This window comes from Macadamia integrifolia, chromosome 5 (assembly GCF_013358625.1).
Source record: "Macadamia integrifolia cultivar HAES 741 chromosome 5, SCU_Mint_v3, whole genome shotgun sequence".
NCBI classification, from domain to species: domain Eukaryota; kingdom Viridiplantae; phylum Streptophyta; class Magnoliopsida; order Proteales; family Proteaceae; genus Macadamia; species Macadamia integrifolia.
Genome location: NC_056561.1, coordinates 1011492 through 1083580, shown reverse-complemented (window position 1 = coordinate 1083580; position 72089 = coordinate 1011492). Strand labels below are relative to the sequence as shown.

At 42.1% G+C, this 72089-nt stretch overlaps 2 protein-coding genes across 6 annotated transcripts in view; one reads left to right on the top strand and one right to left on the bottom strand.

Annotated features, from left to right (window-relative positions):
• Positions 1 to 1015, bottom strand: part of LOC122079790 (N-lysine methyltransferase setd6) — a 42010-nt gene extending 40995 nt beyond the window's left edge. Inside the window, exons 1-2 of one of the 3 annotated variants that reach the window (XM_042646512.1) lie at positions 668 to 1015; positions 167 to 542 (exon numbers count right to left, since the gene is read on the bottom strand). In XM_042646512.1, the coding sequence (XP_042502446.1) occupies positions 167 to 542; positions 668 to 675 (384 nt within the window). In that variant the 5' untranslated portion in view covers positions 676 to 1015. The remainder of the gene's footprint in view (positions 1 to 166; positions 543 to 667) is intronic. The other 2 variants (XM_042646510.1, XM_042646509.1) reach the window with 2 other exon arrangements.
• Positions 1016 to 28189: 27174 nt separating this feature from the next.
• LOC122079680 lies at positions 28190 to 71561 on the top strand. Of its 3 annotated transcripts, XM_042646355.1 has the most exons (6): positions 28190 to 28447; positions 28573 to 28625; positions 28729 to 28834; positions 28935 to 28993; positions 45097 to 45116; positions 71298 to 71561. In XM_042646355.1, the coding sequence occupies exons 1-6, from the start codon at positions 28334 to 28336 to the stop codon at positions 71318 to 71320; spliced, it is 375 nt and encodes a 124-aa protein (XP_042502289.1). In that variant the 5' UTR covers positions 28190 to 28333; the 3' UTR covers positions 71321 to 71561. The 3 variants fall into 3 exon arrangements, with proteins under 3 accessions (XP_042502289.1, XP_042502287.1, XP_042502288.1); XM_042646353.1 differs by lacking the exon at positions 45097 to 45116 and having other exon boundaries at positions 28223 to 28447; XM_042646354.1 differs by lacking the exon at positions 45097 to 45116 and having other exon boundaries at positions 28235 to 28447; positions 28576 to 28625.
• Positions 71562 to 72089: the final 528 nt, after the last annotated feature.

Below are 72089 nucleotides of genomic sequence, written 5' to 3'. Positions count from 1 at the left end.
CTCTCTCGCTCATACGACCACACGCGCAAATACCATTAAGAACGTAATGACCCAAGCTACATAAACTTCCATGAAGCAACCAATTAACAATTCATCAAAATACCATTTACAAGACCCATGGTTTATGATAACCACAGCAAACAAACAAATTATGAGCTTTCCATACCTTGTGCAGTTCAGTCCCATAAAGAAGAGAGTCAAGTTCATCCAAGGTCCAGACCAAGGGCACACATTCCCTGTCAGGTAGGAGCTGCAGATACCCGGCCCAAGCCGACGCCTCCCCTAAGCTTTTTTCATACATTAGGGCAACCGCAAGACCCAACAAACCTGCTAATCCTGCGTCTTCAATTATATCACGAGCCGCAGAGGTCTGGATTGTGAGGCAAGCACTCTTGGGTATGGTTGCAACAAGATCCCCTTCTGCTAAACCGCATAGGGCTTTCACAGAGAACCCTTGTTCATAGCCGCCGTCGATTATTTCGAGAGCATTGCTGCATTCGATCCCCTGGGACCTCATCCATCGCCTGAATGCTCTCAATCGCCTGAACCCATATGAACGAAGAATGAGTACATTGAAAGTAGACATACAAAAGATCGAAAACCCTTTTCTCTTTTTGAACTTAGAAATTTGAATGGTTTAGTGGGTGGGTGAGTGAAGGAATCCTACCTGCTCATGAGCTTCTGTTGTAAACAGTCTTCTTTTCATCTGCACTTTCGCTCAGTCGATTAAGGAACAAGGATGGTCAGAGACTATAAAGCCCCAATTTTCTTAGTGAAAAATTACGAGATTGCAACGCTATTAGGTTTCAATTTACCAAAGTACCCACTTATTGTTTGGTTGCCCTCGACAAAATTACGAGATTGCACGCTATTGAAAAATTCCTCCACTTCCTCCTCAATGGCGAAAGCGAGGGATGATGGCTCTAATGGTTCTTACACGACTGTTTATCCTCCGCTGTGAGTGCCCCTTCCTCCTCCTCAGTGAGTGGTTCCCCTTCTTTCGTTCTGTGAGCGATCTTCCCCCCATTAACCACTCTCCTCCTCTCCTTCCTCATGCACACTCCAGCAGCACCGCACCCTGTAGAAACGCAACCCTAAAACGATGCAGAAGATAATGAAAAAACAAAACAAATAATGCACGCGGATTTTACGAGGTTCGGCAAAGTTGCTTATGTCCCCGATGAGATGAGATCCTGCTTCACTATCAATGGAGAATAGGGTTACAGTGCTCGTCCTCACACCTCTCAGTATTGCTTGCATTACAGAGAAAGAAACTCTCGTTACAAATAGACTGTCGTCCTGCCTATCTAGGTGCTGCACCAGTACTCCCTGGATTAAACTGTGACGGAATATAAGACATCATACACCAATAATCTCCATCTTGGCTTGAATTCTGTCAAGCCTCCTGTAAAGATAACTTGTAGACATCTTCATCATTGTACCTTATTAGAAGTACAAACCCGCACATGTTTGGTGCGTCCCTCATCTTCAACAATGAGTAATATTAATAAAGTTCAAACAGGACTCGAACTTCTCTGTAGTAACTAGCTTAGTAAACATATCTGCAAGATTGAAATCTGTATGAATTTTTCTCAAATTAATACTGCTTTCTGACACAAGCTCCCTGATCTTGTGAAATCTCATATCAATATGTTTTGTCCTTGCATGAAACACCTTATTCTTTGCAAGATGTATGGCACTCTGACTATCACAATGTAACATTGTACCTCATTGCTTCAACCCCAACTCACAAACTAGTCCAGCAAACCAGACTCTTTTCTTGGCAGCCTCAACTGTTGTTATGTACTCTGCCTCTGTAGTGGACAATGCAATTGTAGACTGAAGCATCGCCCTCCATGATATAGGTCCACCAACCAATGTAAATACAAACCTTGTAATAGACCTCCTCTTGTCTAAACCACCAGCATAGTCAGAATCAACATAACCTACTAATTCTGTAGAACTTCCCTTGCCATTGAACATAACACCTATATCTTTAGTCTTTCTCAAATACATGAAAATCCACTTAATTGCATTCCAATGTTCATTCCCTGGATTACTTATGTATCTGCTAACAACACTGGCTACATGAGACAAATCCGACCTGCTACAAACCATAGTATACATGAGACTCCCAACTACGCTAGCATAAAGGACTTGAAACATCTGCTCCACCTCCTCATGTGTTGTAGGGTATTTCCTTTCAGATAACTTGAAGTGGCCAGCTAACGAAGTGCTAACCGGCTTAGCCTTTTCCATATTGAAACGTTCTAGCATCTTTTCAATATACCTCTTATGAGTTACCCAAAGTTTACCTGCATTTCTATCTCTAAGGATTTCCATGCCAAGGATATTCTTAGCAGCACCAAGATCCTTCATCTCAAATTCAGCACTTAACAAAGACTTCAAAGAGACTATATCATGTTTGTTCTTTGCAGCAATGAGAATGCCATCAACAAAATAATAGAATTATCATTTGACACTTTATAATAAACACAACTATCATACTCATTTCTTGTGTAGCCAATCTTCATCATGTGGGAATCAAAGCGCTTGTACCACTGCCTAAGAGATTGCTTAAGGCCATAAAACGACCTCTTAAGCAGACAAACATGATTTTCCATTTCCTGCACCTTGAAACCTTTAGGTTGCTCCATATAAATCTGTTCCTCCAAGTCACAATGAAGAAATATAGTTTTCACATCAAGTTGTTCAAGCTCTAAATCATACATGGCCACCAAAGCAAGTAGTACCCTGATCGAAGTGTGTTTCACCACTGGAGAGAATATTTAATTGTAGTCTATCCCCTCCTTCTGTGCATAGCCCTTGGCTACAAGTCTAGCCTTATACTTTTCACACTCCTTATCAAATGCTGCCTCTTTCTTACGAAAGACCCATTTACACCCAATGATTTTTCTTCCCTTAGGTTTTTCCATAATCTCCCAAGTCTTGTTCTCCTGTAGAGATTCTATTTCCTCCATCATAGCTGTCATCCATTTATCATGTTGTGCATCACTCAAAGCATCATAGTAGAAAGATGGATCACCTGTATCTACAGTAAGAGCATAGGCAACCATGTCCTCAAACCCGTATCTCATAGGTGCTTTGTGAGTACGCTTCCATTTACCCTTTGCCACAGTATAAGAAACTTCTACTACTTCTTGTTGTCCTGGTAAGTCACTTGATGACTCATTCTCTCTTGTTGTTTTTAACTCACCTAACTCCATTTGCACAATAGAACCTTCTTTATTTTCATCAACTGCTTGTGAATTGTAATTTGACTTCACTATATGAGACTCATCAAACACAACATCTTTACTAACCACAACTTTCCGTGAACTTGGATCCCACAACTTGAATCCCTTTACATCTTTCTTAAAACCAAGAAATATACACTGCTTAGATTTTGATTATAACTTGAAACGCTGCTCACTCTCAACATGCGCATAGACTGGACAACCAAATATTTTTAAAATAGAATAATCTACTGGTTTTCCTGTCCATACCTCTTCAGGAATTTTACAATCAATCGCCTTTGATGGAGACCTATTGATGAGGAAACATGTCATGTTTACTGCTTATGCCCAAAATCTCTTGCTTAACCCTGCATTCAGCCACATACTCCGAGCTCTTTTTAGAAGTGTACTGTTCATCCTTTTAGCTACACCATTTTATTGTCGTGTCTTTGGAACCGTGAAGTGACGTGTAATCCCTTCAGCTTTGCACAATTCTAGAAACGGCTTGTATATGTACTCTCCTCCATAATATGTTCTTAAGTATTTAATTTTTTTTCTTGTCTTCCTACCTCAGCCTTCCATTCCTTAAATTTAATGAACACCTCACTTTTATGCTTCATGAAGTAAATCCAAAATTTTCTTGAGTAATCATCAATAAAGGTCGCGAAGTATTCTGCCCCACCTTTAGATTTTATTGTTGAAGGACCCCATACATCGTTGTGTACATAATCAAGCACCCCTTTACTCTTATGTTTTGCAGTTTTGAAACTAACATTGCACTGTTTTTCGAACACACAATACTTGTAGAAGTTCAGTTTACAAGTTTTTACTCCCTTCAACATTTTCCTTTTATGAAGCTCCATCAATCCTCTTTCTCCCATATGCCCTAACCGCATATGCCATAGATAGGTATCATCTGTATCAAATACTGTATATGTAGTCACAAATGCTCCACCTATAACTATGCTCCCTATGAGTCTGTATAGGTTTCCCGTTAGCTATCCCTTCATGACAACCATTACACCCTTAATAACTTTGAGAACTCCACCTTCTGCTATGTACTTGGAGTCATTTGAGTCAAGTGCCCTCAAAGATATTAAGTTTTTCCTTAATTTTGGCATATGTCTCACATCTGCTAAGGTTCTTACTATCCCATCAAACATCTTGATTTTGATAGTGCCTATCCCAATGGTATTGCATATAGCATCATTCCCCATTAGGACAGACCCACTATTATATGGTTGATATGTATCAAAACAATCCTTATGTGGACACATGTGATATGAACATCCATAATCTAAATTCCAAGAATTAGAAGGTTGATTCTTACCTGATGATATAGAGAGTACATCTCAATCATCTCCATCTGAACTATCAGCCACACTATCTTCCTCAGATGCCTTATCTACACCTTTCTTCTTTAAGTCCGCCTTCCTCTTCAAGTACTCTATCTTCAGATGACCTTCCTTCTTGCAATAGTAACAAGAGACTTTTGTCTTTGCCCCTTTTGATTTCGATCGACTCTTCCCATATCCCTTATTATTTGATCTATCTCTTTCCTGCTCTTTGTCACCTCCGAAAAAACCTTCTCCTTGAGATTTCATACTACTGGCATTCTTCTTGTATCACTGGACATGAGGGTAGCTGCTACTTCATCCATCTCAAAGGTCTCCTTCTCGTACAAGAGAGTCGTTACTAGGTGATCATATGATTATGGGAGCGATGACAGCAACAGTAATGCCTTGTCTTCATCCCTGATCTTAACCTCTAGGTTTGTAAGTTTACTTACGATCTGATTGAACATGTTAAGATGCTCTAATAGATCTGTACCTTCCTCCATCTGTAGAGAATACAATTGCTTCTTCACGAATAATTTGTTCGTTAAGGACTTCGTCATGTAGATGCTTTCAAGTTTTGCCCCAAAACTGCGATGCAGATTCGATACCCATAACATATTGTAGGGCATCATCAGAAAGATTTAATCGAATAGCACTTACCACCTTTTCCTCCATCTCTTCCCAATCTTCGTCAGTAATTTTTATAGGTTTCTTCGACATCCCCAGCAATGTTTTCCCCAAACCCTACTGTATCAGAAGATCCTTCATCCTTTGACGCCAGAGGGTGAAATTGTTCTTCCCTTTAAACCTCTCGATATCATACTTGACATTCGATCCCTTCCCTGCCATCATGATAGTAAACCCTAGAAAAACGAAAATCTAGAGCTTTGATACCAATTTTTAGAAACGCAACCCTAAAATGATACAGAAGATAATGGAAAAACAAAACAAACAATGCACATGGATTTTACAAGGTTTAGCAAGGTTGCCTACGTCCCCGGTGAGATGAGATCCTACTTCACTATCAATGGAGAATAATGTTACAGTGCTCGTCCTCACACCTCTCAGTATTGCTTGCATTACAAAGAAAGAAACCCTCACTACAAATAGACCGTCGTCCTCCCTATCTAGGTGTTGCACCAGTACTCCCTGGATTAAATTGCGACAGAATACAAGACATCATACACCAACACACCCTCCATCTCAACTCCCCCAAACCACACACCCATCGGACAGACCCAATCCCACTCCAACCATGCAGGACGATGAGGACGACATCTATGTGGATGATGAACCAGAGGAATCGATTATCATCAACTGGGAAAACTCCTTAGTGGGGTATGTACTGCTGGCTAAACCTTATTGGAAACAAGCCATTCACGAAGCCTTACCCGTTGCTTGGAATACATAGCACCCAGTAGAAATCTCACCCCTCCTGAACGACCGCTACCTCTTCCGTTTTCATCACCTAGCCTACCTCTCCAATGTACTCCTCGAAGGCCCTTGGACGGTTTCTGGCAACCTTCTCTTATTGGAAATCTACTTTACTGCTCGGAAATCAACCCAACCGTCAGTTTCTTAGAGCTTCCTCAATTTGATTCTCAACTAAGGGGCACCCCACCGGACAGTAGACTTCTAGACCAGGCTGCTGCTATTAGTCTAGAAGCTTCAACCCAATGCCCCAGGTCATCTCTGCCATAAACTAATAGCAGCATCTCTCCACAAATTCCGTACCAAGGGCTTCAAACCGGCACCGGAAAAGAACCCTCTACAGTGGCAGGTACAGATACTGATCTTTCAGTCATTCCGATGTCACGCGTATTCTCGCATATGCAGCAATCCCTCCACCAACCTGCTCCACGACTTGACAACCTGTCACCATAGAGGACAAATCCTAACCATTGTCCTTCCCCCCACTATCCTCATACCTCTTACCCAACAACACACCATCCAAACCACATCCCATCATCCTCCCATTACCCCATCATCCATGATCCATCCCAGGACCAGTCTTTTAAGGACAACTCTTCTCATCACATAGCCTCTTTGCTCACCCAATTGACATCTACCCATGAGCATGCCTTGCATCCATCATTATCCAACTCAGACATATCCTACCTCATTCATGCTTTAGTACCTCACCCCAGACATATCCTACCACATTCATACTTTAGTACCTCACCTATCATCCTTTTCCTTAGATGGGCACCATCCTAATACCACACACAACAATGTGGTACACAACCAACTCACCCTCACCCAAGGCCCATTGGACCCTAATCATGGCCCACTCACAATCGTCCAACACCCTCACCATGAAATCCTATAACCCATCAACGATCCTGCTCCTACTCAAGCCCGACCTTTAAGAAGCCCAACTATAGCAACCCCCACTACTACCAATGGCCCATCTTTCAATCCAACCTCATCCATGGTTTAAAGTATCTCTGATACCAATACGATACCCTCCAATATGTATCTTAAATTTAGCCAACCGATACGATGTACATCGATACGATACATAGAATTTTTAAAATCCTTTCATATCGATATATATCCTACAATACATACCGATATGCATCAATACACCACCGATACACATCTATACGGATATGATATGCACTGATGCGACTCTATGAAAAATATAAAATCGAGGTGAAATGTACGTTTCGGTATGTATCGGTACGTATCAGTATGTATCGATCGGTACGTATCGGTGAATATCGGTATGTACCAATACAGTGTGCTACGGTTATATAATGACCAATATGAGCAATTTTTCAAAATAAAAAACCATCATTTTTTAGGGATTTGTGTTCCAAAGTTGCTGCCAGTCATATTTCTCTTTAACTAAAGTAGAAATCAAGGTTGGGAACAAGGATTTTACATTTATGGGACAACTATAAACCTTGAATTCTTAGTGCGTAACACTCAATTTAGTGTTGATGCAAAATACATTTTATCAATAGCTTTTTTTAACAAATTCTTTATGCAAAAGTGTTTAAAAAAATATTTCTTATCCATTTATGTGTGCATCTTTAGTGTATCTTAGCGTATTACGATACGATACCCTCTGATACGTATCTTAATTTTGGCCAACCGATACGGTGATCGATACCGATACTTTAATCCTTGAGTCCTCACCGTCATTAGAAAACCACCAACATTGTTCCTTAACCCAACCTGAAAGCCTTAACCACCATCTGGACCCATATCAAATAGACACCATATACCACCAGCCCTGTATACCCATCACTAAGGAACATCACCCTGTCCTTCCCTCGACCTAGTCCAAGGCCAAGGACAAAGCTTCTAAGCAACGCCTAGCCAACTCCTCCTTAGAAATGAAACTTCGAACTAAGAAGCAAAAGAGCATTGAGAATTTACGAAGTGAACACTGCACTTTACCAATGGAGACTGAAGATCACTCTACCCTTCCAATGGAAATTGAAAATCATTTTTTAATGATTACCCCCATGGACGCTGTTGGGAAGCAGGTCCATGGGTAGAAATGAAAATATTGAGTTTGAACTACAGAGGAATAGGGAGGCCCCTGACAATTCGTTCCCTTCTTCATCTCTCTAAATCTGAAAAACCAGACATCATTTTCTTAATGGAGATTAGATGTGGAGATACAAAACTTGATAAGATCCTTAGGAAACTTCATTTGGTTGGAAAATACACTGTTTCTCCCATGGGAACTGCAGGTGGCTTAGCTATTCAATGGAGTAGTACTGTTCAGATACAAATTCATCATGCCGATTTGAGAATCATTAACTACCATGTCTCTCCTTTAAACGCCCCAGCTTTTTACCTTACATGCGTCTACAGTGCCCCTGTTAGAGCTCAGAGGCAACAAGTTTGGAATACTTTAATGAATATTAGTCAGGGTCGGAATGATAACTGGATATGCATAGGTGACTTCAACTCCTACCTTGCCTGGCACGAGAAAGATGGGGGAAATTGTAAAGGGGGCAGAGACATCCTTCAATTTAGTAATATGGTGAATGATTGCCATCTTCTTGATCTGGGTGCCCAACGGCTGGTCTACACTTGGAGCAACAAGAGGCTCGGATCTGCCAACATATGAATCAGATTAGATCGTGCATTCTCTAATGCTGCTTGGAGACTTATCTATGCTGATGCTATTGTTTTCACTAAGGTAGTTGTGGGCTCTAACCATTCCCCAATAGTAGTTGACACTGATGGGCAACCTTCCAAATGTATTAGACCCTTTCTTTTCCAATCCATGTGGCTAAGACACCCAGGGTGCTCCTCTATTATTTCCTCTATGTGGAAATCTGCTCCTATAGAGACCAATACTTTTATCTTATTTTCAAAGCTTATCCGCCGCAAAGATGTATTATCCTAGTGGAATAGAGAGACTTTTGGCCATCTTCAGTCTATAATCCATAAATTGGAAAAGAAGCTCCAAGACCTTCAAAACCAACCATCCACTGTAGCTACCCAATCTCTGGAGAATGAGCTATCAAGCTCATTGGCTAATGCTCTTGCCTGTGAACAGGATTATTGGAAACAAAAATCAAGAATTGATTGACTCCAATTTGGTGACAAGAATACGGCTTTCTTTCATGCCTCTACCATTCAACATCGTCAACAGAACCGCATTCTTAAAATCAAGCTCCCTAATGGTGAATGGTCATCCTCTAAAAATGAAGTTTACAAAAGTTTTGCTACACACAATATAGTTTTGTATTCCTCATAAGGGATTGATGAATCAGCCATGTCTAGAGTCCTGCAGTCTATTCAGCCTAGCATCCAGGAGGATGATAACTCATTGCTTTGCACCCCTCCCTCTATGGAAGAAGTTAAAAAGGCATTATTTGACATGGGACCTTTAAAGTCTCCAGGTGTAGACAATCCCCCCCTCTTCTTTCAGAAATTTTGTGAACTAACCCACATGGATCTCTACTCTTTTGTGTCTAATGTCTTCTCCACAGGCTCTCTTCCACCACACTGCAATGATACTTTTATTTGCCTTGTTCCAATAATTGGCAATCCCCAAGAGCTTGATCACTTTTGCCCCTTAGCCTTTGTGGCGTTGCAGTCAAGGTTGTCACCAAGATCATTGCCTCTAGGCTCAAGGACCTTCTTCCTAATTTTATCTCTCCAAGTCAATCGGCTTTTATTCCAAGGCGCTTGATCTCAGAAAATGTACACACTGCCCATGAAGCCTTTCATTATATAAAGAGGAAGAAGAAAGGGAAGAAACGGGTGATGGCACTTAAGTTGGATATGAAAAGAGCTTTTGACAGAGTTGAATGGCCATTTCTCAAGTGCCTCCTATCTCAATTCGGTTTTTACAACAAATTTGTGGAGCTCATCATGGCTTGTATTAGTTCTGTCCACTACTCCATTTTGATCAACGGAGGAATTCGATTCAATGTCAGCCCAACTAGAGGAATTAGATAGGGTGATCCCTTATCCCCTGCCCTCTTTGTTATCTATTCCAAACCTTGAGCAACATCATATCACAAGCATCCTCCAATGGTCTTATCATTGGCATTCGAATTCGCAATAGAGGACAACCTACCTCTCACTTACTATTTGTAAACGATTGTCTCCTCTTCTCGGAGGTCAGCCTACAAGAAATACACAACCTTAAAGATGTTATTCACACCTACTGCCAAGCCAGTGACTAAGCTGTGAATGCAAAAAAAGTAAGCCTCTATTTCAGTTCAAACACTGCCCCTCGTCTCAAGCGTTGGTTCTCAAGGATCCTAAAATTTCCTTATGGAGATGGCCCTTCCAAGTACCTCGGCCTTCCCTCAGATATTAGAGTCAAGAAGATAGATATCTTTCATAATCTTAATGACTGCATCAATGGAAAATTAATAGGTTGGAGCCAAAAGTACCTTTCTCATGCCGGAAGGGATGTTCTTCTCAAGGCTTCTATTCTTCCCATTTCTAATTACGTTGCCAGCTAGTTTAAGCTCCCCAAATCTCATCATCCTCGAACTTGGCAGTTAGCATCTAGATTTTATTGGGGAGGCAAGGGAGATCAAGCTACAATGCACTGGCCTTCATGGGAAAAACTCTATCAATCCAAACAAAGAGGGGGCTTGGGCATTAGAGATCCTGACTTGCACAACAGGGCCCTCCTATCAAAAGGAGCATGGAAATTATGGAGTGATCCCGATTCTTCTTGGGCAAAATTCATGAAAGGCCTCTACTACCCGCGTTGTGATTTGTTAAAAGCCAAACTGGGTCACAGCCCATCTTGAGCTTGGCGTAGCCTAATTGAAGGAAGGAAAGTGCTTGAGGAAGGTCTTTTATTGAGCATTGGTAATGGCTGTAATATTCGGATATGGGGGGACATATGGATTCCCTCTTATCCAAGCTTCAAAATCCCTTTTGAACAACCAGATGATGGTGGCATTGAGTGGGTCTTTGATCTAATCTCTTAAGAATCCAACCAATGGAACAGTGATCTCATCCATTCTCTATTATGCCCAGAAATCAGAGATGCCATCCTTTCTATCCAGCTTTCTCTATTCCCTGGTGATGACACCCTTGTTTGGGGAGCCTCAAAAGATGGACACTATGCTGTTCGATCAGCCTATCACTTACTCTGCAACAACGAGATGTGAAAACTGAACTCCCTTCCTCAGTCATCTTCTAGAAGCCGCTGGTCTACTACCCCTTATGAAGTTTGGAACAAAATATGGAATTACAACTCTCTCCCCAAAATCAGATCATTCTTATGGCGTGCTGGGGCTAATGGTCTTGCTACAGGACAAAACTTCATCAAGAGAAGGTTTAAGATTGACCCGCAATGCCAACGTCGTGGGATTGAAGTGGAGTCAATTGACCATATCCTCCTTTATTGTCTATATTCCCAATCAGTATGGTTTGGATGCTCATTATCTTTGACTCTTTCCAATAACCCTTCTTTCACCTTCTCAGATTGGATTACATCTTGGAAGGACTTCCACAAGTTGGGGAAGAGGGCTGGCAAGGAAATTGAAGGTTATGTGAGCTTTATTACTTGGTTCTTTTGTTCTCCCGTGATGACTATGTCTTTGGTCATAGAAATTGACAACAATCAGAGGTTATTGATGCAACCCATCGTGCTTTCATTAAGTTCCTCAACTCCAAATCCCCTCCCCCTCAAAGCAAACCAATGGCTGAATTTCCATGGATCAACTAAATGGACTCCACCACTATTCCCTGCTGTGAAGATCAACTGTGATGCCTCCAAGGACCCTAGAAGCCATCATTGGGGATTGGTATTTCTATTCGTAACCATGACAGCAAGCCAATCCTTGCGAAATCAGAAGTTGTCTTTTTCTCTTCGATTCATGAAGGTGAGGCTCTAGCAATTCGACATGGTTTGTTAGAAGGCATCGCTCAAGTAGTGGACAACCTTATACTAGAATTGGATTGTAGCGAGGTTATTTCTTACATCATGGATCCTCATTGAGCAATCCCTTTTTCTACCCAAGTTATAATCTCTGATGTTCAATACCTCTCTACTTTCCCACTTACTTGTGCTTTCCAATATTTCTTTAGGAAGCTAACTCTTTAGCTGATATCTTAGCAAGGAAGACCCGGTCTATGCAGTACACGATCATATGGCCAAATTCCACTCCATGGCTGGTGGAACATTGTATTTCACCCGCTATGTGCCCAACATCTATTTCTGAATAGATTCTCTTTTACTTAAAAAAAAAAAAGACAAAATTACACAATATTTTTGGGTTTAGAGTTTACAAAATTACCCAATAATACATGCTTCCCTTAATAATGTTCCTATCAAAAAGAAAAAATCACTCAATAATGTAGTTTTTGTCACAGTCTTACCCTTCCCATCACCATGTCCCAAGTCCGATGTCTTGCACCAACCCCTCACTCCCATCCTTGCCGATTGTCAGTGAGATCAAGCCACATCATACAATATCCTTGATTTTGATACGTGTAAAATATTGATTTTTTTTTTATCTTGTAGTTGTTTGGTTATCCTCCATGATCACATATTATGATTATAGTGGGGTTATTATAGGTAGTTATCGTAAGTTAATGGAAAGCATTATGAGGAAAAGTTATAGAGGAGGGCAAATGGGGTGTATTTGGTTGTTATCCTTGTTTTTTTACTTGTAACTTTTTATTTATCTAACTTTTTAATTCTTAATGTTCTCTTTTTTATTTCCTATTTTCTCTCTATTCCTTCCCATCTTCTCTCCCATTTTCTCTCATCCTTCTTGTCTGCACTCATCAAATTTCCTCACATAATCACCACGAGCTTAGATTCCAGGATTGCATCCTTTCGGCTCTTGGAGGTCATCGTCTTCTCATCTTCAGACTCTTCTTCCTACAATCCCACCATACCTACCCTAACCCCCTCTGCAACCAAACCCACCCCAGGAACCCCAGCTCGCACCTTCCTATATATTCTTCTTCTCCCTTTTCTTGAAACCCCAAATGAGGTAGATCAGATTGCAGATCATTCAACCTGGAGCTTGTTGTTGGCATTTTTGTTTTTCCACTTCTTCAAATGCATAGAGGCTCTGTAATGCTAAAACACTAAGCCCTCCTTTGTTCATGAATTATGATCCAAAAGGTATCTTTTATTTGATATAAAATATACGCACAACACATCACATCACATGGAGATCAAATAAGCATGCACTACAATACAATCACTACAACGGCTAGAATAACGTATCTGAATTCATAGTTGAAGCAAAAAAGATCCATCATTGCAATGCAAATGCTATTGTTGGTTTGGTCTACTCTCTGTCCCTTATCACTTCAGATTTCTCTAGTCATTTGTTTAATAGGCTAGTGATAACTATTTATAGGGGTGAGGATAGGGACCAACCCTGCAGAGAATTAAGGTTTCTTTCCCATTAAGGAAACAACACTTTAGGACCATACATGCAATATGATCGTACCATTAAGGCCTATTTCTATTAACGCAACTAAATGGTTTTATGAAAATAAAACTTATGACTGTGCTACCCACCTTATGAAAATCCTACAATCTCCCACTTTGGCTACATAAGTCACAAGTTTTGATTTTGAAAATTATTCGACTATTCGGTTTAGACAAACTAAATGTGGCCACAAATAACAGTGTAGGTGGAGTACACCTTAAACCTAATGCTTTGGTTAGAGTAAAACTACAAACAACCAACAATACAGATCATCGTATCGATGGAGACGTGGCACCTAACATGTCAAAATGCTTATGGCCTCACCGACTTGGGCTGTACAATATGAGAGTGTGGCATAGAAACTAAACGAGGTTTTATTAGCGACTGGATGTGCGTGTACTGATTAGGACCTCATATATCAAATAAGTAAATACACTATATATAGACTCAATTTTATATAGAAGGCAAATAAACAAGTGTATACACATAAACAAATGACCATAATAAAAGGTGCATGCATATTATCGAGAATAATAATAATAGCATCACAAATATAAAATAAAACTAAAATTCAGATGTAGCTAAACATATAAGCAAAGTTTCCACTAATAAAATACATCAAAAGAACTAACAAGTCATAAATTAGTGGCATGCTCTTGAAAACCCCTTGGAATCAACCCCTTAGTTAGTCAATAAACAATTATTTTATTTATAGCAAAGTAGTTTTGCAAAAATCTGTGACTCATGAACTTACTGTAACTGATATTTAGACAAAACCAATTTGAAACACCCTAAATTAGAAGCGTCTGAATGCCCAAGTGTCAGGACCTGACTAACATTGATGGTAGTGATGGCTTTTCCATTTAGGCGAACATATAATTTGCAGAAGGTGTAGTAATTTGGAAATTTCCACAAGCCAGGTATGGAAGGGAAATGGCCAAAAAGGTATGGATTGGGTCTCACATCTAGTGGGTTGAAGTGTTGTGATACCCCATATCAAAATTCAATTGCATGCCTCGGGTGCTTGGTCATAGCGAGCACTCAGGGCTACTAAGCTGCTTACTTAGCCTGTAAAGTGTACAGAGTGACTATTGTTCACCTAAATTTGGCCTATGTACATTGAACCAAGTAAGGAAAGGATATGGGTTTGATTTGGGTTCCCAAGGTCACACACACGTTTCAAACCTAAGGACCTAGGGTAAATGGCTGCATGACTGGCATGATTGAAGCCACCAGCAAGCCCCAACTGGTTGGCCGATGGAGCCGACTAGAACCCAAAAAATTGATTTCTTATTATGTGGGGCCCACTCCTCTGCAACATTGCTCACTTACACCATGTGTAGATGCTTGTTTGGGGAGTATAACCCATGTTTTACATTAGTGGGCAGTGCGGCCTACATGGGGCTGGGAGATTTTAAAGTGTTAGGTTAATTTAGCTTACTTTCAAGGGTCCAAGCCAAATGACCCTAAGGTCTGTTTTAGCTGGGCTATATAAGTGCTAGGGCAGCAATAATTGCTCACCCTAATTGTATGTGATAGAGGGAGAGAAGAAGAAAGAAAGAAGAAGGAAGAAGAAGAAGAGGAAAAGAGGAGGAAGAAAGAAGGAGAGAGGAAGACTGATTTAGGGCTAAAGTTTTAGGGTTGTCTCATGATATTGCAGTTGCTGTCCTATTGTTCTTGTTGCCCACTTGTTGCTGCTGTAGAGTGGAGGATGGTGGATGAAAAAAAGTTATTGTATAGGGCTTGTGATATCCTACTTTCTAAACTCGGTCTAATTTCCCGATTATTTTGGTTTGGTCTTGTAGGATCTGAACCCGAGCGAGCCAATTTGAGTACCTTATGGAACATGAAGGCAAGAGTGACTCTGAACTCGGGTGGGCCAAATGAGTTGGAGTCAGTGCCTAGTGAAGTCCGCGTAACCAAATAGTGCACTTGCACGTATTATGAGGCCATATACGCACAATAAAGGTATGTATCTGTGTTTTATATCAAGTACACTTATTAATCAATTACCATGAGTGAAATATGTGTCAAGGCCAAGCCCCGTCGAAAATTCCAATATTTAGGCTCAAGTTTTGGCCGACTGGTGGGTGATCATAGGTGGGACGGACCCACCAGTGTGACCTACCACTCTGGTCTTTAGATATTTTGACCCCATTATAAATAGCATTTATTACCTTTCTTTCACCTCATTTATTATTTTACACGGTGGGTGAGGAAAGTAAAGAAAAGAGAGAAAAGAAGAAAGAGGAGAGAGGAAGGAAGAAGAAAATGGGGAAGTAGATGCTCGTTGTGCATTGTTCTGGTCAAATCTCTTGAATCTGACACTAACGATCCTCATCTCGAGATCTATGAGTTGAGGTAAGTAAAGTCCATATTCCTTGAACCCTTATGAAACCCTAGGTGAAACCCTTCAATTTGGGTAGCAATCCTTTGAATCTTGTTATGATCTCTTGAGAATGTGAATCTAAGGTTTAATAAAGGTTCTATATGTTGTTTATAAAGGATTTAGAGGAAGACTTGTAAGATTTGTGAAGCATTTATTGATCTCTTGAGCTAAAGAGAAGGATTTGAGGTGTTCTTGAGCGAAGAGGTAAGATCCATGCTTAAGACTCCAGATCGACCCTAGATCTAGGTTGGAATCATGATTTGGAGCCTTAGATTTGTAGAAAATTGGTCGAATCGACCCGCGATGGTTTCCCCAAGGTGGGGTGAGAATGGGAGAGAACAACAAAATCTCGGTTCTGATTGGTGGGTGCTTGGGAGTGATCGGACCCACCAATCCAGCGCCCGCCTGTCTTAGGTAGGCTGTTGGCTCGATCGGTGAGCAAGACCGATGGGTGACCTGGTCTGCTGGTACAAACAAAATTACTACTCCGATAGGGGAGCAAGTTCGGTGGGAGACCTGGCCCATCGCTTTTGGCCTGCCGGTCCAGACAGAGTCCCTGGGTCGAGCGGTCGGTTGACCCACTAATCTGACTTCTCGGGTCCCATTTGGGCCCAAATTTGTCGAGTAACCTACTCTAGTGATTCTAAACACATTGGGATTATCATACCTCATTAGTTATGAGCCTAAAATGGAGTTGTACTAAACTTGACTTCATTTATGATAGGTTGTAATAGGAACTCGCGTCATCGTGCGACGGATCCTTCTCGTACCAAGGGTGATCTTTGTACACAACTAGGAAAGTTGGAAGAGAACATTGCATCATGTCATTTTGGTTGTAGACTAGTAATGTCATCATATTGTTATTGTGTAGACTAATCATCCACGAGTGTCATTGTATGCATTGACGTGTGCATTATGAAATTCAATTATGATTTAACATGCTGATATCTTTAGTTGTTAAATGCCTATTATTGCCTGTGATATGAGATGGATGATTTTAAACTACTGAATCTAATGTTTGCTAGACTAGATGTCGTAGTCAGCTTGGACACGAATGCATTGGTGGCCCGTGGAATGGGACGTGGTGGCCCTATGTAGTCGTATTATCTCATATAGGAGCATGCGATTAGGAATGACATATTCCTGTGCTACGCCCCTTCCCAGCAGGGGTTTAGGTGCTGGGTATATCATTGGGGGGGAAGCTCGAGGTTGTGAACCAATGGTGACGGTTAGAAGTATGCCCAACTAATCGTTAAGATTGTTGGCAACTTCGGTGATATATCAAGATGGCCAATCATATTGCTTTTAGTTTAATGTAGGGCAAGGCCCATTTTGCTTTAATGTCGCCGTGGGCCGACAATTCACTTTAATTTCGTTGTGGGTCAGCATTTTACTTTAATGTCATTATGGGTCGGCACTTTACTTTTCTAGTACCTATGGCTGGCCTTCTCCGGCAACCCTATGGGCGTATCACGGGATGGGGTTCGCGGCTTGTACCCAGAGCATACGCGCACTATGGTTATGAGTAGCACATGACCTATGAATTAGAATTGTTGTCTTGGAGAGTACGTTAGTACAAAATTTTGACTACTATAATTGGTAGTTTTATGAACTGTATAATGACCTTAGAGGTAAGATAAAAGCCACCTTATGCTACCATGGGCATAGCCCTCAGCCTTGTGTAGCCTAAGTAAAAGAAACCAACAGGGCAGCCTATAGGTTAGCAGAAAATTCTGTAGAAACTGACCCACTAGTGGATCCTATGGCCGGCTTGTCGATATAAAACCCACCCACCGGTGGAGTGTTTTCCATGTATGTTCAACCCCTGTTTTTGCTGATTGATGCACTACCCCTTGTGGGTTATGCCCCTTTATCTTTTTATCTTAATTTGACCCTATGGGTAGGTGTAGCTTAGGGACATTTCCATGGTTTTAAATTTAGATTGTATATGGACTGTTTAGGGTGTATAGGTTCATCATAGAAACCTATACTGAATTATGTTAGATTATATTTATATATTTAAGGTGATGCACTATTGTTTAGGAACGTCAATTATCGGGCAAGGATATGAAGTTGATCTCGGGGAATCTATTGTACTATTTGGTTGGGTATTGAGGTGGGTGAGTGGGTGTTTGACCTTAATTGTACAGAGTGTTTCTTATCTTTTTCTATTTATGCATGATTCACACATATGATTGAATTGTGACATTTATATATATGCATGCTGATAATTTTGTGCTTATGATATAATTGAATTGTTTATCATGTGCTATATTATTGATAACCTATGAGTGTGATATTTGTGGATATGGATATGGTCTATGATTGTAACCGTGGTATTGACACGACATATTGTACTCAGAGGCGAACACATCATGGGTGACCAATGTGTATATGGGACCATGGCTATTGGGGTTACCCCTGGAGGTTTGAGTGGTGACCGAGGTGTAGGATTCCAGGACCCACAGACTTTAGCTTGCAACGAGCTTTTATCTCTGGAGCCCGACATACTTGTAACACCCTAAAACTGGAAGTAGCTAAGCTCAGTGTTAGGACCTAGCTAACACAGGAGATAGGTTGCCTTGCTATAGATTCATTTGTATAGTAGCAAGAGAGGGAAGTTTGGCAGATTCACCAATCAGGTAAGGATATAAGGTGGCCAGAATAGAAGTGGAACTAGTTCCACATTGAGTGGACTCATAAGCCCAGAGGATAGGACAACTGATGGACTAAGAATAGGATGTCTGGTAGGCCGCCAGCTGCCAATCGTCCAGCCGGAGCGATTGGCAGAATGCAGGAAAATTGAGTTTTTCCTTTGTGGGGCCCACTCCTTTACAGTGCAGTTCCTTACACTTATACCATGTGTAGGGCCTAATTAAGGTTTATAACCCATCATTTACATCAGTTGATAGTGGGACCTACAAGGGGTTATGGAGGTTGAAAGTATAAATTAATTTAAATTATTTCTTAGGGACATAGCCAAACAGACCCTAAGGTCCATTTGGTTGGACCCTATATAAAGGGAACTCAACCCTTTCTCTTCATTTGCACCCTACAGACTGCGTAGGGAAGCATCGAAGAAAGAAAGAAAACAAAGAAGAAGAAGGAAGAAGGAAGAAGGAAGAAGGAAGAATGAAGAAGAAGAGGAAGGGAAGCAACCCTTATGCTGCTATTCTAGCTATTGCCAGGGGCCATAGCCAAGCCCTAATGTTGTTGTTGCTCTTCCCACTTGCTACGAGAACAAATTGGAAGGCTACCATTAGCCATTACCAAAAATAAAAATATTCTAAATATGACAATTTTAAAAAATGACAACATGTTAAATATAGCAGCTCGTAAACATTTATTCATGATAGAAAACAAACATGAAACATGTTGCTTTATCCTTAACGCATTAAATTTAAGAGTTTGTGTAACAAGTATGGTCGTTAGGCCCGAATGATATTAATACCTAATATGAACATTAGCTCATAAACTTTAAAGACAATTACAATAATTCTCATAATTTTTTTTAAGTTAACAATTCATTACCTAATATGGCACATGAACCAAATAACTAAATAACTTACTTAGCCAAAACAATAATAAGCCCTTCGCAAACAAAAATAATATGGTGCTTAGATCCATATGAAGTAAACAACTTAATTGGTTTTATACCAATAAGCCGCCAAAAACCTAAATTGGCAAATTTAAATCATTTAAGTACAATACGTCCATTTCATTTGAATGAAATTTCAACAAAATTGTAGTTCATCATAAAGTACACATATCACATATAAATTCAAAGAAATATTACTTAAAATGATGCACACGTAATGTTTTGAATCATCATGGGGTGTCAAAAAGTCATAAATAAGCTATAAAAATTGTTTTGTGACAAAACCGAATGTCATAGACTATATATGTAACACCAAAGAGAACATCTGAATACCCTAGGTTGGTTAAAATTTATGAAAACGACAAGTGTAATGCACTTAAATTTAAATTAATCACATATAATGCATAAGGGTGTCAATCAGTCCGGAGCCAGGTATTCGGTCCGGCTCTAGTTTCGGTTCCAAGGACTATCAGTGTGATCCAGAACCAGACCAAGTCCCGTCTCGATTCTGAAAATATATACTCGTACCCGACCTATCCGGTTATGGTTTGGTTCTAGTTCTTATTCGGGAACAAGCAATTAACAAGGGCAAAGTCCCTAGCTTAATGGCCCATTGAGATTTATCCCAAACACCCAATTATTTGCAATGTGGCAGATTGGATGAGTCCCAACATTATATCTATAGATAAACAACAATAATTTATAAGTTTTAAGAAAAAACATATATACATACAAAAGATAAGAAAGCTCATACAAAAAGTTGCAACGCTATTGGAGATTGAAAATCAAACAAGTGCAATATTGTAGGAGATGGAAATACATCAGAATGATAAGAAAGCTCATACAAAAAGTTGCAACATTGTAGGAGATGGAAAACTGACCTACTGTAATGTTGTTGAGAAGAATTGACGGATTGGCTGTTGAAAAATCATGAGAAAAGGAAGAAGGGACGCTTTCAGCCTTGCTATTATGCTAATCGTGAGAAGAAGAAGAACAAAACGCTTCAAACTTGAAGAGTTACAGTCAAGTAGATTATTTAACTCAAAGTTCATGAGTCCTAAGGCTAAAAAAAAAAAAAGAGGGTTTTACAGTTGGACTATAATTGTAACTCTATCATTTAGCTGATTAATTGTGTTGGGTTTCCATATAAGTTACGTAAAGTTTTTAGTTAAAGAGGAAAAAATGACATTAAGCTATCAGTCTGGTTTTAGTTAGATCCGATGGTTCTTGACATAAGTCAAGATCTGGACCAAATCAAATTATTTAACCATATTATAATGGGTTGTATTTGGTTTAGGGTATTGGGTTCGAAACTAGATTTGGTTTTCTGTTTCAGTTCCGATTTGACACCCTTAATAATGCAACAGTGACCCTCAAGAAGACAATAATTCCATCCACCCACTAATACAAGAGAGTGGGGGCAAGTTGACACAATAAAAGTACTAGTTATAAGAGACAAAACTAATTCATATTTGAATTGGACTAAATTGGTTTGAACTTGCCCCAAACAAATAAAGCCAAAGCAGTCAACGACATAATCAGATTTTAGAATTCATTTCAATAAATGAAAATGAAACAAATTCAGATTCCACTTGTATAAACAATTTATTGTATATTGAATTATTGGACTTTCAAATTGAGTTTCATTAAAACTTATGATGGTTATAGTTAATAGACCGACAACATGTACAAGCAACATAGGATGATCTTGTATCACAATATCTAAAATGTTGGTATAGTTGTTAGCACTAATACTAACTTTTGAGATGTCAACTCTACCCACAAAGTGTTATACTCGTGCCCTAATCCGGTCAAATTTGAACTTTTGTTTATAGGTGATGCACTGAAGATGGTCAGCATCAGTGATTTGTGGATAGCCATGGTCCACTGTTTTGAAGGATGAAATGATCCCACATGTCAGTGTCGACAGAACTGAAGAGGATTTAGACCTTCCAAACCTTGGTGGTAAGTGACCTAACACCTCCACGCTTAACCCCTTCTATGGTAGGAATAGAAAATCAACAAGTACAACAACTATACTAACCACCGGTAGCACCACACCGATTGGATAGTGACCTACCAATGGCCATCAACCGGTGGGTCATGTTGTGCTGAATTGCATTCTTTGCTCATGGGCCTGCTACGTGTGTCATGGACAACTTCACTCATGCTCCCATACTGCATGGAACCTACCCTCTTGACTTAACATGTCGTGGGTCCAAGGTGATATTGCCAAACTTCAGGCCCGAACCTAGATTTGGAGTTGGAGGCGGAGAGTCTGATGTATGCCCACATTTTCTTTGGATGATCTTGGCCTCTTTGAAGCTGGTGATGGGAAGGATGCACAGTCGTAGGACCAAGACAAAAACTTTTCTCTTTTACTTAGTTTGAGGAGAATGTGAACAGAAACAAAGTTTTTTTTTTCTCTCCTTTAGAGATATGCACATAATATTACTTGTTGACTTTATTTGGATTTTATTTCTTTTTCTTATTGTGATTTTTTATTACTTTGTGGATGATGTGTGGTTTTATTCCTTCGATTTTCAACCTCCAAATGCAAACTAGTACTAGAATACTAGATTAAACCAAGCCTTTATTCAACAATATCATTAGCTTTTTAATACAAAGCATGAGGTCCTGCCTCCTTATATTTTTGTTAGATCTTAGCAAGAAAACATAAAATATTAGTAGACAATTCTTGTGAGGGATAAAAGCTCTTAATCTTCACTGAATCTCCCTATGGGAGCTGATACTGTCGCATGATGTACGAAGAGAGGTAAAATGAAGTATGAGTTAAGCCCAACCTGATGTAGTTGCAATCAGGGGTCTTCATCTAGAAACCGATTAGTGGCCACCAATGGCAATACCAGTTTATATCTTCACAAGTCTTTCCTAGAGGTATTTTCCCAAATCAGTAATTGACTTGAACTCTGGAGTTTCCTGCTTGTCCTGATAATGGGTCACTTTTAAATGATTATCATTCAAAGGTCTCAATAGATATGCATACATAATAGTTATGAATGGCTCACATAGCCTTCCTTTAGTTGCTTCACCACTTCCACAATAACGGGACGTGCTCCTCACCCTGGAGTGCGTAAGACATACCGAGCTATCATATAGAATAGATTTGCATTGCTCCAATACTCACGACGAACTCTTTCCTGTGGTGGGAACTTGGTGAAAACTCTAGATAATGCCGTTTTCTTTTCTTATAAAAAAAGTAAAATAAAGGAAACCCCATTCGGCTAGAAGTAGGGATGTAAATGGTTCGAATTCGGCTTGGATAGGACAATTTCGTTTTTGAATCCGTTTAAAAATTTTATATCCGTATTCGAACCGTTTTATCCGTTAGGATATGAAATTAGTTTCAATTCCGAATTTGATCACTAATCAGATAATCCAATTATTGTTCGATCTGAATGATCATCGAAGAGAGAGAGAGAGAGCTTTGACCCTTGAATAAGGTTATTTAATCGGTTAGACTGGCACGGATATTTTACTACCATCGAGTAACTAAACGAATCGGATAATAATCGGTTGGTAAATGGGATTAGTATATTTGTATCCGATTAGTTATCGGACAGATTCGAATAATTTTTGGATTGTGATTTTCCGAATATGGATTATTCTAAATGAATATGAATACGATAAGTTTTCAACTATCCATTTACATCCTTAGCTAGAAGGAACTCTGACAAATGAGATGGAGTGTAGTAGGGAAAGGTTGTTACAGCATCTCAGTGTTTGTCACTCCCTCTCCTCCTCATATAAAATGACTTTACTGCCCAATGATACTGTTTTGTGCCAACCCATTAGTCTTGTCCCTTTCATACCAACCTTCTGTATTATCCAACGTGGCAAGTAGTACGGATGCCAAACCAAATGTAAGTATTGTAGTTACACCTATTATCTGTTTTTTCGGTAAAATAGTTACACCTTGTTGCTGCCAAAAAACCCCGCGAGTTCGTCCTGCACAAGCACAGACGGCGGAGGCCCGGAGCTTTGTCCAGGGTTAGTCCTCCGATGCTCAAGTTAGGGTCGGCCGCACAGTTTTCAGTAAGGGAGTAATGGTGAGGGTCTGAGAGCTTACCTCTTTCCTTCCTCTGGGCCTCCTTATATGCTTATTCGGGGCTAGGGTTTCCTCTTGCCTTCTGGGGTCCACCTTCCTCTCTCTCCTAGTCTTGCTCCAATACCTCTGTCCTCCTCGTGGGGAATATTCCCTTCATGCAAACGACGTGACAGAGCGTGATAGAGTCTTCGTACTCCCTACCTGGTGGGCAACACGTGTCCCGGTGGGCGACGCGTGTCCTCACCCTACTGAGCCGTATGATTTGGCTGTATCAGGAGCCCCCTTACTCCCGCTAGGAGTCTCTTCCTGTGGGAGTAACCAAATTTTTTGTAATTGTAATTTTTCCCTCTTTTTCCTGCCTTCGGCCTTATTCCTTCGGCTTTAGTTCTGCTTGCAACTGAGAGCTTCAGTCAGCCTATGTGAAGACCTTGGGTCAGTTCGGCTCGGCCTTGTCCGAGACATCGACCGAGGCAAGGACCTTCGATCAGTTCGGCTCATCCTTAGCCTGAGCACCGTCCGAGGCAAGGATCTTAGGTCAGTTCGGCTCGGCCTTGTACGAGACCCCGACCGAGGTAAGCACCTTCGGTCAGTTCGGCTCGGCCTTAGCTTGAGCCCCCGACCGAGGCAAGGACCTTCGGTCAGTTTGGCTCGGCCTTAGCCTAAGCACCGTCCGAGGTAAGGACCTTCGGTCGGGTCCGTTCAGCTTTGGCCGACCCCCGACCAAGGTGAGGACCTTCGGTCAGGTCCGTTCGGCTTTGGCCAAACTCCCAACCGAGGTGAGGACCTTCGGTCAGTTCGGCTCGGCCTTAACCTGAGCACCGTCCGAGGTAAGGACCTTAGGTCAGTTCGGCTCGGCCTTGTACGAGACCCCGACCGAGGCAAGCACCTTCAGTCAGTTCGGCTCGGCCTTAGCTTGAGCCCCCGACCGTGGCAAGGACCTTCGGTCAGTTCGGCTCGACCTTAGCCTGAGCACTGCCTGAGGTAAGGACCTTCGGTCGGGTCCGTTCAGCTTTGGCCGACCCCCGACCAAGGTGAGGACCTTCGATCAAGTCCGTTCGGCCTTGGCCGAACTCCCAACCGAGGTGAGGACCTTTGGTCAAGTCCGTTCGGCTTTGGCCAACCCCCGACCAAGGTGAGGACCTTCGGTCAAGTCCATTCGGCTTTGGCCGAACTCCCAACCGAGGTAAAGACCTTCGGTCAGGTCTGTTCGGCTTTGGCCGAACTCCCAACCAAGGTGAAGACCTTCGATCAGTTCGGCTCGGCCTTAGCCTGAGCACCGTCCGAGGTAAGGACCTTCGGTAAGTTCGGCTCGGCCTTGTCCGAGACACCGACCGAGGTAAGCAACTTCTGTTAGTTCGGCTCGGCCTTAGCTTTAGCCCCCGACCGAGGTAAGGACCTTCGGTCAGTTCGGCTCGGGCTTGTCCGAGACACCGACCGAGGCAAGGACCTTCGGTCAGTTCGACTCGGCCTTAGCCTGAGCACCGTACGAGGCAAGGACCTTAGGTCAGTTCGGCTCGGCCTTGTACGAGACCCCGACCAAGCTAAGAGCCTTCGGTCAGTTCAGCTCGGCCTTAGCTTGAGCCCCCGACCGAGGCAAGGACCTTCGGTCAGTTCGGCTCGGCCTTAGCCTGAGCACCGTCCGAGGTAAGGACCTTCGGTCGGGTCCGTTCAGCTTTTACCGTCCCCCGACCAAGGTGAGGACCTTCAGTCAGGTCCGTTCGGCTTTGGCCAAACTCCCAACCGAGGTGAGGACCTTCGGTCAGTTCGGCTCGGCCTTAGCCTGAGCACCGTCCGAGGTAAGGACCTTAGGTCAGTTCGGCTCGACCTTGTACGAGACCCCGACCGAGGTAAGCACCTTCGGTCAGTTCGGCTCGGCCTTAGCCTGAGCACCGTCCGAGGTAAGGACCTTCGGTCGGGTCCGTTCAGCTTTGGCCGACCCCCGACCAAGGTGAGGACCTTCGGTCAGGTCTGTTCGGCTTTGGCCGACCCCCGACCAAGGTGAGGAATTTCGGTCAGGTCCGTTCGGCTTTGGTCGAACTCCCAATAGAGGTGAGGACCTTTGGTCAAGTCCGTTCGGCTTTGGCCGACCCCCGACCAAGTTGAGGACCTTCGGTCAGGTCCGTTCGGCTTTGGCCGAACTCCCAACCGAGGTAAAGACCTTCGGTCAGGTCTGTTCGGCTTTGGCCGAACTCCCAACCGAGATGAGGACCTTCGGTCAAGTCCGTTCAGCTTTGGCCAAACTCCCAACCGAGAGGGGGACCTTCGGTCAGGTCCGTTCGGCTTTGGCCGAACTCCCAACCGAGGTGAGGACCTTCGGTCAGGTCCGTTCGGCCTTGGCCGACCCCTGACCAAGGTGAGGACCTTCAGTCAGGTCCGTTTGGCTTTGGCCGAACTCCCAACCGAGGTGAGGACCTTTGGTCAAGTCCGTTCAGCTTTGGCCGACCCCCGACCAAGGTGAGGACCTTCGGTCAGGTCCGTTCGGCTTTGGCCGAACTCCCAACCGAGGTAAAGACCTTCGGTTAGGTCTGTTCGGCTTTTGCCAAACTCCCAACCTAGGTGAGGACCTTCGGTCAAGTCCGTTCGGCTTTGGCCAAACTCCCAACCGAGAGGGGGACCTTCGGTCAGGTTCGTTCGGCTTTGGCCGAACTTCCAACCGAGGTGAGGACCTTCGATCAGTTCGGCTCGGCCTTGGCCTGAGCATCGTCCGAGGTAAGGACCTTCGGTAAGTTCGGCTCGGCCTTAGCTTGAGCCCCCGACCGAGGCAAGGACCTTCGGTCAGTTCGGCTCGGCCTTAGCCTGAGCACCGTCCGAGGTAAGGACCTTCGGTCCGGTCCGTTCAGCTTTTGCCGACCCCCGACCAAGGTGAGGACCTTTGGTCAGGTCCGTTCGGCTTTGGCCAAACTCCCAACCGAGGTGAGGACATTCGTCTGTTTTCATTTGGCAGAGTAAAGGTCACCAAACAGGAGAGTTCTTCTTAATTGCCGTAAACCAGCTTTCATAATTTCCATGAATAAGATCCTCCAGAGTTTAGGATGAGGAATTACAACTTAAAAAGTGCGTAAGAGCAAAAATTGCAAAATGCGAGTATGCTTGCTACTCTTATACGAGGCTTGGTTCTGCTCCATCGGCTTGAAGGGTTTCTTCCATCTGGATGTACTTATCGCACCGAGCTCTCAACTTGGCCAGGTTCCTCGGTGTATGCTTCGCCAAAGACCTTTTCAGCTCCTTATCCTTGACGCCTCCCAGCAGGGCTGTGAACTCCTCTTTCGGGTCCAGACGTCTGATCGTGACCTTCTCTTGTTGGAAGCGCTTCATGTAGTTTCGCAGTGATTCTCCTTCATGTTGCTTGATGTTGGTCAAGTTCAACGTGGTCTTCTGAAGGGGTTGGCTAGTGGAGAATCCCTTCACGAAGAAGTAGCCTAGATCGCTGAAGCTGTGGATCGACTTCGTCGGTAGACGGTTGTACCATAGCCTTGCCACTCCTCTGAATGTTAATGGTAGGGCACGACACATAATATTTTTCGAGACTCGATGGAACTGCATGGTGACCTTGAAGCCTTCCAGATGATCGACGGGGTCCCCAGACCTGTCATAAGTGTCATACTTGGGTAGGCGAAAGCCGATCGAGAGCGGATCCCTCATGACCTCATCAGCTAGAGCCGTGTCATTAGTGAGGTCTGGCTCGCGGGTTCCCGTCTGATTTTCTACCACCTTCTTGATCTCGTCTTTCAGTTCTAGGATCATCTGCCTCAACCCTGAGTCCTCGTGCCTCTCATTGTCTCCTCGGCGCCGATCCCCATTTGGATCTCTGGCGGCACGCTGCGTTCTACCTCGCGGTGAGGGACTTTCCCTCACTGCTCGGTTTCGAAGGTTATGACCAGATCTTATAGATCCTGTACTGCTCCGGTCCTCGTCTCGAGCCCTCTCAAGTTGGATGTGGGGGCCTGGCGGTGCTCCGCCGGTGTTCCGAGAGAGCTTTGGAGACCTCCTTCATCACCTCGACCATCCGGTCATACTTGTCCTGGAGGGCTTCGAATTGCTCCCTCGTCACGTATTCTTGCGCTTTGGGAGGGGGCGGAGGATCACTACCTTCGTGTAGTGAATATCCGCCTGAGCGCGGGTACCTTATGGATACTTCCCGGTCATCATTACCCCTTACTCCTCCTATCTTAGCCGAGGGAGGAAGCCCCCTTGGAGGTTCTTCCCCCATATTCACATTTGACGCTGCTCTTATCTTCCTGCGGTTGTAGGCTCTCCCCACTATTACTGTCGTTCCCACAGACGGCGCCAATCTGTTGCTACCAAAAAACCCCGCGAGTTTGTCCTGCACAAGCACAGACGGCGGAGGCCCGGAGCTTTGTCTGGGGTTAGTCCTCCAACGCTCAAGTTAGGGTCGGCCGCACAGTTTTCAGTAAGGGAGTAATGGTGAGTGTCTGAGAGCTTACCTCTTTCCTTCCTCTGGGCCTCCTTATATGCTTCTTCGGGGCTAGGGTTTCCTCTTGCCTTCTGGGGTCCACCTTCTTCTCTCTCCTAGTCTTGCTCCAATACCTTTGTCCTCCTTGTGGGGAATATTCCCCTCATGCAAACGACGTGACAAAGCGTGATAGAGTCTTCGTACTCCCTACCTGGCGGGCGACACGTGTCCCGGTGGGCGACGCGTGTCCCCTCACCCTACCGAGCCGTATGATTTGGCTGTATCACACCTATTATCACTTTCGTTATATTTCGTACTTTTTATACTCGAATCAGGCAATCAGTTCGCGATTCTGGACTACAGAGCATAACTTAAACGAGATTGAATAGATCCATGGCCGAAGCTCTTCGAGTCCAAAGGCTATTTTTCATTTTCTGCCTTCTTGTGGGCTTTGTTATTTCTTCATTTCCATTTTCTGTCCTCGCTAAATCTGGTCGACCGATCTCTGTAATCTTCTCTTCAAACCTTTCATTCTGTTCTTAATCTCTACGATTTTCTTTCCTTTTTTTTTTTTGTTGTTCTTTTATTTATTTTTTATGTTTTTGATTCCCTCCCTCTTATTTAATGATTAGCAGGATAATGAGATCAGAGAGAGAAAAAAAGCTTGTTATGACGATATTGAAAGGTGGTCTTGAGTGAAAATTTGGTACTTTTAATTTCTTGAATGGTTTTATTTTGTTCTCTTGATGATAATTGTTGGTTGTTATCTGCAAATGGGGAATATAAAGTGGGTTGTGGGGGTGGGAGTGCAAGTCATCGATGATAGCGAAGGAGAATTGTGCCATTCGGTGTCTCTCTCCTCCTTGTTACGAGCTCGTATATGAAAGTGATCCGGTGAGAGATTGCAGAACAGTTTCCTGGTTATGGGTTTCCGGGAAAAATTGTCTTCATTGCCATTTTTATTTTATTGATTTTAGTTTTACTTATTTGTCAGCTCGAGGAAGGAGAGAAAGATTTCATAAGAAGCCAAGAGTACAAGTACTGCATGCACAAGTAAGTGTATTTAGTGATTTTTTCTGCTTTTGATTTTAATCCGCAGTTTCTTTTTCGGTTAATAGATCACTTTATTTATGGTTAATGTGGAGAACTCATGGGTTGTGGGGGATAAGACCTCTCCAGAATCCATGCATCAGATATGAGCTAAACTGTCCTACACGTTACCAACAGTGCCCTCCTAGCTAGGGAGTCAGCATTGTTGCTTAGCTTCCATTGGTACATACACGAAATTAGCTCCCTTGGAACATACACGAAAGGACAAGGAACAAAGTAAGAAACCAAAAATTGGTATATTCTAGGATCGACCGTATCTCGAAAGGACTGTTGAAGGAGTTTTTCTGAAGTGAAACGATCACACCCTTATTGTCAATTTCAAAAATTCATGACCTGCAGAGATACTCTTTAATATATCCGATCTTATCACTAATGCTTCACCAATATTAGGAGAGATAAACTTGTTTGGACTAAAAACCGCAAATAATGGAATTCCAAGATGATTCTGTCCAATGAAACCAAGGCCTCTTTTATCAATCCCTAGAATCATGTTAGTCTTCATGAAATCCATCCAAATATGCTCTATAGATGACTGAAGATATTGGAGCAATTGTAGAATGGGGTTCCACTGATGCAATCTGTTACTCACAATAGGCCTTGGTAGATGATCGAATCATATCCTCAGTGTTAGAACATGTGTATTAGGGGTACATTAGGAACTGTTTTATCTTAAGTTGTCCTATATGTAATTTTCCTTATTTTCTTTATTTTTCTTTCACCTCCCTAAGGGAGGAATATGTAATTCCTAAAACTAATATTTGAATGTAATATGGGTGAGATGACCAAGAGCTTATTCACGATTTTGCTCCCACCGTAACTCCTCTTTCTCTCTTCTTCTTCCTTCATCTCCTCCATCTTCTTCCCTCATCTCTAACCTTGGTACTTATTATTTCTAACTTGGTATCAGAGCTAGTACAAAGGTTTGAGAGTCGACCAATCCCTTATAGTTTCATTCTTTAAGTCTCTCTTGGAACCCTAAAAGAAAGAGGGGTCCATTAGAGGCTATACTATGTAAAAAGGTATACAAGAAAACCCAATGGAGTTGTCAAAACAAGTTGAAGACACTTGGAGGGAGATTTGAAGGCTCCAAAGACAGTTTAGAGCTCACAAAGAGAGAAGAATCTCTCCACAGCATTACCGCCCTTGCTTGGTTCGATTCCTTTTTTCTCTCTCATCCATGCTGGGTTGGGAGAGTGGAATAGCTCACTAGAATCGCCCAAGGGTCTATATTTGACTCCCCAAGCCTCGCTCCCTGATTTTGTGTGCTGTTGGAGTTTTACTCCATTCTCTATGTGCTGCCAGGTATTGCCTGGTTTCTTTTCTTCAGGTTTTATGGTCTGAAATGGATGGTAGATTGTGTTTTGGCTGTGTTTACTAGATGCTCCCTCTCGTAGGCGATTTCTTTCCAAAGATGTCATATTTCTTGTGTCTGTCCCCTTACTTTGCACCTCATCAGCATCTTCTTCAGGGGGAGAATGGAAATGAAGGTGAAAAAGCTACTGATGCCATTCCATTTCTTACCCCATTGCCTCTTACTCATTTTTTCCTTTGATATTGGTAAACATAAAGAGGTGGATAATATTGCTACTGTGGATGAATCGTGTACAGAGAAGGCTCCTGTTATTATGTACACAAGAAGGACAAAGAAGACCTGCCAAGTGTTTCCTTTGTCTCCACATCCTGAGCTTTCTCCTCCTCAGTCAGGTAACATCTCCTCCCCTCATTTGGAGTTGGATCTTCCTATTGCTATTCGTAAAGGTAAGAGAGGTTGTACTAATCCTATAACCCAGTTTATTTCTTTTGATGCTCTCTCTCCTACAGGTGTTGCTTTTACTGTTGCTCTTTCATCTGCTTCCATCTCCAAAACTATTATTGAGGCTATGTCAGACCCTAAGTGAAACAAGCCATGTCAGAGGAAATGATGGCTCTTGAGAAGAACTATACCTAGAAACTAGTTAACCTTCCCAGGGGGAGAATCCCAGTTGGATGCAGATGGGTCAACACGGTCAAATACCGATCAGATGGTGCTATTGAGAGGTATAAGGCAAGATTGGTGGCCAAAGGGTACAGTTAAGTATATGGGATTGACTATCAGGAGACTTTTGCTCCTGTGGCCAAACATAACTCTATAAGAGTTCTTTTATTTATGGCAGCAAACAGAGATTGACCCTTATATCAATTAGATGTGAAGAATGCCTTCCTCCATGGAGATTTAAAGGAGGAAGTGTATATGCATCCCCCTCCTAGCTTCAAGTTTCTGGGAGCCGATGGGAAGGTGTGCCTCTAAAAAAGGCACTTTATGGTTTGAAGCAGTCACTAAAGGCTTGGTTTAAGAGGCTCAGATAGGCCATTCTAAAAAATGGATACTCCTAGAATCAAGCAAATCACACATTATTTACCCAGAGAGGTAATGGCACCATCACAACGCTGACTGTGTATGTTGATGATATTGTGGTGACTGGAGATGATGATGAGGAGATAACTGGGCTGAAAGCTTATTTAGCTAAACAGTTTGAGATCAAGGATCTAGGACACTTGAAATATTTCTTGGGTATTAAAGTGTCAAGATCTAAGAAGGGAATCAATGTATGCCAGAGAAAATATGTTCTAGATTTGTTGAAGGAAACAAGAATGCTGGGATGTAAACCAGCAAGTTCTCTTATTGAGCAGAATCATAAGCTAGGAGAGGATTGTTGCCCTTCCCTTGTTGATTCAGGGAAATACCAGAGGCTAGTGGGGAAGCTGATTTATTTGTCTCTAACTCGCCCAGACATTTCTTATGCAGTGGAAGTTGTGAGCCAGTTTATGCATGCACCCAAGAGTGGGCACTTGGATGCTGTGTACCATATCCTCATATACTTGAAGTCTTCTCCAGGAAAAGGACTTTTGTATGCCAAGAACAATCACTTGAGGATTGAAGGTTATTCCGATGCTGATGGGCTGGATCCATTTCTGATAGGAGATCTACATCTGGTTATTGCATATTCGTGGGTGGCAACTTGGTTACATGGAGAAGTAAGAAACAACCGGTTGTAGCCAGATCCAGTGTAGAGGCTGAGTACAGAGCAATGGCTCATACTGTTTGTGAGCTCACTTGGTTGCGTCGGTTGGTTCTCGAGTTGGGGTATGACACTGAAGGACCTATAAGACTCTATTGTGACAACAAAGTAGTAATAAGCATTGCTCATAACCTTGTACAACATGATAGAACAAAGAACATTGAAGTAGACCGGCATTTCATCATGGAGAAGATTGATTCTGGTAATATTTGCACACCCTTTGTGAGAACAGGTGATCAATTGGCGGATATCTTCACCAAATGACTCATTCCTCACCAGTTCAGTACTCTCTTATGCAAGCTGGGAATGCATGATATTTATTCTTCAGCTTGAGGGGGAGTGTTAGAACATGTGTATTAGGGGTACATTAGGAACTGTTTTATCTTAAGTTGTTCTTACATATAATTTTCCTTATTTCTCTTTCACCTCCCTAAGGGAGGAATATGTAATTCCTAAAACTAATATTTGAATGTAATATGGGTGAGATGTGCAAGAGCTCATTCACGATTTTGCTCCCACCGTAACTCCTCTTTCTCTCTTCTTCTCTCCTTCTTCTTCCTTCATCTCCTCCATCTTCTTCCCTCATCTCTAACCTTGGTACTTATTATTTCTAACTCTCAGGTGACCGTGTTTGGCAGCCAACCACCAAATCATTTTGTGACAGCCATAGAAATCAGAAGATAAAAGAACATTGAGATACAATTTCACAACTGGTTTTTTTTCCCTTGGTGAAAAAATGTCCAGCTATGAATCCAAGGTTCAAGGCTTGGTTCACTCATTGTGGGAACAATATAGCCAAGAGGACTTCCAAACCAAACTAATCTCGCAAATGGAAAACCTGACAATATGTGAGATATTGTTTCGGTTTCACCACATATGCTATATTTGGGAGGAACAAGTAGATTACGTAGTTTGATGTCGTAGGCAATAGCCAATAGCCAAACCCGTGACAAAAGCCCTTCACAGAAATCGCTGAATCTTTGGGTAGGTCTGACTGTTCCAAATTTATTTGATACCTAAGATGGAATGGGATTCCAAGTAGACCGAGTACATGAATAAGCATGAGCCAACTCCTCATGATCTACTTGATTGGAAACTAAAGGCCAATAACTCTTAACTGAGTAGACACCATTTTATCAGCACCCCATGCTATCTGGTCTCCGTGAGGAAATAATGGTAATTTGATCTTCAAGATTTCCACCACTTCTGATGGTGTGAAAAGATCGTATGAAATATCATGTCGCCAAATTCTATTACTTTGGTCAATAAGTTGGGAAACAAAAGTATACTGTGAATCTAGTGGTTGAGGAGACCTAATGTGGAATCCAGGTAATGTTAGAATCCAGTTGTCCTGCCAAATGTGAATATGCTCTCCATGACCGACACCATAGAAAACCACCCTTCAAGACATGTTGGTTCTCAATGATACAATGCCGCACCCAACTTGGTTGATGACCTCTGCTAGCCAATAATAACTGGGAGTGAGGGTGGTACATATCGTTACGGAATTTCACCAATAAAAAATCTGGTTTATTCTCTATATCAGCCAAGCAATTTTAGAAAGCAAAGCTTTGTTGTGAAGGAATGGATCACGAAATCCTAGTCTTCCTTTCTTCTCTGAATAGCATAACAGTTTCCAAGACACCTAATGCAACTTGGACTTTCTAGGTTTATCACCCCAAAATAAATTTGTTGTTGCCTTGATGCTGGTAATTTAAAACGCATACAAGCATAATTTGGCATTGAGAAAACCATAGATTTAAGTAATGCCTCCTTACCAGAATGAGATAGTCGTTTGGTCTTCCATCCTTCAAGCTTCCTGTTAATTCTCACTGAAATATCATTGAATAGAGATGTCTTTGAGAGGCCAAAATCAGTGGGTAATTTTAGATATTTCTTGGTCCTAAAAACCATAAGAAATCTTTAAGATCCGTGAGAACCGTCTATTCAACTTGGGATGGGTATTTGGTGTGAAAGTCATACAGGATTTCTTCAAATTAATTGCTTTTTAATGCCTTACAATGCATCTCTAAACAATCCTTTAAGACTCCGATTTCAGCCAGTTGCAATTATGAGAATAGGAGACTGCATTTGGGAAAAGGAGATGAGTAATAGGCAGTTGACAGTTGCATACTTTAATTCCATGAATCAATTCATCACGCTTAGCCTTGATAAGAAGGCTACTCAAAGCATGAGAACTAAGAATGAATAAAGCTGGTGAGAGGGGGATCCCCTTGTTGGATCCTTCTCGATGGTACAAATGTGCAACGAGCGTCCCCATTGATTAGTAAATGACAAGACACTATTGTAGTACATCCTAACCTAATGGTTGCTGAAACCCATCTCCAATAACATTTGTTCAATGAAATTCCACTCCAAGCCCTCAAAAGCTTTCTTCATATCAAGCTTCAAAGCAATAATCTTCTTAATTTTCTTCATCTTCTATATGTAATGAAAAAACTGATGAGATTTGAAAATATTTTCGGAGATAGATTGCCTTGGAACAAAGGCAGATTGATAAGGTGTCACAATCTCGTCAAGGATTGCATTAAAAAAAAAAAAAAAAAAAAATCTCATCAAGGATCAATTTTAATCTTGAGGCAGTGATTTTAGTAATCACTTTAAATATGATAGTACACAAGGAAATAGGCCAAAAATGGTCCATGCTCTCTGGGTTGGGAATCTTAAGGATCAAACAAATAAGGTCTCATTCAGGTCTGACTCAATCATTCCTTTTTCAAAGAATTTAATAACAAATGCGAATATGTCTACTTTTAAAATATCCCAATATATCTGAAAAAAATTGGAGAAAAACAATCTAGTCTTGGAGATTTAAGTGAGCTCATAGCAAATAAAGCTTCATGCATCTCTTTAATAGATGGAGGATGGCATAGCGTGTCATCTGTTGCTGATGATATCACTGTGGGAATCGCATCTTATACAAAAGAAATAAGGTGCCGTTAACACCTTCTAATGTGAAGGCTGTATTGATGTGTGATAAAACGTCCTAATAAACTTCATGATCAGATTGTTCCTGAAGAATGTTTAAGCTTTAGATTCTATTTTGTTGTCTCCGCTGGAGTGTGGTGGCACGAAAGAACTTGGTGTTTCTATCACCCTCCTGTAACCAGGTTATACGAGTCTTTTGTCTCCATAACTCCTCCTCCTTAGCAAGCTCCTCATGTAATGAGCTAGTAACAAGGTTTTAAGTATCCTTCCTATCCTCTGATACCAACCGATACATATTGTCTCTTTAGGCACCAATACGATACGGTACTGATACGATACCTTAAAAAGAATTGGTATTAGGTATATTGGATGGGGTAATGACTTATGTCTAATATGACACCAGCCCTCTTTATTTATAATAATAGAGAGAGCTCTAGAATATTACAAGGACTATTAAACCCCTTAAGGACCTAAGGACCTAAGGACCTAAGGACTTGTTTGGAATTTGACACTTTCTCTAGACTTATTATTACAACACTTCCCCTTATAGTGGTGCAAAGATATGACATATGCCCAACTTGCAGATAATAGGATGAAAGATCTTACTATTAAGACTTTTAGTGAATACATAAGACAATTGTTTACTGCTGGGAACAAAAGGCACAGTGATTAGACCCATATCCAGCTTCTCTTTGATGAAGTGTTGATCGATCTCCACATGTTTGGTTTGATCATGTTGGACAGGGTTGTGAGCAATGCTAATGGAAGATTTGGTGTCACCAAAGAGCTTCATAGGAAGGGTGGCAGGGACAACGAAATAAGTGAGAAGACCATAAAGCCATAGGAACTCACAAATGCTATGAGCCAGAGCTTGGAACTCTGCTTTAGCACTTGAATGGAAAACCACAACTTGCTTCTTGCTTCACCATATAACAAGGTTACCACCAACAAATGTGCAATAACTAGTAGTAGACCTACGGTTATCATGGGAATTTGCCCAATCAACATCTGTGAAGGCCTCCACCCTAAGGTGATCATGAGGAGAAAAAATGATGCCACTTCTTGGGGCAGATTTCAAGTAACAGAGAATATGCAACACAACTTCCATATGAGTAAAGTAGGGATCATGCATGTATTGACTGACTAGGCTAGCGACAAATGCTATGTTAGGGCGTGTTTGAGAAAGATAGATCAAGCACCCACTAATCTCTTATATCTCCCTTATCCACAGGGCCACCTTTCTTGCTACTCCAGTGACTATTAGCTTCAATAGGAGGATATGCCGGCTTATACCCCAACATACCTGTCTTAGAATGAAGGTCAAGCACATACTTCCGCTGAGACAAGTAAATTTTATGAGAAGACCTGATAACTTCAATGCTAAGGAAGTAATGAAGCTGTCCTAGATCTTTGATCTTGAATTCCTTACCCAAATATCTCTTAAGGTGAGATTTCTTTGCCAAATCATCACCAATAACAACAATATCATCTACATAGACTATTAGGATAGCAATCTTCCCACCAGATCTCTTGATAAACAGAGTGTGGTCGGCATTGCTTTGAGAGTAGCCTGTAGCAATCATAGCCTTGTGGAAACTCTCGAATCAAGCAGAATGGGATTGCTTTAGCCTATACAATGCATGCTTCAACTTTATTGGATGGGGTAATGACTTAGTAAAATATGACACTAGCCTTCTTTATTTATAATAATGGAGAGAATGTTCTAGAAGATTACAAAGACCGTTGAACCCCTTAGGGTCCATTTGGCAATTGATACTTGCCCTAAAACCCATTATTACAACATTCCATCCTCAAGTTGGTGCATAGATATCACATATGCCCAACTTGCAAATAATAGGATGAAACATCTTACTATTAAGACCTTTAGTAAATACATTAGCCAATTGTTCACTATTGTGAGCAAAAGGCACAATGATAAGACCCGTATCTAGCTTCTCTTTGATGAAGTGCCTATCGATCTCCACATGCTTGGTTCAATCATGCTGGATAGGGTTGTGAGCAATGCTAAAAGGTTACAAACCCGTGATAACCATAGATTGAGGTGTGACGAGAGGGACCGCACACATCGGTATGCATAATATTGAAAGGGGAAATTCTTATTTTATTAGAAGGTAAATAACTAGATCAAATCTATTTGGCCAAAACACAAGCCTCACAAAAAATATAATCTCTATCACAATCTTGAACTAATTTAAAAGAACATATGATAAAGTCCCTAGAGGAGGATGACCCAAATGATAGTGCCAGTGATCGAGCTTTGAAGTGGCCAAATAGAGCTGGTGTGAAGGAGAAGGTGATGCAGCGGTAGTAATAGTGGGAGAATCATCTTCAAGCAAATAGAGACCACCAAAATGGATACCTGAATGAGAAAAGTTGGAACTTGAGAGGGTAGAGTTTGATGCTGATGCAGATGCAGATGCAGGTGTGGGAGCAGCAGAAGAGGACTTCAACATCCTACGTAAAGCCTGTCGCTCATCCTGTGAGAGACCAATATCGGTTGCAGTAGGAGAAGTGACTGTCTCGGCGTGGTTTCCCTTGTCTTGGACTTCCAACAGCCACGCTTGGTTGCAAAATCAGCAGGTTTACCATGCAGCTTCCAAAAAGTGGCCTTAGTATGCCATGGCTTATTGCAATGTTCACACTTGATGAACTCTGAAGGAGAATCACTAGTGCGAGTGGATCCATCAACAGTGGTAGAATTAGCAACAATCTGTAGAGCAGATTGATCTATGGTTTGAGTTTGAAGCATGGCAGAACGATGAGTTTCTTCACTATTGACCGGGGCAAATGATTGTTGGAGTGTAGGGAAGGGGGTTCGACTGGTAACTGGACCCTAATCTGATCATGCTCAACATTTAGGCCAGCTAAAAAAAATCATATAGTTGGATCTTATCAACATGCTTATGGTAGGCAGCACTGTGAGTAGCGGTGGAGGGTTGATAATTGGCAAAGCGATCATGTTGCTGCCACGGACTGTGAAGCACTGCATATATATTGTGAGGTAGATAACTCCTTCTGAGCTGTGGTGTTAAGCTTCTTCCTTATTTCAAACACCTGGGCATCATTCCCAACCTTCCCATAGGTTTCCTTTGCAGCCTTCCATATTTGGGCAGCAATCTCCAATAACAAATAATCACTATCAATGGTATGGCCGCATAGAGTCGAGCAGAAAAGACATTATCAGAGAGTTAGTAGGGATCCACTGATCCTGAGAGGAACCAATGGAAGAAGGCATCTTTGTGTTACCTTTGATGTGTCCAAGAAGTCCACGCCAGCAATAGTAAGGCAGGTTGATCGGGACCAAATTCGATAATTGGTTCCATCAAATTTGATGGAGAAGCTGCAAAAGGTAGATAGTCATTCCGAGTCTGTCCGTAAAGTCCTGAGTTAGTAGTAGTTATCTCAATTCTGAGTCTGCCCGTCAATTCCTGAGTTAGCTGTAGTTATCTCAGACATGGACCAGCAGAGTGCAAATCGATGCAGGGCAAAAATACACAAAAAAGTTTGGGCAACTTTTACTAAATCGCTGCAGAGATGGAGATTGTTGATTGCTCCAAAAATATTGGTCAGAAAGGGGCCAAACTTGGGATGAGTTCTCTGGGTATGGCAAAACATCCCTCCAAATATCAGCGGTCTGAAAAGGAATGATCCCAAATCAATTTTGTCAGGGTTTTTGAAGAAAACACTAAAAAGAGAAATTGCAGGTATAAAAAAGTTTCCAATTGTTATAGTAGATGGTGACAGATGCTGCCCAAAAATGCAATACCTTGATTCTTCAATGAAGATAAAACTCGATCTTCAATAAAGGAGAAGAATCAATCCTCAAGGGTGAAGATTCCAAAAAATCGCAGAAGGGATCAGCAGCTCTCGATCCAGGATAATAACTATTTCATGCTTTGTTTGAGGTAAGGTCTAGGGCAGCAATTAGATCCATGAATTACCTCATTAATGCTGCCCTTTGAGAAAGGAGAGGACAATCAAGAGAAGAGGAGGGATGGAGATCCAAAAAAGGGGAAGAGGTGAGAGGCGATAGAGAGGATGGGAGAGTTAACCTAGATCAGATTTTATGAGGCTCTGATACCGAGAGAGAGAGAGAGAGAGAGAGAGAGAGAGAGAGAGAGAGAGAGAGAGAGATTACAATAATGTCCCCCAACCATAACCGACTCACTTAAGTGGATTTGGCTGTACTGTGGACCAATATGCCCTTGTGGCATCTATTGCTGGGGAAATACTCCAAAGGATCGTCTCCTCACGGTGATTAGAGCACACATAAATGTTGGAGAGTTACAAAGAAAGAACATGAATTAGGGACTGTTTAGGGGCTGAAACCATGCCTGTACTGTAGTTTAAGAACCCTCCAAAAGCTTTTACCACGAACTAAGGTTCCTTGCGCTTGAAGATGAGTCCCACGAACAAACCTCTAGGGTCTTCTGCAGTCTCCCTCACGGATCTCTCGCACAACTCTGTTAGTAACTTTGTTTCACGTAATGTGATTGCAGGGACCCAAGAGTGACTACTTATAGTAGTCCACCCAACCCTAACCACCTCCACAATGGTTGGGTTGGGCCTATCCCTCAAAGTGGGCTGAACCACTATGGACCCATATTGATCACCCACATTAGTGTGGCCCAAATCCCCTATTCTCCCATTTCGGCAACATTTATACAAGATCTTTCCATTTGGAGTTTGGGCTTGTATACTCATAACTGAAAACCCTACTTTAAACTTTGCATTCAAACAACTTGCCCCTCATGTTGAACAATAGCAGAAGACACCTCTTAGTATAGATCATGCGTCTACATACTATCACAGTCACAAGAAGCTCATTATCCAAATCGCCTAGGGTAAAGGCAAGGAAACTGTGTTATACATATGTGATCGCATAAATGTGTTTTCTTGTAGGTCCTTTCCCTGATCAGAGATTAGCCTACCTTAAAATACCTCTTAGGTAGAAACTTTGATATTAACCAGTTGCTTGGTAAACCACCTTAACCTGGACTTCCTAGCACTCGTGCAACCACTGAAGTCAGAGTCAGAATACCCCGTCACCTCAGGACTGTCACCACCACTGTAGACCAGCTTGAAATCCTTTGTCCTTTGCAGATACCTCATCACCTTCTTGGTTGTCCAGCGAGCTGTATCGACATTTGACTGAAACATCCCAAGCACACTAATAGCAAAGGCAATATTCGGACTAGTTGACACCTGAGCATATATGAGGCTTCCTATTGCTAAAGCATAAGGGTTGTCCTCCATCAAGCTCCTCTCCATGTCAATCTTCGGGCACTACTGCTTGTTCAACTTGTCTCTCTTGTTGATGGGTGCATCTCCACCAGAACACTGAGACATGTTGAACCTCTTCAGATTTCTGTCAATGTAGGTATGCGGGGACAGTCTGAGGAGTCCTCGTCTTCTATCATGACTAATCTCTATCTCGGGAATATAATTGGCCACACCCATATCCTTCATCTCAAAGTTCTGGGACAAGAACCGTTTGGTTTCAAAAAGTAGGGACATGTCATTGCGGGCTAGCAAAATATCAAGATAGCACCAGGAAAATGAATCTGCTTCCACTGACCTTAGTGTATATCAAGGATTAAAGTATCGGTATCGGTTGCCGTATCGGTCGGTCAAAATTAAGATACGTATCGGAGGGTATCGTATCGTATCGGAGATACACTAAGATACGCTAAAGATACGCATATAAATGGATAGGGAACACATTTTTATACACTTTTGCATAAAAAAAATAGTTAAAAAAAACTATATATAACATGTAGAATGCATAAATACTTAAGTAGAGGGTATCGTATTGATAGATAAATATATTGAGTTGAAAATGTTTAAAATGATGAGGTTTGAGTTTCTTACAGTTTTTTCTTTCCTCATTGCCATTGCCACTGTGATGAGTGCTGTGAAGAGTGTCGTGGTGGTTCAAATCCTTGGCTAGGACCTTCTTCTTCAATAGGAGCAACTACAATGATATTCTGCACTTGTCGAATATAGGCACAATATTTACCCCAGTCGAAATATTTATGGTAGTGGGTGTCCCATTCATTGTAGAAAAATTAAATTTTTTTTATAGAAGTTGTAGATTAAATGTTTTTAAAGAACATATAAAAAATCAACAAAGTGTGGACCAATATAGTTGAGTAGATTTGAGAAATAAAAAAAAAATTGAAACCCTCACTTTTTTGGGAAAAAAATGTGGGTTTCATTTGAAATCATGTATTTAGTAATTATAAGTTATGACATTATTTTTAAGAGTTGAATGAACTAAATTTTCTAAAAAAAAAAATTTTGGGGATTTTTTTTTAAAATTAATTTCGGAATAAAAAAATAAAAAAAATTTTTTTTTTGAGAAAAATAAAAAATTTCCATGGAAGTTGTAGAACACTTGTTTTTACATAACATAAAAAATCTAGAAAATTGTTGGTGAGAGTGTGAAGTGTTTGTTTCAAACAACAAAAAATTCACACTTAAGTAGCCGTATCGTACCGATACAGTATGATACGGCTCGATACTGCACGATACCTTCGATACATATCGATATGGTACCGATACTCTCCGGAATTTTTAAATTTTCAAAAGTTCGTATCGTAGAGTATCGTACGTATCAGTACTGATACGGTACGACACGATACGATACGTACGATACGCCGATACACAAAAAGAGACCCAAAATTTCCCCTAGCGTATCGGTATGTATCGTGTCAATGCCTATTGATACGGATACGTATCGGCCGATACGGCACGATACGCACCGATACTTAAAACCATGGTGTATATGCATTGGTCAATGGGGTTTCAGTATACCCGAACGATGTCACCACCTGATCAAACTGTAGGTACCAATGCCTGGAGGCTTGTTTCAAACCATAAGTGACTTCTTCATTTTGCAAACGAAATGCTCATTTCCTACCTCTTCAAAACCCTCTGTTTGGCACATTTAAACCTGCTTTACAAGGTCTCCATTCAGAAAAAACTGTCTTCACATCCATCTGGTGTAGCTCAAAATCAAAATGGGCAATAATAGCCATAATGATCCTGAAAGAATCCTTTGAGGAAACTGGGGAGAACATCTTTGTGTAGTCCGCACTGTCTCTCTATGTGAAGCCCTTTGCTACCAACCTAGCCTTGTAGCATTCAACCCTTCCTTGAGAATCAGACTTGGTCTTAAAGACCTATTTGGATGCAACTGGCTTACATCTCTGTGGAATCTCTACCATCTCCCAAACCCCATTATTGTTGATGGACACCAATTCCTCTTTCATTGCCTCCACCCATTTGTCTAAACTATAGTGATTCATGTCCTGTAGGAAAGTGGTAGGATCTTCCTTTTGACCAATGTCATACTCACACTCATTCAGATAAGTCACATAGTCTGAATGAATGGTGGACTTGTGTGTCCTGGTGGATCTCTTTGAAGGTTTTGGTGCTCCAACTATGTCAGCTGGTAATGGTGTTTCTACTTGTGTGGGTGCAAGATCATATGTCATTTTTGGATCGCAAGATCATATGTCATTTCTGGATCTATGGTTGAGAATCTTCTAACTATGGAGGGACAAACGGAACAGTGGCAGAGGTTCCAACCAACTCATCATCAAACACTAGATGGCGTGCCACGGCTAGATCTTCATTGCTCTCAATGAATTGTGCATTGGTAGTCTCCATAACCCTACTTCCTTCACCCTGACAATAGAATCTGTAGCCCTTGGATCTCTCTGGATATCCAATAAACCGACAGCTGAAAGTCTTTGAATCCCGAACTTTCTCATGGGGATAGAAAAGTTTGGCCTCAACATGGCAACCCCAGACTTATAGGTGTCTTAGGCTAGGCTTCCTACTATTAGAGTTCGTAGGGGGTCTTGGTCATTGCCTTACTAGGCACCCTGTTGAGAATGTATATGGCAGTTTTGAGTGCCTCTCCCCACAAAGACTCTGGTAGATCAGTATTACTAATCATGGTTTTGACTATGTCCTTTAAGGTTCTGTTCCTTCTTTCTACAACTCTATTCTGTTGAGGTGTCCCAGGCATGGAGTACTATGGTGCTATCCCATTTTCTTGCAGAAACAAGGAAAAAGGTCCAGACAACTATCTAGTGTCACTGCTCCTATAATACTTTCCACCACTGTCAGACCTAGCAGCCTTGATTTTCTTAGAGTGGAAAACCTCCACCTCTGCCTTGAAAATCTTAAAAGAGTCAAGTGCACTGGTTTTACCATTGATCAAGAAAAGGTATCTATACTTGGACCAGTCATCAATAAACATTATGAAATAATGTTGACCATTCAGTGTTGGTGTTGGAAAGGGACCACAGATGTCCGTCTGTAAGAGATCCGACACTCCAACAATGCGAAAAGGCTTCCTTCTTCCTAGAGATTGTCATCTTCCTCTTAATACACTCAATGCAAGTCCCTAATTCTTCTGGGTCTAAGTCCTCCAGAACTCCTTCCTTCACTAGCCTCTCTATTCTCTTTTTAGAGACATGGCCCAATCTTTTGTGCCACAATACTGAAGACTTTTTATTTATCAGTGAACGTTTCACACCAGCATTCATAACCCATAAGGAATTGTAGTTCAATCTATAAAGCCCATCTACCAAACTATTAGAACCCACAAAAACATAATCATGCAATGAAGTGAAGCTATTCACATTAAAACTAACTGAGTATCCATCTGAACAAAGTTTGGATACAGAAATCAAATTACTCCTCATGGAGGGAATAAAAAAAACATCTTGCAAGACTAAAATAAATTCTGAATTTAAAGATAGCCTAATGGTTCCTATTGCTTCCACTGCTACTTGAGCTCTATTCCCCATGAACATGCTCACCTCATCGTGGCTTGGCACCCTCTTGCTTATAAACCCCTGTAATGAATGAGTGACGTGAATAGGTGAAGCTGAGTCCAACCACTAAGAGTCTACTGGAGCATTAATAAGACAAGACTCAAAGCAAACTATAGAAATGTGCATACTGATGTCCTTCTTCTTGTCCAGATAGGCCTTCCTCTTGAAGCAGTCCTTCTTCATATGACCCTTTGCCTTGCACCAGAAACATTCAATCCTACTCAAGTCTTTCTGACCCCTGTCTGCTGCCCTTTCCTTGCCTAGAAATTCTTGTTCTTTTGTGGGGTGTACCTCCCCTCTTGGAGAACCTCCTATTGTTTCTGACAGGACCAGCTGAAGAAGTTCCCTTGTTTTGAGTTCCCTTCCTATTTTGTGCGTTCTCTTCTTGAGTCACCACATCTATTAGTTCATAAATGCCCCACTGATCCTTCAGTGCATTGTAAGTTATCCTGAGGTGACTGTAGGAGTCTGATAATGAATTGAGGGCTATAATCACCAGGAAGTCATCGTCAAACTTGATTCCTAGCCCTCTAGTCTTGTTTCCTAGTGAAACTAACCCCAAAATATGGTCTCTGGCAGCGCCAACCCCTTCAAACCTAGATGTGGTAAAAGTATTCATCAGATCCCCATCCTGAGACTTCTTTGAGCGATCAAACTTAGCCTTGACGGCCTCTAGGTACTCAACGACCATTTCTTTCACCTCAGGATTATTCTTCACTATCTCAAGAAAAGCACTCTTTATGACTCCCAGTGCTTTCTTGTTTGCAGTCACCCACTTCTCATGGTTAGTCTTTCTGGCAGATGTGCTAGAAGCGTACACTACAGCTGGTTTGGGTACCCTAGTGCAAAGATTTAGGTCCCTAAGGCACATACAAGTCTTTAAGTCTTCTAGCCACTTCTTGTAGTTGTCACTAGTCAGTTTTGGGGTTTCTTGAATTGCATAACTAGTTGACATCTTGTTTCATGGTTCATAAAAATAAATATTCTATCACAATCCATGCATTATAGTCTATGCATACATGTAAATATTGGCACACATCAGGCATAACTAGTAGTAATGTGACATGCCTAACCATTAAATATTCATAAGTATCAACCGGAACTACATTCCCAACCTTTGGGTATGAAATGCACTGGTCCACTTACATCTTTGCAATTACTGCAGGTTATACTATCAATTTGAAGGTATTGTCACCTTTGGGTGATCAGCAGCTCCTAAGCTAAAGTACTCTCAAATCTATGTGCATTATGTACTTACTTATACAATGTCACCTTTGGTGAACATCATCGACTTTGCTAGCCCATTTTTTGTTCTTTGAGATATGCACCCATTATGGTAATACTAATTCTTACCACTTTGGTGGATTTAAAACAGTGTTATTGTAATGGTGGACATCCCTAGTATGACAGACAGTTTAGTGGGATACATATTCCATGTAGATTTAATATAGACATACCAATGTAATATAAATAATGCACAAACAGTACCATCGATATTCATATCAATTGCTATAAACTTGGGTCTTACCTACATAATTTATCAGTACACTAGGAGCAGAATCAAAACAGTCCATGATTCCTTATGTACAAAAATTAACAAAACCATGACTCAATGGATACCAAACATGCTGATAGTGCATATCAAATTAAAGAGCATGAAATAACTAATTCAACGCAAAAAAAGTGTTAAAAAATTCTTCCAGAAAACCCCATTTAAGTTTTTTTTTTAAATTTATTTATTTCCTTGAACCGGTCAGAACCGAACCGGGTTGAACTGGACTGGTCCGATTGGCTATGTCAAGGGCAGTGGCAATCGGTCCAAAAATCTGTAGAATCGCAACCCTAAAACGATGCAGAAGATAATGGAAAATAAAAAACAAGCAATACACACAAGTTTACGAGGTTCGGCAAGATTGCCTATGTCCTTGGTGAGATGAAATCTTGCTTCACTATCATTGGAGAATAGGGTTGCAGTGCTCGTCCTCACACCTCTCAAATTGCTTGCATAATAGAGAAAGAAAACCTTGCTACAGATATATAGTGAAAAACCCTAATCCGGATAGTACAAAACGGCCTGCTTACTGACAAGCGGGACTGCCGTCCTGCCTGCCGAGGTGCCTGCACCAATATTCCCTGGATTAAACTGCGAAAGAATACAAGATATCGTACACCAACAATCTCCACCTTGGCTTGAATTTTGTTGAGCCTCCTGTAAAGATAACCTGTAGACATCTTCATCCCCGTACCTCAACAAAGGTACAAACCCGCACCTATTTGGTGCGTCCCTCATCTTCAACAATGAGTAATATTAACCAAGTCCAAACAGGACTCCAACTTCTCTGAAGTGATCGGCTTGGTAAGCATATCTGCAAGATTGCGATCTGTATAAATCTTTCTCAAGTGAATATTGTCTTCTGGCACGAGCTCCTTGATCTTGTGAAACCTCACATCAATATGCTTTGTCCTTGCATGAAACACTTTATTATTTGCAAATGTATGAGACACTTGATTATATGCAAAATGTATGGCACTTTGACTATCACAATGTAACATTGTACCTCCTTGCTCCAACCCCAACTCACGAACCAATCCAGCCAACCAGACTCCTTCCTTGGCAGCCTCAACTACTGCCATGTACTCTGCCTCTGTAGTGGACAGTGCAACTATAGACTGAAGCATTGCCCTTCATGATATAGGTCCACCAGCCAATATAAATACATACCTTGTAGTAGACCTCCTGTCTAAATCACCAGCATAGTCAGAATCAACATAACTCGCCAATTCTGTGGAACTTCCCTTTCCACTAAACATAACACCTATATCTTTAGTCTTGCTCATATATTTGAAGATCCAGTTAATTGCATTCCAATGCTCCTTCCCTAGATTACTCATGTATCTGCTAACAATACTGAATGCATGAGACAAATCCGGCCTGCTATAAACCATAGCATACATGAGACTCCCAACTGGGCTAGCATAGGGGACCTGAGACATTGGCTCCACCTCCTCATATGTTGTGGGGCATTCCCTTTCAGATAACTTGAAAAGGCTAGCTAACGGAGTGCTAACCGGCTTTTAGCCTTTTCCATGTTGAAACGCTCTAGCACCTTTTCATTGTACCTCTTCGGAGTTACCCAAAGTTTACATGCATTTCTATCTCTAAGGATTTCCATGCCGAGGATCTTCTTAGCAGCACCAAGATCCTTTATCTCAAGTTCTGCACTCAACAAAGAGTTCTAAGAGACTATATCATGCTTATTCTTTGCAGCAATGAGCATGTCATCAACATAATGGATTTATCACTTGACACTTTATAATAAACACAACTATCATATTCACTTCTTGTGTAGCTAATCTTCATCATATGGGAATCAAAGCTTGTACCACTGCCTAAGAGATTGCTTAAGACCATAAAGTGACCTTTTAAGCAGACAAACATGATCTTCCTTCCCTTGCACCTTGAAACCTTCAGGCTGCTCCATGTAAATTTGTTCCTCCAAGTTACTTTGAAGAAATGAAGTCTTCACATCAAGCTGTTCAAGCTCCAAATCATACATGACCACCAAAGTGAGTAGTACTCGGAACTAAGTGTGCTACACCACTGGAGAGAATATTTCCGAGTAGTACTCGGATCGAAGTGTGCTTCACCACTGGAGAGAATATTTCATTGTAGTCTATCCCCTCCTTCTGTGCATAGCCCTTGGCTACAAGTATGCCTTTCACGCTCCTTCTCAGATGCTGCCTCTTTCTTACGAAAGACCCATTTACACCTAATGATTTTTCTTCCCTTGGGTTTTTCCACAATTTCCCAAGTCTTGTTCTTCTGTAGACTCAATTTCCTCCATCATAGCTGTCATCCATTTATCATCACCCAAAGCCTCATGGTAGGAAGACGGATCACCAGTACCTACAGTGAGGGCATGGGCAACCATGTCCTCAAACCCCTATCTCACCGGTGCTTTGTGAGTACGCTTCCCTTTACCCTTTACCCTTTACCACAGTATAGGGAACTTCTACTGTTTCTTGTTGTCCTGATAAGTGACTTGATGACTTATTCCCTTGTTTTTTACTCACTTAACTCCGCCTACACAGTAGAACCTTCTTTATTTTCATTTACTGCTTGTGAACTACAATTTGACTTCACCATGTGAGACTCATCAAACACGTCCCTGCTAACCACAACCTTCTGTGAACTTGGATCCCACAACGTGAATCCCTTTATGCCTTTATCAAAACCAAAAAAGATACACTGCTTAGACTTTGAATTTTACTTCGAACGCTATTGACTCTCTACATGAGCATAGGCTAGACAACCAAATATCTTTAGAATAGAGTAATCTACTAGTTTTTCTGTCCATATTTCTTCGGAAATTTTACAATCAATCACCTTTGAAAGAGACCTGTTGATGAGAAAACATGTCATATTCACTGCTTCTGCCCAAAATCTCTTGCTCAACCCTGCAGTCAGCCTTATACTCTGAGCTCTTTCTAAAAGTACCCTGTTCAGCCTTTCAGCTACACCATTTTGCTATGGTGTCTTTGGAACCGTGAAGTGACGTGTAATTCTTTCAGCTTTGCACAATTTTAGAAACGGCTTGTATATGTACTCCCCTCCATTATTAGTTCTCAAGTACTTAATTTCTTTCCTGTCTTCTTTTCTACCTTAGCCTTCCATTCCTTAAATTTAGTGAAACCTCACTTTTATGCTTCATGAAGTAGATCCAGGCTTTCCTTGAGTAATCATCAATAAAGGTCACGAAGTATTCTGCCTCACCTTTGGATTTGGTTGTTGAAGGACCCCATACATCGCTGTGTACATAATCAAGCACCCCCATACTCTTATGTTTTGCAGTTTTGAATTAACCTTATATTGTTTCCCAAACACACAATACTTGTAGAAGTTCAATTTAAAAGTTTTCCCTCCCTTCAACAGTTTCCTTTTATGAAGCTCCATCAATCCCCTTTTTCCCATATGCTCTAGCTACATATGCTACAGATAAGTATCATCTATATGAGATCCTGCATCTGTAGTCATAGATGCACCACCTATAACAGTGCTCCCTATGAGTCTGTATAGGTTTCCTGTTAGCTGTCCCTTCATAACAACCATAACACCCTTAATAACTTTGAGAACTTCACCTTTTGCTATGTACTTGCAACTATTTGAGTCCTCTGCCCCCAAAGATACTAAGTTTTTCCTTAATTTAGTTATATGTCTCACATCTGCTAAAGTTCTTATTATCCCGTCAAACATCTTGATTTTGATAGTGCCTGCCTGTCGAGGCGCCTGCACCAGTACTCCCGGATTAACTGCGACGGAATACAATACATCGTACACCAACAAAATCCGGGTTCCTTAGTCGAGTTTTCGGGTCGGTTAACATTCACCGGTCAACCTTTGACCTAGGTCCTGGTCAACCGGGTTAACCGAGTTAACCGAATCAGTCCGAGTCAACCCGGTCCAACTAGGAAACCCTAACCGGGTTGACCTTGCGATGACCCGCCGTAGACCGAGTCAGCGTGTGGAGCATTTTTCGGCTGTGTGCCTTATATGCTTTTGACTGCCTTGACCTCCTCTACCGTCGTATAAAATAATATTAGGGTTCCGACAGTAAAAAAATTCTGGCAACGGCCATTGTCCAACGAATCCCCTCCCTAAAACTTGTTTTTTCATCCAAAAAATTTCGATTTTAGGGTTTTAAACCGTGAAGGGAGGCTCTGATACCAATTGTTGGGGAAACACTCCTAAGGATCGTCCTCTCACGGTGATTAGAACACACATGAATGTTGGAGAGTTGTTACAGAGAAAGAACATTAATTAAAGATTGTTTAGGGACTGAAACCATACTTGTACTGTAGTTTGGGAAGCCTCCACAAGCTTTTGCCATAAGCTAAGGTTCCTCGTGCTTGAAGATGAGTCCCACGAGCAATCGTCTAGGGTCTTCTGCTGTCTCCCTCACGGATCTCTCCCACAACTTTGTGAGTAACTGTGTTTTACATAATCTAACTGCAGGGACCCAAGAGTGACTACTTATAGTAGTTCACCCTGCCCTAACCACCTCCACAATGGTTGGGCTAGGCCTATCCCTCAAAGTGGGCCAAACCACTGTGGGCCCATATGGATCACCCATATTAGTGTGGCCCAAAACCCAACATCTATTTCTGCACTTATTAACACATAGCACTAGATTGCCTCAACCTTAACATTCAAGCTGAAAAAGTAACTAGTTAACCAGAATCTGGTTTGGATCATATGTTTCTTTTTTATTCTCCATCAGTTCCATGTCAGTATTTGTACTTTTGATTTTCTGCACACCTTTTTGTTGATTTAATTGTGATGTTTGTTGGATGATCCGAGTTGCTGAACATTTATTTACAATTCTCTTAAAGTTCAGATTCTGTTCTGGGCATAAAATACTATTTTCTTATCTAGTGTCTTAAATTCCTAGTGGAATTTTATGAAACTTCAAATTTAACCATTTGATTTTTGTTCTGTTTCTATACTTAACAATCGGTTTCTGTTCTGAGCCTTCCTATGATTTTCTGTTTTCAAATTATATGTCTGATTTTAATTTAATCGATTTTCAAGTTGTGGTTTATCAGTCTCTTCTCATATTTTTGTGTTTCATTAGGGTTATTATTTGGTACAGAAATCTATCTCTAATCTGGTTTGTCTGAATCTCCCATCATTTATTAGATTTGGGAATTCCTTCAAGTAGGAATCTTTAGATCCTAAGAATCTGACCATATGATCAAGCATGGTTTCTGATATTATATTCTTCTGTCCAATTAGAGCCTTCTACCAGAATTTTGGCTGAATCTGATCCCTTGGTTCTTGGTTACTAAAATTCTTTTGAAATCTGGTTTTATTTGCTTAACTGTGATTCTGGTTTGCTTTGGATTCTGAACCTAATCACTGTAGGATTCTAGAAACCCATCATTATTCCCCTTGAGGACCAATCCAATTTGGGTTCCTCTAGATGGCTGACCCTGGGGGGCTCTTGACATATCCTTGTGTCTATTTGTTTCCAGGTGAGTAAAAGGAAAAATCCTCTGCTAAAATCAGTACAAAAGAGTAGGTTTTTACCTGAAGTTATACATGGCTTTTATACAGTAACTAGTGGAGAATTAGTGGAATTATAGTCGTGAGGCTCTATGTTATGAATTGGAAGTGCAGCAATCACTACCACAATCCACCTGTATTAGTGATGATTGGCTTTGAACCTCAACCGTCTGAAAAAGTTTTTGGGTCAGGGCCCTAGCAAATCCTATGAGCATTACAAATTTTCAGATTTGAGTGAATTTCAATATTTCATAAGAAAGAGTAATAGGAATATAATGCTTTTGTAGTTTCTTAACTTCAATTGATCCCTTAAACTTCCCAATTGTTCAATGCTTGGAAACTATAAATGTTGGGAAAAGAGAAACTGTCCCTATTTACAGAATAAAGATATATTATGGGATGGGATACCTCTTCTGCCCTATCTGTATTACACAGTAGATTGAAGCAATGGGGAAATAGAGTTCTACACCTCAAACAAAAGTTTGAAACTCTTAACAATGTACAATGAAATCATTTCTGTTTTTCTTAGCAATTTAAGAAAAATTTAATTTCCATTACTTAAATAAGGATTTTTTTTTTGAGTAATCAATGATATGATAGTGAGGGTATATTAGTAAAGAAAGGTTTCTTTGAGGTATCAGTTTTGGCTAATGCGGAGTTCTTCATGCTTGTGACAAGGCATGAGTAGATTTTTATAACTGACTAGCATATAAGCAGAGGCTTAAGAATTGCGATGATTTTGTTGATGCAATGTCAATTGAAAGTAGGTTAACTGGATTTCACTGTTTCCCTTTTCTGGCAAATTGGGGTTCAGCCGTTGTCTTTTTATGACCACTGGGTGATAACCTTTAGGTCCATCTAAAAAATTAGGTGGGTGCATTTAATTCCGTTGCGAGGTAGTTAGACAATGGAAATCTCAAGCTTTTAGATGTTACAAAACTCACTATGGTGGCTAGTTCCGTCTGCTATTGGCTGGCTTGTTTGGAGAATTTCAAATAGCAAAGACTTTCATGGGTGGGATGATATATAAGGAGATCATCTCAATTTCCATTGGAGAACCATCATATTGGGCTTGTAGCAGAAAAAGATCTGTCATCAGAATAGGTCTGGGCATCAACCATCAAGGATTACTGGGGCAAACTTTTTCTGCTAGATTGGTTTGGAGTTACTCTGTATATTTCTTTTGGCTGCTTAGGTGGGAGCTCCTATGCACGGGGGGGCTTCTCACCTATCCTCCTCCACCTTCTCTAAAAATTCCAATTCGTTATCATGAACAAGAAAGCCAGAATGATTGAACTCATTCATTTATCCTTTTTTTTTTTTCAAATGAATTCATTAACCCAAAGGGCAGCACAAAATCTCACAAAAGGGGATGCCCTAGCTAGAAAACAACCAAAGGGGGCAATCAGGGGGGGAATAAGAGAGAGAGAGAGAGAGGCCCTAGGCAAGGTTTAAGATCTCGCTCTTGCCCCCCATCTCGCTGATCCAAAAAAGAGAGATCATGTATTTTTTCCTAGTTGACACTTTTCCCAGTTGACTCAGTGGTTGGTCTCGGTGGCCATATGGTCTTTGTAGCCCCTGAAACTTGGTATTATTAACCTTTTTTGGGCCTTCTAAACACAATGGAAACACCAGTTTTTAAAAAATAAACCTAAAATGGTACTTTGACTTTGTACCCTGTGCAAGTAGTCTCTGACTCTTCGGACCCTAGGCTAGTATGCTCTATTTCACAATCCACATTCCACAATCAACACATGACACAACATAATCATAAGAATTTAAAAGACATCATAGATAATTACTTAATTGTTTAACAATTAACATTGGTGACTGATGAGTCACATTCACATACATTGAAAATTAAAGTAACTCCAAATGTGGATGAGGAGGTGATGTTCTCTACTCTTTAAGCTTCAATGAGTGTAGGAATGGAGATGCTTAAGTACCAAAGTCCTTGCTCCTTAGTGTTTTTTCTTTAAAAGTATAGAGAGGCAAGATATAGGTGAGATCTGGCGAGATAGAGGCGAGATCTCGGTCTAGTTTTTGTACAATTATAACTTGCCATACAATTCGTCTCTCATTTTTGAAAAAGAGAGATATTAGCGAGATCTTGGCGAGATCTTAAACCATGGCCCCAGGAGACAACAATAAGCTTGTTCCTTGGGGTATCAGAAATCCTACGTTGATGGATGCACCTAAGTTTAGAGTTGACATCAAAGTAGATGGCTTTCCAAATCTTCTCAAAGGAGTGAGAGTTGGAAGTCCATCTGCAAAGATTGCACTCCATTCAGAGATGGTTGATGGTAGCACAAAAGGCCAATTTCTCAGTCTTGTTGGTGATGGAGGAGTCGCCAAAGGTCATGTCAACCCATACCCATTTTCTACTTTAGGGCAGAATACTTTTGTGAGAAGGCCAGCAGTTGCTAAGAACCATTTTCCAGATAGTAGAGAAGGGGCAGGAGAAAAAGAAATGGTTAGTATCTTCAGCACCATTCCAGCAGAGGCAACATGAGGGGGAGACTGGAATGTGCTAATAGAGAAGAAAGGCCTAGGTAGGAAGGCAGTTGGATAGAGCTCGCCAAGCGGTAAAGCTATGACGAGGATGTGGCCTTTGTACCAGTGAAGGTTGTGCCAGGGGAGAAGAGGGGACAAAGTACAAATATGGTTCCAAGTGGAGGTAGAGGTGAAAATCCCCGAGGGAGGGACACCACGCCACTCAAGTGCTCCTCCATGGAAGTCCATCCTACCACCACAGAACTCCGTGGAAACAAACTTTAAAAGCACCAGCTGTGTTGGGACGGACATCGTTCGTCAGTCATATGGTGTTAAGTCTCGGCTTTGTGTTGGCTTTCAGTTCCGTGTTTTCGTTGCATCCCTAACTTTTTTGAGTGACCATGAATGGCCACTGCTTTCCTTTGTGTTACATGAAATGAGGGCACAACGACAGCCTCCTAACCTTTGGAACATACTTGCTTGGTGGATGAGAAAGCTGTAGGTCCGTCCTTGTGTCCACAGACACTTAATTTTAGGCATGAAAGCCTGTTGAAATCTATAATGGGCAGATTTGCACGAATTTCACGGAAATGGACATACTCCTCGTCTAAGCTACGATTGACCTGACTCTTTTTCCTACGTACAGAAGACTCGAAGGGATACATTTTCTATGAAGAACCCAACAACCCATAACCAATGCACGGACCCCAAAACCGAGCTTCTGCATGACCGATGTGCAGAACACTGCCTTGTTGATGCACACACAGACCGTTGGATTTTTTTTCCCCCGTTACTTCTAATCCCAATGTCGGATTGATGTGAAACTTGAACTGTTTGAAAGATGACTTAAAGGTCTTCCTTTCTCATGTTTACACCTTCAACCTAGGCACGGTGCACGAATCCCTAAACTGGGCTTGAACCTGACTGATGTGCAGACACTGCTACTTTCAGCTTCTGCACCATGCTTGAAAATCATGCCATAACTTTTCACTCCGATATCAGATTCTCATGATTCCAGTTGCATTGGAAACATAACTTGACACACTACAACTTCAATGTGCATGTTTCCTTCCAAATTTGTCATTTGGCCTACTTAAATTGGCTCCGAAGTGGACACATCAGCCATACCTACCTTCACCATGAGAAGCCATCATTGAGCTACCAAGCATGCCCACGTGTGACAAGCTAAGTGCCACGGATGCCTGGAGAGCTTGGTGGAGGCCTCGATGGTGTCTGGAGACGATCGCAAGAAGAGCAAGGGTGCCTAGCAGAGCCTAATCAATCAATGCGAGAAGGGAAGGGGCCCTAATGTCGTTGATTGTGGAGGGCATGGTGGCCAGTGAGATGATGTGAGGGCACAGGCCATTGTGGGGTCAGTGGTCAGCGGGTAAGTAGAGGCGGCATAACTCAGGTTACTATGCTCAGCCTTGGGAGGTTGAAGCCTCGAATGTGTAGGAAAAACCTTTCTCTAGTAGCTCTGATACCTAGTTGAGAAGAAGAGTTTGAGAGGGTGGATTGGCTTGTCAGAATTGACAGAGAACGAGGCTCGCCATTGCGGAGTCTGGGGAGGGTCATAATGTATGCAGCCTTACCCCCGCTTCGCGGAGAGACTGTTTCCTTGACAGAGGCTGCTCTTTATTTATAGAAATGATATCAATTACAAATATGGTATGTTAGGTAAGATTGAATCAGCGCTATTATCCTAGCATACAACGAACTAAAATGGTCTAGTCATCTAGTCTATCCTTAATAGTTTTTATTTAAAGGCTTACAGTGAAAAGTTCAAAGCAAGCAAAGTTGAAGCAGTTCCCTTGACTCGTACTGATGAGAATTTGATTCCCCGAGAACTTGAACAAAAAGCTGCTGAATTGGCCTATTTCTCCCGCGGACGATGAAGAACTTGGCACTACAGTTGAAATGGTGGTAGAAGAAACAGCTAAGGAGAACTCTACAGATGTGCCATTCACAATTGAGATAAACTTAGATGTTGAGCATGTAGAGTTCGTGATCGCATCTGAATTTTTTTAAGAGAAAGAGCCCCGTCTTGTCAAAACATGGGTTCTGTTAATCCCCACAGTTCTAGATCTGGTTATGGTTCTGACCAGGCCTAGTGCTAGCTTGCATAGGACCTGGTTTGGTGATACTGTTCGCACGATTACTGTTCATGCGGTTATTGTTCATCTGGTTATTATTCATGTAGACGTGGGCCCAATGGAGCCAGCTTGCGTGGAAGGATTTGGGAGCTACTAATATCTTTAGTACTTAAAATAATGGAGGAGATTTGTGAGTGCCAACATCTTCTGGTAGTCTCTAATTTAATCAGTTTCTAACTTCAGTTTGTTACTATTGTTTTGTTCTCTACAGTACGTGAGATACCCACATATCCTTCTCTATTTTCTTTTCTTTTATTTCATTCACATCAGTCCAGCGATAATCCAGCATATACCTTCACTGTTGTCATTTAGATGCAGGTAACATCAGCACTGATTTATTGTTATTCTATTCATTGTTATTTTTCTTCAATTTCTATTCAGTTCTGATGTCTTTCACAGCCCTCTAGCCTGCGATAGCTGGTCTGGACAGAAGCATACTATAATCTTCAGCTGTTGATTCCACTGCATCTAACCATCATATCAATCTGAGTTTTTAGTATAGTTGAGAATTAGAGATTAGGGAATAATTCGACTTGTCAGTAATGACAGAAGTCTTTCTTATTTATAAGAAGATTACAATAAATCAAATGGAAAATAGGGTAAGGTTGACTAAGTGTCCCTATCTACAGGACTTGCTATGGTAAATAGTAAATGATAAGACTTAACCAAGGTAAAAATAAAACTAACTACGGTCATCTCAACACTCCCCCTCAAGTTAGTGCAAATATATCGTACATGGCCAACTTGGAGACAAGAGGATGAAATGCCTTACAGTGAACACATCAGCTAACTGATTTACAATACTAACAAAGGGAATGCAGATGGTCCCTTGGTCAAGCTTCTCTTTGATGAAGTGTATCAATCTCAATATGCTTGGTCCTATCATGCTGAATAGGGTTGTGGGCGATGATGATGGCTGCCTTGTTAGCATAATACAGTCGCATAGGACCTTCAACATTAACTCAGAGATCATTCAATAGGCTCTTAAGCCAGACCAGCTCACAAATCCCTTGGGCCATTGCGCGATATTCGGCTTCAACACTGGACCGAGATACCACGGATTGTTTCTTGCTTCGCCAAGTAACAAGGTTCCCTCCAAGGAAAGTACAATACCCAGAGGTAGATCACCGATCATCAATAGATCCAGCCCAGTTAGCATCAGTAAAAGCCTCAATCTTCAAGTGCCACTGATTAGAATACAAAATACCCTTTCCAGGAGCGGATTTCAATTATCGTAGGATCCGATACACAGCATCGAGGTGAGGTGTCCGGGGATCATAAAGAAAATGGGTTACAATACCCACATCATAAGCAATATTGGGCCTTATGTGGAACAGGCAGACCAGACGGCCAAAAAGTCTTTGGTAGTGCTCTTTATCAATAGAGTCAACCACTGCATTTCTTGGTTGATGATTAACCTCCATAGGGGCATCCACAGGCTTGCACCCAAGCATACCTGTCTCAGTAAGGAGATCCAAAACATACATCCTTTAGGAAATGAAGATACTTCTGTTAGATCTAGCCACTTCAATCCCAAGGAAATACTGAAGGGGTCCTAGGTCCTTAATCTCAAACTCTGCTTCTAGTAAGGCCTTAAAGTTAGAGATCTCCTCATCACTGTTACCAGTAATCACAATATCGTCAACATAGACAAACAGAGTAGTGACCTGGTTACCTTTCGCCTTTGTGAACAAGGTGTGATCAGCTTGACTATATCTATCCAAATCTTATCATAACTTTTATGAACCGGCCAAGCCATGCCCCTAGGAGATTGCTTGAGGCCATAAAACGATTTCTTCAACTTGCAGGCACGTCTGACACTAGAAGGAGTGGCAAAGCCAGGAGGAACATCCATATAAATTTCCTATTCAAAAATGCATTCTTGGCATCCAGTTGTTGAAGATTCCCTCCCAGATTTGCAGCAACAGATAGCAATGCCCTGATAGAGGTCATCTTTCCAATTGGGGGAAAGGTTTCCTGGTAATCAATCCCATAGGTTTGGGTAAAGCTCTTAGCCACTAAGCGTGCCTTGTACAACTCAACTGTCCCATCAACCTTCTGCTTGATTGTAAACACCCACTAACACCCAACTAATTTCTTTCCTTGAGGAGGAATAACAAGTTCCCAGGTACCATTTTTATATAATGCTAGCATTTCCTCAACCATTGCAGCTTTCCACTTTGAATCATTTATGGCTTTCTTCCAACCCGTGGAATAGACACAGAAGACGACACAGAAACAAAGGCTCTATAGGAGGGAGATAAAGATGCATAGGAAAAAAATGGGAGATGGGATGCTTGGTACAGGAATGAACTCCCTTTCTAACAGCGAGAGGAAGATTGTCCACTATAGGAGCAAAATGTCTAATATCAACTATAGGAGGTGTAGAACCGCAACCCTAAAACGATGCAGAAGATAATGGAAAAACAAGAACAAACAATGCACACCAATTTACGAGGTTTGGCAAGATTGCCTACGTCCATGGTGAGATGAGATCCTACTTCACTATCAATGGAGAATAGGGTTACAACGCTCGTCCTCACGGTTCTCAGTATTGTTTGCATTACAGAGAAATAAACCCTCGCTATAAATATATAGCGAAAAAACCCTAATCCAGAAAGTACAAAACTGCCCTGTTGAGGCGCTTCACAGTACTCCCTAGATTAAACTGTGATGGAATACAAGACATCGTACACTAACAGGAGGTTCTGAAGTAATAGGTACAATATCAAGTACAGGAGAAGTATTACCTGATACTGGCAGATCCTATGGAGGTGCTTTAGAAGGGTATAGTTGGTTACCAATGCTGTTTTGCTCCTTGGACCTCCGATGTAAGTGATCACATCTCATATAATCTGATCTGGTGGCTCCCCCTTAAACGGGAGGCATACCCTGAATAGGATACGTATCAATAATAAAGGAGACCACTTCCTCAAGACTTTCCCCCCTGAAGAGATGATGTGAAATAAACCTCAAACTCATGAAAAGTGACATCTATGGCGACATACAAGCAGCAAGTAGGAGGGTGATAACACTTATTCGCCTTTTGAGAAGCCGAGTAACCAAGGAGAGACTTTGGAGCTCGAGGATTAAGCTTGGACCTTGAAGGAGAGGAATTATGGGCAAAACAGACAAACCCAAATACCCGAGGAAGAATAAAAACAATTGTAGGATCAGGGAGAAAAGAAATAGGGGCTTAAGTTAAATACACTAGAGGACACCTGGTTAATAAGGTGGGTAGCAGTAAGAACAACATCGCCGCAGAGATATTTAGGAACACCAGCAGCAAACATTAGAGCTCAAGTAACGTCAATGAGATGACAATTCTTGCGTCCGGGATCCAATTTTGTTCAGGTGTGCTAACACAATATGTTTAGGAGAGAACGCCCTCAAAATCAAGGTATTTCTAAAATTCCATTTATATACTTAGTGCCATTGTCACTATGAAGGACTTGAACAATGGCAACAAACTATGTACGAAGCATGGCATGAAAAGATTTAAAACAAGAGAAGGCATCAAACTTATTATGCAACAGATATACCCATGTCAAACGAGTACAGTTATCAATAAAAGTAATAAACCAACTAAAGCCATTCCTATTAATTGTCCGAGAAGGACCCCACAAATCTGAATGAATAATAGAAAAAGGAATATCACTTATTTTCAGTAGGAAAGTAAGAAGTGCGTGTATGTTTAGCAAACTCACATACATCACCCTTTTTTTTTTGGATGAATAAAATAATTCATTACCAAGAGGAGAAGAATATACAAGGGGGAAGAGGGGGGGCAGGCTTAAGCCAACAAGGAAAAACCTACCCATGGGGAAAAACTAAAAGAAGCAAAGCAACACAAAACAGCAACCAAATAAGCAAAGCAGCAGGAACAGCCAGTAAAAGGGGGGGGGCAGCCAGATGGAGATAGCTCAAGGAGGGTGGATGAGGTCAACCTGCAGGTTCCAAGATGTGATGATGTGGGAATTTTTCGGGTTGAAGGGGATGGGGTGGGGGCGAAGGGCATGAAGGTTTTGGGCTTTGGAGGTAACAAAAAAATAGATAGCTTTCCAAATCATGTCTGGAGATCTAGATTTGAGGGTCCATCTACGAATGTTATGCTCTATCCAAAGATAATTGATAGAGCGTAGAAAGCTAGCTTTCCCACGGTGTCACAAAAGGATGAGCTAGGGAATGTCATATCAATCCAAATGCATTACCTATCGAAGGGAAGAGTGTGTCTCTGATTGGGCCAGCATTTGGAGAGGACCGTCTTCTAAATATGGGTGGAGAAGGGGTAAGCGAAGAAAAGGTGGGGGATATCTTCGTCACTCGAAGGGGCAAAGGCAACAAAAAGGGTTCGCCGGAATGAAATAGTGAATGAGGAAGGATTGGGTTGGGAGACAATTGGATAGGCTACGCCAGAGGGTGAAACTATGGTGGGGTATATGACCCTTAAACCACATTAATCTATGCCATAGGACAGTCGGGGAAGATGTTCTAATATGAGCCCGCCAAGGTAACCGAAAAGGTACCATTGGATGAGGGGAGCCAGATGCATTTGTCATTCCTTCCTCTGTGCCCAGGGGGGAGAGGGGGGAGGGAAGACCATATATCCTCTAGAGGGGAGGACCAACCATTGGGAGAGAGGATGGAGAAGACCAGAGCATTGGCAGGAAGGTCGGAAGAGTAGATGTCTCTGGGAGTTACGAGATGAGAAAGGATACCCAAAGGATGCCAGGGATCCTTCCAAAGGGAGGTAGAATTTCCATTGCCGATGGAGTGAGAGATGGCAGTGAGAGCAATGGGCCTATGGTCAAGGGTCTTCCTCCAGATCCAAGAAGCATCAGAAATGGAGGGGGCAGTCCAAAGAGAAGTATGCTTGAGGAGGCCAGAGTGAATCCAGTCGACCCAAATGCTGTTATGCTTGGATATAATTTTTCAGACAAGTTTGAGGATGCCAACTGAATTGACTTATTTAATTCTCCTAATCCCAAGGCCACCTTCGGAATTGGGGAGGCAAACCTTCTTCCATCTTGGAGGCCTGAGGAATCTGAAAGAGTCTGTTCCTTTCTAGAGGAAGGAGCAGAGAAGACCTTCAAAAGATTTAATCACCGAAGTAGGCTGGATGAAGGTCCAAGACCAGTAGAGGTACATGGATTGGAGGACCGATCTAATCAAGGTGAGACGGCCAACAAAAGAGAGGAGTTTACGTTTCCAAAGCTGCAGCTTTTTCTTGAGCTGACCCAACAAGGGGGCATAGTGGTGGGCAGAGAGCCTGAAAGAGATAAGGGGAAGACATAAGTATTTGATTGGGAGGGAGCCCAGGGGAATGCCAGATAAGCCAGATAAGGATTCTTTGACCTCAGAGGAGACTCCCGAGATAAAGATGTTGGACTTAAAGAGGTTGATTTTGAGGCCCGAAAGGGATTCAAAAGAGTGAAGAGTATCTATGATGGTGGAGATGGAGGTGGGGTCAGCCTTGGAAAAGATCATAATATCATCTGCAAAAGCCAAATGAGAGAGGAGGAGAGCTTTGTATTTAGGAATAGGGGAGATGAGATGAATGTCAGTAGTCGATTGGATAGAGCGGGACAAAACTTCAACGGAGAGGGAGAAAAGGAGAGGGGTAAGGGGGCATCCCTGTCTGATGCCACGGCCCGAGGGAAAGTAACCGGCAGGGCTACCATTCTAGAGGACAGAGAAACGGGGGGAAGAAATACAATTGCAGATCCAATGGACAAAGGAAGTCAGGAAAGCCATATGAAGGAGGACATTGGAGATGAAATCCCAACTAATCGTGTCAAAGGCTTTGTGGATGTCAATCTTGAGGAGGGCAGCCGGGGAATGATTCTTGCGGTTAAAACCCCGAACAACCTTATGACAAAGGATAATGTTGTCAGCAATGCTCCTTCCCGCTATAAAGGCATATTGGTTGGGGCTGACAAAATAATCGATGACTTTCTGGATCCTGTTGGCAAGGATTTTGGCAGTGAATTTGTAAAGAAGATTGCAGAGGGAGATGTTATTGATCCCAACAATTTGCTTTGAATTGAAGAAGAAGCTTCTCATTGCAAGAATAAGGTCATCCCGAATGATATTCCAGCAAGAGGAGAAGAATCCCATGCTGAAGCCATCAGGGCCAGGGGCTTTGTTGGCTTTGTGGGAGAGGATGGCCAATAGGATTTCCTCATTAGAAGGAATGGATTAGAGGAGGGGGAGATCCTTAGGGACAAACTTATTGAGGAGTTTGGGGGGATGGGGGGGAAGGGGAGGGAGGAGGGCTAAAGATTATCTGGAAGTGAGAAATGGCCTCATTTTTTATAAGATTGGGAGAGTGGAGTTCATTCCCAGAGGGGATATGAGCATGGGGATGGTGTTGGCATTATTTCTGGCTTCAAGGGAGCGGTGGAAATAAGCTGAATTGGAGTCACCAAGCTCAAGCCATTTGATGCGGGCTTTTTGGCAGAGAAAACACTCTTACGTGAGGAGAAGGGAAAGATCCGAAGTAGACGCTTTTTCTTCCTCAGCCAGGGCAGGGTTGAGGATATCATGTTGCGGCCTGGATTGGATGGAGAGAAGTCTTTCTCGGCCGATGGCCACATTCGAGGATATGTTCCCAAAGGTGGAAGCATTCTAGAGCTTGAGGGTGGCTTTAACATTCTTGAGCTTTTTGGCAAAAGCAAGGAGGGGGAGAGAGATCCGGAGATGGGGATGTTCCAAGCACAGTGAATGAGCTGGTGGAAATCCGGGTGAGAGATCCACATGTCAAAGAATTTAAAAGGTGTAGGCCCGAAAGAGCGGAAGGGGAGAACAAGAAGGGAGATGGGGCTAAGATTAGAGATCCCAGGGAGGTTAAAGCAGGCATGAGAGGAAGGATAGGAGTTAAGCTAAGGCTCGTTAACGAGGGCTCTATCAAGCTTAGAAGCCACACGGTGGGAGCTAGCTCTTCTATTATGCCAAGTTAATTTGGCACCCGACCATCTGAGGTCTGTGAGATTAAGATCATCAATGCAATCTTTGAGCGAAACAATAGCCTGAGGACCAAAGTGATTGCCACCATGCTTTTCGTGCGTAAAGTGGATGACATTGAAGTCTCCCACAATCCCCCAAGGCCTGGAGTTAGAGGAGGGGGACTAGGAGAGAAGATCAGCCCAAAGGGGCAATCTAAGGGAGGTTCTATTGTGAGCATAGATCACAGAAAGCAAGCAGATGAAAGGGCCGGAGTGATGGGAGATGGAGATATGCATGAATTGGGAAGAGGAGGAGAGGAAAAAAATGTCCAGGGAGGAAGGGTCCCAAAGGATCCAAATCATCCCATTGGAACTGTGCAGATAGTTGGATTTAAAGGACCAGCGGGGGCAATAGAGGTAGCAATACGTGAGGCATTAGCTTCAAGGACATGGGTTTCTAATAAATAACAAAGGTTGGACTACGAGGAGCGAATAAGGGAACGGATCTCAGCCTGCTTAGCCGAGGAATTAAGGCCAAAGGCATTCCAAATAGTCCAAGGGATCATTAGGAACAAGGGGTGGAGGGCAATGAATGCTTGGTGGAGCAACGGGGGGTCTTGGAGGTAGGTTGACGGTGACAGGAGAGGTTTTGGAGGTGGAAGAAGATTTTTTGGTAGCCTTCTTGTGGGTGGTGGGGAGGGTCAGGTAGGGGGTTCAGGAATTAAGAGAGGCAAGGATACATCAGAGTTCTTAGCAAGGACCACATCTAGATTGTGAGCCAAAGGGATTGAACAGGTTCCAAGAGTCTTCGGGGAGAGCCAGGGCTGAGGTGATTTCCATCAATATCAAGAACATTGTAGGGAAGCATTTGACTGTTGGGGGCCTCATGGTGATTTGGGTGGACACCGACAACCATATGAGTTCGAGTGATATCGTTGTGATCAAAGGTATAGTCCAGGGGGCATTTTGAACAGAGCTGTGGTCCAGAGGAATCATTCCAGAGGGAACGATCTGATCAGGGGTGATGTGGAGCTCAATCGTAGGGGTGGTGGCAGTAGCAGGGTCTTCCAAGTTGTTGTCGAGGTGCAGAGGACCTTCCAAGGTCAGACTAAGGTTGGAGGAGGGGCGACGGCCTTCCAAGGCCAGCAAGATATTGGTGGCAGCGATCGTGACATTCGAGGGAGATGAAGCCTCAGTTGCAGGACTAGAGGAGTCGACTGGATCTTTATCTCGGGTGGCAGCACTGGAAGAGCGAGAACGGCCGACAAAAGAGGGTGTCGGGAATGTGACGGTAACATGGCAGGAAGAAGAGGGCATCGTCTTGATGGTAGCAGGGACCGTCGGCAACAGAAGCAGGGGCTTCAAAGGAGGCAAAAGACTTGCGGCAGTGCACGACCCAAAGGCAAAGGCTTTGGGCAAGGGAGAAGGGTTATTTGGGTCAAGAAATGGGTAGTGTTGGTTAGTGGTCGGGTTGGAGGATTCAGGTTGGGTGATGGAAATGGGTGGGTCGGGTCAGAGGATGGATAAAGGTTGCTAGGTTGCAATGGGTGATCCATTGGAAATTTAGAAAATTTGCTCAATAGTTGAACCAGGAGGAATTACTTCAAAGGCATAAAAGTTGGTTCAAGGGTGGCTGGTTTAGGATAAGAAGGGACAATAGGCGTTGAGATATTTGAACTAGCAGGGAAAATTCTCGTTGAAGGATTGACAGGAGGGAGGGAGGGAGGGAAAGCAGAGGAAGAAGGGGAGATTTGGGGATGGGGGCCATGGATTCAAAGAGAATAGAGTGCTCGGTCTAGAAAACTAGAAGGGGAGACATCGAAATGGAAGCTAAAGGAGTAGGATCTTCAGGAATGAGGGCTGGCAGAGGTCTTAGAGAGGTAACTTCCAAAACCTCAGGCTCTATCAGGGCGAGGATCGAGAAACTGTTTGATCCAGCAATCAAAGGCCTTAGAGAAGGACCATCTGTCGCAAGCGCTAAGGACTTCCCCGACGGAGGAGCGACGGTCAACGGCACAGCGATTGGAGCAATAAAGCCCACAGGAGGAACCTGATAGTCTTTTTGCGAATTTTTCCTTTTCTTGCTTTTTCTGGAGACTTGGGCTTTGAAGGGAGCTTCTCTGGAGGCATCGCGGGAAATAGTAGTAGGCTCCGGGTGCCCTAGATCGCTGAGGGGAGGAGGGATGCTCTGATTCTTGTCACAATGAACTGTTTGGTGTCCAAAACATTTGCAGAGAGAGCATATCGGGGGCACCCAATCGTATTTGACGTCTTGAACAATAGAGTGACCTTCACCATCAGAGATCGTGACCGAATGGGGAAGAGGCTGTTCGGCTTTGACTTCGACGCAGATCCTTGTGTAGGAAAGGCGATCCATCATCTTGGTTCTCTTATCTGAGTGAAGAAGTTTCCCAATGAGAGTGCCCACCAAGCTAAGTCCTTTGACGCGCCAAAAATTGAGGGGCAGGTTAGGGAGAATCACCTAGAGGTATGGATGTAGGTTCATTCTTGTTGAAGGAGAAATACTCATCCTAGTTCCTCAAGAAGATTGGCTTCTTCCCAACGAACCAAGGGCCTCCATCAATGGCGATGGCTTCATCAACTTCGGCGTCGAAATTGAAATTGAAAATGAACAGGCCATTCTCAAGCATGTAAGTATTTAAGGTGCAAGTAGGCATCCATTGATTTAGAAGTGAGGCTTTTATAACAGAGAATGGGGGTCTACTACCCAAGAAGGTACCTATCACACAATTTTTCCATTTCGATATCTCGGCTTCCAGAAAACCAGGTGGACAAAGGCCTATCAGGGAAGAGTTGAGGATGGCGGGTGGGTGAAAGTAAAGAGTGTGGCCCGCAGAAGGAGGGACGACTGGGGAGGAAGAGTGGTTAGTTTTGGAGGAGGAGGTAATGATGGAACTATAGGAGCAAGGAGGGAGGGATGGGTCCGAAGGAGAAGGACAGGGGGAGGATGGAAGGTTCAGGTTGAGGCAAGGTTGAGGGAGAGCATTAGGGAGGAGAGTTTCCGGCTGTACAGGGAGGTTGACGATGGCAGGAGCCATCGGAGGGAGGAGGGGCATAGGAGGGGATAAGATACTTTATTAATAATAAAAATAAGAATACTACATCCTTGGAGAACAACAACAAAATTCAATAGAGCCCATGTCTGAATACAATCAAATATTCATACATCACACTTTTTTTTTTTTTGGATGAGCAATTAATTTATTAACAAAAGGAGAAGAATATACAAGAGAGAAAAGGGTGGGGGGAGGCTTAAGCCAACAAGGAGGCCAAACCACGAGGGAACAAAACAAATACAAAATACAGCACAAAGCTACTACAAGGAAAAGGGGGGGGGGCAACAACCAACTGACAGCTTAAGAAGGCTGAATGTGGTCAACCTGAAGGTTCCAAGAAGAGATGATGTGGCAGTTTTTTGGGGTCGAGGGGATGGGGCAGGGGAGACGGGTGTGGATGCTTTGGACTTTAGAGGTAATATTAAAATAGATAGCTTTCCAAATCTGGTATGGGGACCTAGATTTGGGGGTCCATCTACGAATGTTGCGTTCCATCCAAAGATGGTTGATTGTAGTGCAGAAAGCTAGTTTACCCACAGTGTCACAGATGGAAGGGCTAGAGAATGTCATAACAATCCAGATGCATTCTCTATCAAAACGAAGGATGGGTCTGGTGTTGGGCCAGCATTTGGAGAGAACAAACTTCCAAACTAGGGAGGAGAAAGGGCAGAAGAAGAAGAGGTGGGGAATGTCTTCAGTACCTGAGGGACAAAGACAGCAGGAAGGATTAGCAGGGATAAGGTGGTGAGTGAAACGTCTTGGGTGGAGAGACAGTTGGTAAGGCATCGCCAGAGGGTGAAGCTATGGGAGGGAATGTGACCTTTAAACTAGACCAGCTTATGCCAAGGAACAGCCGGAGAAGAAGATCGAATGTGGGCCCAGGCCAAGGCAGAAGAGAGAGCCATTGGAGGAGGGGAGCCATATGCATTTGTCTTCTAAAGTATACTTCACACTTAAGTTGTTCCAAACCACAATGTTTAACTAAAGTAGGAAACATGCGATGTAAAATTTAAGAAGGATGTCCCAGACGACAGTATCATTGGTGAAGCTGAGAGAGAGAGAGCTATCAGAATAGAGAGTATGCGTTGCCACAGGAGGAGGCACATCTGGTGGAGAATCCAAGTAGTGGAGCCCATTATGGACCTGACCATGCCTAATCGTTGCACCCGTCATTAGATCTTGAAAAAGGCAATGGGAATAAAATAAGTGACCAGAACACTAAAATTCCTTAGTTAAATGATAGATGGAAACAAGGTTAGCACATAATTTGGGACATACAACACAGATGGAAGAGAAATTGTAGAGGTACAGGAAACATAACGTTTACCATAAATGGGGGACAACGAACTGCTAGTCACACTTACCTTATCATGACTGGAACAAGGAATATAAGTATGGAAGACCTCAAAGCTACTTGTCATGTCATTAGTAGCACCCGAATCAAGTAACCACAAGGGAGAATGAGAGGAAGAAATAAGGAAACTACCTGTTTGGGCAAGGTTGGACACTTAGGAGCAGGGGAAGTGCCTAACTGTTTCATTAGTTGCTTGAGGGCAGCCATTTGATCTAGAGAGCGGTGCAGTAGTGGAGGCACTGTCAACAGACTCGGACAGATGCTCCTGGGGGCCTTGTTTTCCAGTTTTGCTATTACCCCCACCCTTGGGATGACCATGGAGCTTCCAGCATGTTTCCCTGTTATGGCGAGGGCGACCACAATAATCACACTAAATAGTTTCCTAAGGAGGGGTAGAGCCATTAGGCGGGGTTTCAATAGTTGGAGTAGCCAATAGTGCAGACCGAACAGGAACTATGAAGGGTAGCATAACAGAGCAACGATCCTCAGATAGGATCAAGTTATATGCCTGGAGAAGAGTCAAAAAATTTGTGACACAGGATCTGTACCCTGATCTAATCATATTTAGGATTAAGACCTGTCAGAAAGTCATGCACCCATTCTATGTCACGCTCCTTCTGAAGTGTACTAGCCAGCATTAAAGTATGGTACTGGTCGGCTAAATTTAATTACATATCAAAGGGTATTGTATCGTATTGGAGATATGCTAAGATATGCTAAAGATCAAGAATTAAAGTATTCGTATCGATTGCCATATCAGATAGCTAAATTTAAGATACGTATCGGTGGGTATTGTATCGGTATTGGAGATACTTTAAACCATGGTACCAACATCAGTAGGACAAGCCATTGGGATTGGGTGATAGAATTCCAGTTGTTGCCATAGGCTACATAAGGTGGAATAATTTGAGAAAGACAACCCTTTCTGAGTGGTGGAACAAACGGTATGGTGAATCTCATTGACTTTGAGTATAGTTCCCTGAACCCCCCCTGAGAATAGGTTTGCTTTACTGCATCCCAGAGATTCTTAGCAGAGTTAACAGCGCAAAGCTTGGGCTGATAGCAGGCTTAATAGAGTTGATCAGAAAGGACGTAACAATGACATCATTGGCTAACCAAGTGCTAGCGGCAGTAGGAACAGTCGGTTGAGGAGTGATTCTAGTGAGAAATCCGAAGAAGTTGTTCCCATGGATAGTAAGGAGGCAGGCAGGCATGAGACCACGTGAGGTAGTTTTGACCATTAAGTATGATGGGTCCAGGAAGAAGAATGGATTGATTGCTTGAACGGCGACCATCAGAGGCCTTAGAGGAGGCAACAACAACCATGGCATCATCACTTACTATAGTCATGGCTCAAACAGAGGAACACGTGGACTGCATAGGCAGGCGCAAAGGGGAGCTAGCAGTAGGCGCTGATGGCAGCAGGTGCATGCAGCGACAAGCGCAGGCAGGCATAGATGCAGGCACAGGGCAGGCAGCAGAGGCAGCGACAGGCAGTGGCAGAGAGCAGGTGTAGTCAGCAGCAGGTGCAGGTGCTGGCAGCGATATGCAGCAAAGAGCGTAGGCGGCAGCAGCAGGCAGTGGTAAGGAGAGAGATGACGACAGCGAGGCACGGGTAGGCACATGCAGCAACATCACAACGGAGGCAGAAGCGGGTGCGGTGGGTTAGGAGTTAGGTTTGCATGGAACGGAGTTTAGTCTACCATGCTAGACTAGGAGGCGAGGGCCCCCAAGGGTGGAGAAGAAAACCAAAAAAGAAGAAAAAGATGTTAGGGTTTTTGGCTCTGATACCAAGTTGAGAATCAGAGATTAGGGATGATTCGACTTGTCAGTAATGATAGAGCTTTTTCTTATTTATAAGAAGATAACAATAAATCAAATAAGGGAAGTAGGGTAACACTGACTAAGTGTTCCTATCTACAAGACTTACTACGGTAAATGGTAAATAATAAGACTTAACTAAGGTAAAAATAAACTACGATCATCTCAACAAGTATGTTGGTCCCTTCTCTTGTTGTTGCCTTCGATCCAAATCTGGAATCAATCAGACTGCTGGATTGAAAGCTGTGATATATTTTCCTTCACTTTCTAATTTCTGTTTCTTAACTTTCTATTTTTGCTCCGGACTGTTTCTCTCTATCTTTTCATTGGATGAACCTAAGATTTTAGGTAAATCATCAACACTAAAGGATCATCCTTAGACTGTATTATCATCCCCATCCATTGGTTAGATTAGGATTTATTGCCATTGTTGCACTCTGTCCACAGGTTCTACTGAGTTTTGGTCACTGCAATCCTGATTTTTCCATAGTTGTGTTAGTGTTGTTCCTTCCCCCCCCCCCCCCCCCCTATCATTCCCGTCAGTTAAATAGAGTGGAATCCTTGGTCACACAAGGGTGAATTAGGAATTCCAACAATGACCAGAATCACAGGGCCTAATTGTACTGGAATTAGAGATCTGAAATATCTCGCAAACCAACAATCAAATGGGTGTATACTCCTGTCTCCTGGTCGAATTACACTTAGAAGGTAGGGATTACAGGCTTGTAGCTTCGAAAGATCTCCCCAATCCAACAGTGGGATCTGATTTTATCAGCTCCAGAATTAGAAAGTGGGCTAAATCAGAATTAGTAACTACAAAGATTAGCAGCAGAACCAAAAATAGCTAGTAGAACTCTCAAAATAGTAACTCAGATTTAGTAGTTACTAAAATTAGAAACCAAGTTCAGAAAACAGAACTGATGGAAAATAGAAAGTAACCAGATTTAGAAAGCAGTGCTGGACACAATTAAAAAACTTACAAAAATAGTAACCACCCTTAGAACTCTAGCAAAACTAGTAGCCACGGGTTAAGACAAGATGAATAGAAAGGTTAGCAAGTTATTGAAGCCTCAGTAGGATGGAACAACACAAGTATGGGGATCAAAGTACGCAAAAAAACTGACCTATGAAGCTGGAACAATAATAGAAAAGATAATGAAGTAAAAAAGGATAAAAGGAAGGAAGGATATGTTAGGTCTCTCACCTAACTATGGAAAAGGTCTCTTACCAACTCCATGTTACGTGAAAGGCTGCATGACCAATTCTCACATGCATGGCTGTTGAGTTGCATGGCTCATCTCTTGAAGTGGATGACAAGGTCGGGTATGTGGCTGCTGGTTACGTGGCTGGAATATAATATGAAGTTGCTCTAGTTATTTTTCTTAGTTATTTAAGCAGATAAGTATGATTGTATGGGGATAGTGGAAGAAGTGGTCCAATAGGACTCTCAAGGGTAGTTTTGTGAACATGTTTAGCATAGCAGTTATCTTAACCATATGTAATTCTTTATATGCATTATTGCAATGGAGGAGGATAGTCTTTTGAACCCCAAAACACTCTACTTACATAGAAGAGGCAGTGCTCCCTCGATAGAGCTCACTGCTCACCCTATTTTCTCTCAGTGTCACTCTCCTTCCAACCAAATCTACAATAGTAAGAAGGGAACGGTGTACATACCTATCCAACCTTGGCATCCCGGCCAGCATGGTTTTCCTGCTGCATCCCACAGTAGAGTAGTTTTGAATCCCACAAAACTGTGCTCCGTTTCTCACAGAACTCACAAGCTCAAGGCTAAAGTATTTCTCAAATCAACGGCATGGGTATGATCCCCTATTTTTTTTTGCCTAACAACGGGTATCTAGGCCTTTGGCCTAACTAGTCCTACGGGCCCATATTGACCCCAAAATCGCATGGACTAGGTCATACCGGGGTTGAATAAGAACCATTCAACTTTCACTGTACTCTTTATATGTAACTTACGGAAACAAGCAAAATAGGAAACCCCTATGTATAGTATGAGAGAATCCCTTACAACAAAATCTTCTTCAAAATAGAAAGTTATTCTAGAACATTGCGGTATAAATATTAACTACTTAATCACATATAGAAGTTAAATCCCTAAAATTTAGGCTTCTAAAATTGGCTTATTACAATAATAAACCCAAAATATAAAGCCCATGGCCATACAATCCATTCGGCACTCAACTTAAGCCTATTAACCATTCTTAATTCAGTTTGATGACCTAGTTTGCTGCTGCCCTTCTTGTTCGTTTGAATTACATCTTAGTGGCTATTGTCCTTGCTTTCCTCTTTTTTTGTGGGATGTAATATGGAAAACTAGGTTACATTACTCCAGATAAGGTCGGGTATGTGGCTGCATCCAAATGGTTCCTCATTGTCTATGTTAAATATTTGTTGTTTTGATCCAGTATGTTTCGTTTTCTGATTTCCTTCCTTCCAGGTTATCGATGGGAGAGACCTTAGAGGGTGTTAAAGGGGCATTTGATTATTAGAAGAAATGAAGAAGGCAGAATGTTGGATTATTTTTTTCTTCAACGAACTCTATCTTGTATATTGATGTAATAATGTGTAAAAATAGAGAAAGTTACTATTTCAGCTCTTTTGCCACTCTCTTTGGGGTTTTCTGAACCTCTTTTTTTTTCTTCTTGTATGTGAGAGCAAGGATTTGTTTTGCTGTAACCAAGCCGTTGTTACCTTCTGCTTAGTGTTTTCCTCTCTCTCTCTCTCTCTCTCTCTCTCCTATGATATGCTTCTTCCTATGGCCCTGCAGGACTAGTATTATATACAATTATCGTTGGGAAAAAAAAAAAAAAAGGCATGCCATGTGGTCAGCACGGGTCCATCAGATTTTTTTTTTCTAACCAAAACGCTCCTTTTCATATTTTGCAAACTGGTGTGAGAAAACCAAACCATTATCTTTGGCATGATTCGCTTATATCCTCTCGGGCTGGTTGCAGCCACGACTAGCGCTGGTTGGATTTCCATTTTCATGCTTTTGAAAAAGGGAAGGGTGTACGCAGGGCATGAGGCTCCCATCACTGCATGCTCTCGGGAGGGTCATAACTCTGTTTCATGTAGAAACTGTTTTTCGGCTCGATCCCATGACCATTAGGTCCCAATAGAGTCAACCTTATTGCTTTATCCAAATGAAGTTAAAGTTAAGGCAGGAGAACAATGTTCAGATTGTCAATAAACCCCCTCTCTAAGCTTGCCTGCTCTAGCTTTAACTATC

What these genes read in the sequence shown, in the direction of transcription:
- LOC122079680 (XM_042646353.1), top strand. Translation starts at nt 28,334, where the DNA reads ATGGCCGAAGCTCTTCGAGTCCAAAGGCTATTTTTCATTTTCTGCCTT. An exon ending in TGTTATGACGATATTGAAAG is followed by an intron (nt 28,626 to 28,728) that starts GTGGTCTTGAGT and finishes GGGAATATAAAG; the next exon opens with TGGGTTGTGGGGGTGGGAGT. An exon ending in TCGTATATGAAAGTGATCCG is followed by an intron (nt 28,835 to 28,934) that starts GTGAGAGATTGC and finishes CTTATTTGTCAG; the next exon opens with CTCGAGGAAGGAGAGAAAGA.